Consider the following 70868-nt stretch of genomic DNA (forward strand, 5'->3'; position numbering starts at 1 on the left):
TTTAACAGCTATGTCATTAAAATCAGCGACCAAGAAAAAGAATGTTAAAGCAGAGTTCCGCCTATAAAAAATTATTTAAAGTCAGCAGCTACGGGAACAATGGTATATAAAAAGACTAAACTGACAACCTTTTGATAAATAGTTTGATACTCTGAACTGGTATATTTTTGCATATGTACCTACCTCGCTACTTTCTCTTCCTCTTATCTCTCTTTATTTTCTTACTGTATACGCTTAATTATCTTCCCTATTACCCATTTGTTAACTATAAGTTCATAACACTATTACTTGCTTTGTTCTGAAAGTTATATATTGGAACTATTTCTACAACTGTAATATTGCATAAGTTGTTTGAAGCTTGAACCTTTCAATGTCTCTACAAATGTAATTTTGGAAAATATCAAATAAGAATCTATTTGAAAAAAAAAATAAGGACACTTACCTGTCCAGGATGCCCGCGATGTCCTTACCCGAAGCCGACCCGCCCTCGGCTCCAGGTGGAGACACCGGCATCTTAAGTAAGGGAATTATGAAGTGAAGCCTTGCGGCTTCACAACCTGGTTCCCTACTGCGCATACGCGAGTTGTGCTGCACATTCTGAGTGGTTCCTGCTGTCTTCAGGGACTGTGTGTCTCCCAGAAGTCAGAGGGGGGGGGGGGGGACGGAGGAGGGGCCGGACATGGCGTAGCTCACCGCAGATACTGCAGTGATCTTTTGATGAAAGTGGGAGAAAATACCTGTATTAGACAGGTATCTGCTCTCCCCTCTCCGCTGAAAGGTGTCAAATGTGACACCGGAGAGGGGGAGGAACCCAGGACAGGGGAAGTTCAATTTTTGGATGGAACTCCGCTTTAAATCAGTCTTTAATGCAAAAAATCTTGACAGTCTAGTAGAGTCCACTGTCTTACCCGGTTGGTAAAATGCATCCACCTGGGCAGTCCAGCGCAATGAGGAACTCCGCAATGACCTCCATCTCAATCCTGCAAAGCAGACAAGGAAGAAATTTCAGAGGGGGAAAGGCACAGATCAGGGTGTACTGATCACATGGGGCCACAAGAGCATTCACTGCTTCCGCAAGAGCAATGTTTCTCAACATTTTTTGAGTCAAGTCACCCTTTAAAATTCTGCAGTCCATTCTTAAAACTACACTAATACTTTTACTTGTGGCAGCAGCATCCCCACACATAGGACCCCCAAAATTAGTGGTGATTCATTCTTACAAAGCAAATACACCTTTGCACACTGGTACTGACTAGAGATGGAAAAGCTTGGAAAAAATTTAGAAATTTTTTTCTGAAAAAATTAAAAAAAGTGTGAAAAATGTTCTTTTACACTGATAAATAATATACATATGACATGGTATTCAAACTATAGAACATAAAGACTTCAATTAAAGATTTCTGAGACTTTACATAAAGTCTTAGTGCTCATGCACACGGACGTTTTAAAAAACTGGCTGCAAAGCTAGCTCCGATGCCTGGAAAAAAAGTCGGCGTTAAAAACGCGATTTTTACCGCGTTTTGCATTGGTGTTTTTGCACGTTTTTGCGCGTTTTTTAGCGTTAGCGTTAAGTAGCGTTTTTAAAGAAACACATCTCTTGGCTATAGCACTCAGAAAACAAAGAAAATATGTTGCGCGTTTATGCGCGCTTTCCCGCGATCGCGTTTTTACAGCTCTAGCTCCGCGCCAGGGAACGCACTGGTCCTGGGTATTTTTTACAGCTTAAAAACGCCTATGCCATTTGCAGCTCAAAAACGCCTAGGTGGGCATGAAGCCATAGACTAACATGGACAGGCCTTTTTAAGCTGCAAAAAACGCTCAAAAAAGCGGCTGTAAAAACGTCCGTGTGCATGAGGCCTTAGGGCTTCATTCACACCTAGGCGATCTGCCCATGATTTCACAATCGCAGCAATACGTGGGATGCATTTGCGATCCCATAATTTCATAATGGTGCCCCTAAAAGTGGTGCGATTTTGCCATGATTGCAGCGTGACAAATCACAACAAAATTGCAGGACATGTGTCGCCCAAAATGAAGTTTCGGAACTTCTTTTGGGCGACATGTGCCCCGTGATTTTGCTGCGATTGCCGCACAGCAATCGTTGCACAATTGCATTGTTTTCGGGGTCCTGTTGAGAAATGATGGGATTGTTTATCTGTCCCGCATTTGTGAAATCGTGGGCAGAACCATGGCAATTAGGTCCGTGATTCAAATTGTCTAGGTGTGAAAGGAGCCTTAAATAAAGTTCCCTCAGCTGAAGACAAGCAAATCCTGAAATACAATTCAAGTACCATTGTACTTTTCAATGCAGTTCGCAAATAAAAGAAACAGTCAAGAGCTCAGCAGACAGCTGGTCTATACAGAATTTTCTGCTGTGTGGGGAGGGGTGTGTGCCTTTCCTCCATACCTATGTAGGGGGATTTGTTTTGTTATTTTGAAATTCAGAGAATCCTGGCACAGCGTTCACTTGCAGTTGTACATTTGCAATTGGTTGCGTTTACATGCAGCTGCGTTTAGCTGCGTTGGAACATTCTTGGCATTTCTGTTGTGCTTCCTGTTTTTCTTTCCTTGTTGCCGCTGCTATCCGCAGGAGAAATAGTCTACTGCGATTATCTGCAGTTATGTGCAGATAGCTGCAATAAATTGGTCCTGGATGCAGTCAAATAAATTTTTTCTAACCGCACCAAACTCCATGTAATGAAACTGTTGCTGAATACAGTGTGTGAATGGGGGCATAGGAAAGCATTGTCTGAGTTTAGCTGCGGTAGATGATAGAACTTGATCTATCCACAGCTAAAAGCTGAATTCTATCCGCCCGTGTGAAAGGGGCCTTAGGGTTTACAACCACTTTAATTGACAGGTAAGAGGATAAATTGGTCTGACAAATTAGTTTATCTTCATAATCATTAAAGAGGAGGGCCGTTTAAAAAACGTCCAGGGCGCCCGCGATGTCAGCCGCCCGAGGCCGACCCGTCCCTCGGCGCCGCCATTCCCTCTAAAGGAAACAGGCAGTGGAGCCTTATGGCTTCACTGCCAGTTTCCTACTGCGCATGCGCGAGTCCCGCAGCTACTGCGCATGCGCGAGTCCCGCAGCGCTTTCTGAATGGGACGCGCTGTGTTCTGGAACACACAGTTCCCAGAACACAGCGCGACCCATTACCCAAAAGACGCCGCAACGAAGAGAGAAGACAGAAGATCTCCGCGGAGGAGGAAGAGGAAGATTAGGATAAAGTGCCTAGCAACAGGCATTTCTGGTAAGTAAAAAAAAATAATTTTTTTTCATTTTTTTTGTAATTTTTAAAACATTTTTGTTTTTCAGGGTGGCCCTCCACTTTAAGTGTCTCCTATTAATGTTGAGACCAACATCTAAAGTTTGGAAACATTTTCACAGTGCAGTTTCTGCTGGGAGCAAAGCTGTAATTTGCAAATATTGTGAGGAGAAATATTATTTTCCAAATGCTACAAGGATGACAAAACATCCTTGGATGCCATAGGGGCCCGGAAGAGATTAAAACATACTTCATAGAATTTAATGATGAAGACCATAATAAAAGTGCAAATAACTATTCCCCCCAGAGTTCTCATTCCAGAAACACTCTTTCTGCTGCTCCTGACTCATCACAAAGTGCTTCTTCACCAGCAGTATCTTCAATTAGTAAACTTTTTTTTCCCTCTTGGTTTAAAAACTTCTGGAAATTTTTGTCTCTAGTACTGACTAGCGATACAGCATTTCTCTTCTCCCTAGTTCACACAGCTGTACCCTCAGAGCTGACAGAAAGGGGCGGGGGGGAGCAAACAAGGATGCTGTGCTGCCACCCGGTCTCCTGCAATGATGTTCTTGGTTTTTAGGATACCGATAGCTAGTCTGCACAGTGCCCAAAGTTGTAATGCCGTACAAGAAAAACCTGTGGCTTTGTGTAGCTTTATCCACCCGCTGGCTTGTTGACCAACTTGGGGCAGTTTTTAAGGATTTTGCCAAGGCAAAGAAAACAAACACACTCTGGATGAAAAAGGCTGCTCTAGAGGATCCTAAGAAGTAAAGACAAAATCTGCCCTGTTTGCTGAACCTACCACATCCCCCCTCTTATCACACAGGTCCTGGAACAATTCTGGGTGCAGGGACCACTCTGAGGGAAGCTGAAACGAGACATTCTGCACAGGACAGGGGTCGATTTTCCTCTGTTGCCTCTGCACGATTGAAGAACGCCACAGCAGTGACTATGTCCAGATCAGAGACCAGATTGAGGTCCCAAGGAAGGGTGCTGTAAGGGCAGCCTGATCCAACATACTCCTTGAATAAAGGTTTTGACAACAGAGAGCCAGAGGTTTTTGGGAAAGAATGGAGGAGGCCAAAACCTTTCCTTTTAGAGTGTTTAAGGCCAAGTTCTGGCCTTGTCCCACTTGTAGGAAGGTCAGAATACAAGGCAGAGTAATCTCTGGGATTGAAGTGCCTGAGTTCATACCAAAGAAGGACTTCCAGGTACAATAACTGATCTTTCTGGAAGTGGCTGGTCTTATTTTTAGCTAAGAAGGAATGACAGATTCAGAAACGCCTATGTCCCTTATGACCAGGGCTTCAGTAGCTATGCCGTAAATGTTAGTGACCGAGAAGAAGAATTGAATAGAGGGCCCTGAGAGAGCATCTCTGGCCTGTTTGGAAGAGACCAGGGGTCATCTCCTACTAGTCTGTGTGTACTAGGTTTATCTGGGTATGGTGCAATGAGAATCACTTTTCTTCTCTTGCTCTATTTTGAGGAGCAGTAGAGGTAGAATGCGCACTGGAGGAAAGGCATAGATTAGTCTTAACTGAGACCAGGGAATTATCAAAGCATCCAATGCCAGAATTGGCAGTGCTAGAGGATGCTTACTCTTGATCATAAACAAAGGTAACTTGTTGAATATGGGAGGCCAGGATAGCCACATCTCTAACGTATCAGTTTGTAAATGTTGAGATGAAGGAATCATTTCTCTTGGTCCAGGTGGTGACAGCTGAGACAATCCACCTTCAAAATGTCTATTGTTGTGTTTATCCACCCATGAGACGATCAGGCTTGCTTTTTTCGAGGCTGCCCAACTCCTGGTGTGCCCTTTGTGTTTCATGCAGGCCACAGCTGTGGCATTGTTTGATTACACCATGATTGGTTTAGTGGTTATCTGAGCTCCAGGATGTCAACAGAGTGATTGGATTCTGCCGATGACCATATTCTGTAAACTGTGAGGGATTGGAACACTCCTCTCCAGCATGAAAGACCAGAACCTGTCATCACTTTCCAGTGATATGACAAAAACGACTTTCCTGTTGGAGTTGGAGACCCACTAAGTCACGGAATTCATTGCTTGGCTGGACAGAAGGGTAAAGTCTACAGAAGGAGCATGGTTGATCCATGCCAACAAAATGCTGTGTTGGAGGGGTCTCGAATTAATGGTTAGAATTGCATCACAGTTTTCCGCGGAAGAAAATGTTGGAGAGCAGATTTTTAGAAGTTGATCAGCCAACCAAAAATCCTGACACTTCTGAATTTCCCTGGCTGTTCCCAGATAGCTGGAAGGTAGATGAGACCTTCAGAAGTTCTCATCTAGTTAGACATCCTGTGACCTAGATGCCCCGAGTCCTTATAAGAGCAAGAAGAGGTAAAAGGAGCTCTGTGAATACTCTTGGAGCAGAGGATAAGCTTAATGGCAGTGTGACAACCTGCAAGTGATGTGAGTAGAAAATGCTGATAAGGGCGAAAATGGGAATATTGGCAATATGCAGGTAGGCATAGTGGATGTCGATAGCTGCCAAACATTCCCCTCCTCTCAGAAAGGCAACAACCTTGTAAATGCCATGCAAAATGTTAAAATTTGAAGGCATTTTTAGGAATTTAAAGTCCAGGATAGGATAAATAACCCCAGTGGGTTTTGGTAACAAACAGGCATGAATAAATACCTTGGAATCAGTCTAGAAATACTGGCACAACTACATCTTGGGGGAAGAGATAACTCAGAACATTCTGTAAATCTGAATGTCCTTGGTCATCTGGTGACCTTTGGTTATATGCAAGTGTCTATCTGAGATACAGTGGCTTCCAGTTTGGTGTATCAGGATATGTTAAAAACATTCAGATGATGTGAATTCCAGCGTGTTGCATTGTCTCGTTTTCTTCTAAAGACCAACTGTAGGTTCCAGTGGATCAATCCTAATGCACATGTGCTCCTGAAGATCACTTGAAACACATCAAGTCTACATGTGAATTGTGTTAGACTTTAGACATGATGTAAACCTCTAAGCGGAGAGAATTCTAATATATTTTTCTGCATTGTTTTAATGTAATCAAATAAAAAAAATATTTTATCAGGAGTCCCTAGCCACCAGGCCGTGGCCTCTCTGCAGCCGGGCCACGACTGCGGCAGACAGCATGAGAGAGCAGAGATGACAGCTCTCAGCGGCTGCCCTGCATCACTGTCCACCATCACTCTGAGACCCAGCCATTGCACACGTGCTGAAAAGCCGGAGAGAAACCTCTGTCTCTGCTGTCACTATTGCCTGTCACCTGCCTTTAGATTAAAAAAAAAAAAAAAAAAAAAAGGTGACAAGCTGCATCTGGTATTTTTGGAGGCAGGCAACAGCTGGAAGCTTCATCTGGTAGCAGGATAGTGACAATCCACATCTGGTGGCAGGCAATGGCGGCAAGTCACACTCGGGGCTCCCACTGATTTTGCATTATGGTGAATTGAACTATTTTATATTGGAATGTAATAATAGAAATAATGTGCTTCAATCATCCTGACACCATATCAACCATGGTGCCGGGATGAATGAAGCGCCAACACCTGCCATTGCCCTGACAAATTGCCTGCACAAAACCACATTCAAAGGAAAAAAAAAAATTGTTATGCTAACCAATTTCTCCATAATGGAGAAGAGGACCATTACATTAGGACTCAAGCCTAACCTTAGACATCATGGTGTGGGGTAGGGCTACAGGGGGGGGGGGGACACCCAGTTTCCACTCACCTGAGGGTACCAGCCTATAACCCAGGGTATATGAATACAGTGCCTGTGTCCTGTACTGTAGGATTAAGATAAGACAACCACCTTGGGTTGAACCATAAGATCTGGATGCACAGCACTGGATAAGGAAACAAACAAAAAAATAAACAATAAAGAATACTTGAAAAAGTGTTGCACAAAACTGTTAGCTCATATAGCATTATCCTGTATTATAAAATAGTTTGACTATTCTAAAATAACTAGTTTAAGAAAAAGTAACCCCTGGTACTATGGGACTTTAAAGGCAAACTTTTGAAAACACAGTATTTTAAAACATAGAAAAATTTATTATTTTATTTTATTTATTTTAAGTTAAAAAGGGTAATGGTGTGAAACAACACCATACATAAAACAGTACATGGTATACATATAGTATGAGAGAAACACTTCTCCTATAGCCCAACATGTTTCGGGAATTTCAGCATGAATCCCTTCTTCAGGGAAATAGAAGAGATGATAGTTGGAGATAGTACTATAGTGATGAGATCAAACGTTTATAAAAATGTTTTTGAGGTGGAGCTGAACAGATAGAAAGACATAATGTCCAGAGGTGGAAAAAGTGACGAAATAAATGAGAAATCCTCTAGGCTCGAGAAGCCCCTCACATGGATCCTCAAGGTAAGTCTTCCACAGCCAATTCAAGAAATCTAAAATGGAGCTTTGGTCACTTTTTCCAAAACTGGACATGTGTCTTTCTATCTGTTCAGCTCCATGTTAACATTTTTTTTTACTAAACTTTTTAACTTATAAAACAATACATTTTTCTAGGTTTCAAAATACTGTTTTCAAAGGTTTCCCCTTAAAGTCCCATAGTACAGAGGGGTAGTTTCTTTCTTAAACTATATAATATATTGGGATGTTGGCAACAAAAAATTGAGTTCTTTTATTCTCCGTAGTGGTTCCTTTTCTAAAATTCTAAAAAAACGAAACGGCTTGTTTTAAGGTTTGCTAGGAAGCAATGTGTACCTGTAAAGAGCTTCTGTGTAATGAAATTCTGCAGTTCCTAACATTCCTGGAGAAAGTTTTCCATCCAACTTCAAAAATAATAACCTGCACTGACAGCAGCAATCTGGCTGCCACCACATTTACTAAAACTGGAAGACTGCAATGCAGCCAATCGGCCCTATAATCTAAAAGATGACATTATTGAAATCTGTAAATTACCTCCTAAAGACACTGTCTGGCTGTCATGTTTATATGCTATTTTTAGTACCGTCTAACACAAAAATACAAAATCAAGAGTTCCCCCTTTATTTACTGCATACATTTCCAAGTCATCTACTCAAAGGACTGAAGATAGGGATTTCCATGGTAGATAGGACACTATTTTCAGAAGGTTAGTTGCTCTCAATACAGGTTTTCTTTAGGCTTGATTCACATCTATGCATGTTGTTTTTGAGCATTTCTGCAGTGCTTTTTGCGTTCTTAACAACCGATGAGTCATCAGCTGTCAACGGACTTCCCCGCTGACAGCTGAATGTAAAAAAAATAAAATGATAATAAATTGCCGGCTAAACACCCCCAAAATCCATACCAGACCCTTATCTGAGCATGCCGCCTGACAGGTCAGGAAAGGGGAAGGATGGACGGGTGAGCGCCCCGCCCCCCTCCTGAACCATATCAGTACGCATGCCCTCAACATGGGGGGGGGGGTGCTATGGGGCAGGGGGGCTCTGCGCCCCCCACCTCAAAGCACCTTGCACCCATGTCGATGGGGACAAGGGCCTCTTCCCGACAACCCTGCCATTGGTTGTCAGGGTCTGTGGGAGGAGCTTCTCAGAATCTGGAAGCCCCATTTAACAAGGGGACCCCCAGATCCCAGCCTCCTCCCCATGTGAATAGGTATCAGGTACATTGTACCCCTACCCATTTGGCAAAAAAAAGTAGTGCAGTATGACAAAAGACAATAGACAGTTTCTGACAAGTCCTTTATTAAAAACTTCTTCTTACCCGCTTCTTCCTCCTCCGGGCTTCTCCTTCTCCTTCCTCCGGTCTTTTTTTCTTCTTGGTCCGGTGGTGTTCTTCCTCCGCCGACGACCCTCCTCCGATGTTGCATCCCGCTGATCTGTCCGTGCCAATGTCAAGCATTTCTTGACTATGGGGCGTGGCCATCGGATGACATCACCCGGAGGCCACAGACCCATGATGCCCCAGGTGGTGACGTCGCAAGTGTACACATATAAATGCAAAATACACAAAACGTGGCAAATTCACGGTAAAAAGCAGTACTTGCATTTTGGATGTGGGTCCACTGAAGTCTATTACATGCAAAACGCTGCATTTTGCGGGGAAAAAGTCCCTGACCCCTTCCAAAAACTCAAAATGTATTGATGTGAACGTGTTCCATAGGAACCCATGTTAAAAAAAAAAAAAATAAATCCCTGCATTTCTGCAAAATGCATCAAAAGTTGCATTAGTGTGAATCAAGCCTTTAAGCAAATGTAAACCCAAGCACTAAAATATCATATACATGTTAAAAGCATTTCAAAGGTCAGTTCCAATAGGTTTAAAGTGGATGTAAACCTGATTAATGAAATTTGAGCTGGGCACATATCTGCAGTGTTTTCTTATCTCTCAAGAGCACTACCTCCCCTGGGCTTTCTCCTGCTCCTTCTGTTATCACCCTGATAACTTCTGACAAGTTCTCCATCAGAGGAGATAAAAGCAGGCTGAAATTTGTGTTGGGGAGGTTGCTATAAATAGATTAGCAGACAGCTAAGCTATTCACAGAACAGCTCTGAGAGTCTCTGCCTATTTGAAGAGGGTGTGTGTGCCTTTCCTCCAATCAGCAATCTTGGCTGTATGCCTAGACTTCACAGTCAGTGCTGAACAGGAAGAGAAAATCTCTAACTGGATATGAACTTTCTAAACAGTATATAAAGCTGAAGACAGCGGATATACATGTAAAACTTAAGTAAGGAGATTTTTTTCATCTTTGAATGTCATCTGAGGCTGTTCACTTCTCTGGGTATATGTGAGGGTTTACATCCACTTTAAAGAAAAGCCTCCTTTAAAATAGCACCTGATAACTGTGCCTACAGGGTCCTTGTTTGGGTACTTCCTGTTTCAGGGTAAAAACTTCCTGCCCCTATCTCCCAGTTGTACTCCTGTGTTGTCAACCCTGTCACATGGAAACTACAAGGTGCTGCTTCAATATACATCACACAGGCATGGTCCAATGTTGTCACCACCATAATACCTGCCCCACGAAATGCAAAACAACCATCAATGAAACAAGCGCATGTAGACACAAGTGGTTAAAACGAGTCTGCAGGAGATCAGGAGTACTGAAATAGCACAAGGATAAGATGGTGAAAAGTATTATAATTTAAAAAAAATGGCAATTGTTTATGGTATAAAAGGGCCTTGGGCAACTAAATATCATTCAGTGGGCATTTCCATCTATTATATCTAAATCCAAATTTTCCCATTTTGGAACAGGAAGAAATGGTTAAAACCCGTTTTTTTTCAGTGTCATATTTGAGAGATATCCCTTCATTATAACCTGTAGGCAAAACAAGGAATGAATGAAAGAAAATCCTTCCAAAGTGGTCAAGCATGCATGTTGAAAGAGATCCCCTTCATTTCTGCTCAAAATTTTGGATTCTCCCTTACTTTAAGTCCTAGTTATGGTGACAGGGGTTCAAACCCCTCACCATCCAGAAAAAATGTGTGTGTGTGTGTGTGTTACATACACTTAAAGTGATTCTAAAGGAATTTTCTTTAAAATGATAAACTTGTTACCACTTACGGTTTTGCACAAAGCAGGTCCTCCTCTTTTGGGGTCCTTCACAAGCTCTCCTGGCTCCACCCACATTCTAAGTGCTACGGAGGTGCTCGTGAGGGCCCTGGCCCCACCACCCGTTTACTGGCTGTGGCTGACAGCAGCGGGAGCAAATGGCTCCTGCCTCCATTGCCAGTGCAGAGAGAGCCACTGCTCTTAGGCACAGCCCTGAATCGAGATCAGGTTCAGGTAAGTATAGGGGAAGCGGCACACAGAACTTTTTACCTTAATGCATAGAATGCATTAAGGCAAGAAAAAAAAAAAAAAACCTTTAGAACCACTTTGAGTATTATTTTTTTTCAAGCAACAGTTTTCATCATATTATGACACTCACATTAGCACACAACTACATCATAGACACAGCAAAACTGAAATAAAAGACAGACTCAGGTAAAAGAGTGACACCTTTATCAAGTTTATTCGCAGTTTCAAGGAGGAGCAATCGAGTGTCAATGGGAAGGGTGAATTCCCTGCAGATGCTGTCCAGTGCGTTGTCTTTACACCCCTCAATATATGAGCAACTAAAAATTTGGATGTTTTCAAATATAAGAAAAAATATATACTGTTAGATCGACCACCGAAGCCACCTCTCCTATCTGCAGTCCATAGCAAATTGGTAAATGCAGTCCCCTCCATATAAAACTCATGATGGGATGGTGAATGGTTAACACAGGGAGATGAGTTCTGCTTCAACACATTAGGTATCCCCACCCACAACACAACAGGCATCCTTGCCTGCACGTTTCACAACAGTCTGACCAGCCCATGAAAAAAGGCCAGGCATACAGAGCATTTACAGGACAGATGAAGGTTAAGTACATCACTGTACAGATGTTAGCTTCACTCAAAAAAAGACAATCCCTTGACGTGTCCAATAATGCAACAAGGCAAAGCTAAAACACGGGGAAGACTGCAATGGATCAGACACTACTTCTGGTGGGAAAACAGGAGAGATTCAACAATAGCAAAGAAAATTCATCAGAATGGGCCGGTGCTGTAAAAGGTGTCTAGGCGAGACTGTTGGTCGGGAACAGGAAGAGAGCTGTGCTTTACAGGAGAAAGGTTGGTCCCTGCATGAAATGGAATAAATCCATTAGGGGCTGCAGTAACAGAGGTCTCTGTTGTAGCTGGAGGACCAGGCATCACCTCTATGTCACAACAACAAAATGTGAGTCTCTTATTTAAAACTAAAAATATAAAAAAAAAAAAAAGGGAAAAAAAAAAAAAAAAAAAAAAGCATCTGTGAAGTATGTTGAAGACCTGCACAAAAAAGAAAACTGGTTAGATATTACAGACATGTCATATGAAATACTGAAAATGTGTTGTTTTCTCAAAGTCATAAATTGGGGTTTCCCGATAAAAAGTAAAAAAAGAAAAAAATGGGAAAAAAAAAAAAAAATAACCACAACATCTACTTGGTGGCCCACCATAAAACACAGCTGGAGCTCCCCCTGTCTCTTGCCCCTCACCTGGATGGCTGTATATAAAAACAAGGTTTCCCCAGTAGATAAATCTGTAATTGCAACATCTGAGTTGAGGTTGTACTTTAAGGCCTTCCACCATTACTTAAAGGCTAACATCACTTAAAAAAAAAAAAAACCCACCCGTACCTCTGTATGGGCTTACTTAAAAAAAAAAACCTGAAGGAAGTGTCAATGAATTGACAGAGTCCCACACAGCCACAACAATTTTGTGACAGCAGGTTCAGGGTTGATGGGGTGCTTCATAACATGCTACAGGTGACACCCTAATTAAAGATGTAACATGTTACTAAAGGTGAACTCATCCTTAAAAAAAAAAGAAAAAAAAAGAAAAAAAAAAGAAGAGCAAAATTTATCTTGTGAAGTTTTCTTTTAATTACCCCCATCCTCTTGAGTGCAGACGTCAGACAGCTTTTACAGAGAAAACCTCCAGCTGGCTCCTTTGCATATGTGCTACAGCCCCCTCAGTCATATGAGATAGTCGTAACACAAGGCAGCCTTCTACAGGTCCTACAGCATAGGACTGTCCCAAAAGTATGAATAGAGCTGCAGTTTTTCCTCAGAAAGAAGTGGAGCCAATTGGAGGTTTTCTTTGTGAAAGCAGTGCAGTGCCGTGAACTACGCTGGATCGGGGTTGAAGGGAACAATGTTGTTGGGTGGTTTGCAATGAATTTAAAGAAGACACAGTTATCAATGTACATTACTGTATAAAAAAAAAAACCTTAGGTTTTAGAAATATAAAAAGGTGCACATGGGGGCAGCCATTTTTGCTCATTACGCAGACTCTGCTTCACAACTATAAAATGGTTGCACTTTACTATTTCTCACAATGCATGTCTATCAGTTGGCTGATTCCTTATAAACAGGTTCCCTCTATGGCTGCTATCTTATCTGTTTTCAAAGACACAAAGAAGACGCCTATGTATTACTGTAATGCAGTCAGGTTGCATAAAGAGTTATACATTTGAGCATTTTTTTTTAAATCTTTAAATTTGTTGTTTTGCTGAGACTACTGCTCAAAAAAAATTAATTCATAATAAAAGAACAGAGAATGGGCATCAACTGAAGCGCTGTGGAAGGGGCTTCTTGGACCACTGAAGACTGCGAATCTGCATTCTCTGTTGAGAAGCTGACCAGATCTCCATAATGCTGCCAGCACAGGCATCTTCAGCTTGCTACCAGCTGTAGCACCATAGTACATTTAAAATAAATTACAGTTCGCCATATCTATTGCTACAACAATATTGAGCCCATCCACACACTGCCATGGCACATAGTGAGCTCCTTCTCTTCATAAGAAATGGCTTTAGCTTGGTCTCACATCCATGGGAAAACCCCCTCTGGCCATATCTATTACTGTTTATGGAACCTTACTGCATCAAAGTTACATCTAAGGGCCAAGAAAATTACTATTTTACACACAGATGTGCGTGCATATACAGTTCTCGTGTACTTTTATTCTTAGGACTCAAAGGATCTCCTGTGGCACTCAAGGAATTAACAAAACGGCATCAAGCAGATTTCAATATACTGTTTTGCTATACACCTCCTGCCTCTACGTTTTGTTTTTCACTAAAAAAAATTACCTCTACTAGCGGTGTCGGTCCTTATCACGATGGCGGTCGTGATAATATTCGTCTGATCTGTCTTCGTGTGGATCTCTGTGGCGCCGGCTGCTGCCTTCCCGCGATCGACTGGGTGATCTGTCTCTGGAGCGGTGGCGCTTTCTGCTGAGATAAGACAAAACATGAGCTCTCCCATCTTGGTGGAAATGGAAAGAATTTTGTACTTAATATAAAATCTGTTCTTATAAGTTCATTGAAGGGGATATAAACCCTCACAAATAGACAGGGAAGTGAACTGATGATACACAGGGATGAAACAAATCCCACTACATACGTTTTACATGTATATCTGCTGTCTTTGGCTTTATATATTCTTTAGAAAGTGCACATTAGAGATTTTCTCTTCCTGTTCAACACTGAGTGTGAAGTCTGGGCATACAGCCAAGACAGCTGATTGGAGGAAAGGCACACATTACACATATGCAAAGGAAGGAAGGAATGAATATGCAGATCTCTGCTCTGACACAGCAAGCTCTCTGCTATCCTATTTAAAGCAACCTCCCACAACACAACTTTCAGGCTGCTTTTATATCCTGTGTCAGATAACTTGTCAGAAATGATGCTGATAAAAGAATGCAGGAGAAAGCCAAGGGACTTAGTGTTTTGAATAGAGATAAGAAAACACTGCAGATATATGTGCCCAGCTCAAATTTAATGAATCCAGTTTACATCCACTTTAAAGGGATACAGAAAACTCAGTAACAGCCAAGCTATACTGCTGCATACAGGAGGCTGGGATACTGGCAAACAGGAAAGTTGCAGCCCTCGTATTATCTCTCCTCTACTCATATGGAACCAGAAGTTCCAAGGATGACGGCACCACTGCAAACAAGGGTCCCCTTGAATGTCGGGAGAGTCTACTCCATTCTCCCTAGGAGACTGCAGGGTCACGTAGGGCCCTAGTGGTCCAGAAGAACGGCTCCCATATACCAAGAGATGGCTAAAGGCGGTCAAAAATCAACGAGAGAAGAAAAAACCAAGACAGGAGAACACTTCAAAACCTTATTTTACAAAAATAGCCTATGCACATCCACTACTTAACAGCCCTGTAATCTATTTTTTGCTTCTTATTGTGCATTTCTGCCTCCCAAGCCTCTTTTTACCCCCATCACTGTTTGCTTGGAATGAGCAGTGCACAGTAGTTGGGGTCATGTGCACTGGGACCATTGAGAACAAACATAGCTAATCTCGAACAGGAAGCTGGAGGACGATTAGAGGAAAATAATATTGAATTTAATTTTTTTTTCTTGGTAACCAGAGTTTAGTGTCATTTTAAAAACGTCAGGCCGAGTACAATGGTGCTGACCCTCTTTAGTGGGATGCCAGAAACCGGCACTAGGATGAATATAAGGTGCAAAATCCTGAGAAATAGTTGGTACTTACCTTCAAGGGGCTCTGAGAATTCAGGTCCTCGTTATCAGAGGGAGAAGTGGCAAGTGGTTCCAGCTAACCTAGAGTCAGGGAGTCCCCTAAAGAGTAACAATGCTGAAATGTACTGACTACCACAAGGGTATAGCAGCAATCAAGGATGGCAAAATCTTCTGGAGAGGGGGTTGAACTTGCAAATAAATACAACTCCAAAAGGCCAAAGTTCCCACTCGCACATTATTAAAGGGTCCCAGTGTGCAGGGAGCCTAGAAAGACCCTACTGTCGAGAGCACTAACACATGTAGAGAAAAGAAGGGCAGACAACGGAAATTCCGCACACAAGGGTTAGCCAATGAGCTAAAAGGGGTCCCAAACAGCCAAATGCAGGGGAGATACATTTTTCGAGGACTCATGCAGATGTACACTCTCCCTACCTGTAGTGGGTGCAAACCTTCACACAGAGGGTTTGTCAAGAAATAAATGACCTCTGGCTTCAGGCTCTAGGTTCTGAGCAGGAGGTACTCTCAGAAGACCTAAAAGTACTTAATTGACAAGGTAGATGAGAAAAATAAGTGAGATTCCGCCAGCCTTTCTGCAGAACTTCTGCACACACCCTGGCCACTCATGTTGTTGCTAATGACAGTGTCAAGACCTGACAGAGCTTGAGCTATTTTGCAAAGAATGGGCAAAAAAAATTCACTCTCTAGATGTGCAAAGCTGGTAGAGACATCCTCAAAAAGACTTGCAGCGAAAGGTGGTTCTACAAAGTATTGACTCAGGGGACCCAAATACAAATGCACACCATATTTGTCACATATTTATATGTAAAAAAGTTTGTGCCACTTTGTGTTGGTCCATCACTTAAAATACATTTACGTTTTTGGTTTTGAGAACTAAGCATTCAAAGACTGCTGATCGCTCAGTTCTGTCTTTACTGAGCAGAAAGTTAGCGATTGTTGGTCACTGGCTCTCTGTTCTGTCCCTGCTCTGAGGGGGCAGGAGCAGCTGGCTCAGTCTCTAAGTGGCTTGCTGAGAGGCTGATCCAGCTGCCAGACTAGGCACCTGGGTGGACCTTGGCTGAAAAGTGGGGATCTTTCCAAAGCCTGGACAGGCTGAGTGACGTCAGCTGACAGAGGCAAACAAAACGGGTCAGTGTAAAACTGCGATCCATAGGAGAAGTAAGGCCAAAATAGCTTTGGTTTTACTTCTCCTTTAAGTAGCAGACTTCTAAAACAGAATAAAGTTTACTAACATTTTTTACTTATTTTTGAAGATTCATTCATCAGGGTTGCTGTTTATTTATATCCCTACATGAGTCGCTGCTCTGTCTCAATACCACATATGTATGTGCCTGTTCCAGGACAATAACCCACTGAGTAGAAATACAATGAAAAGGATGACAGGCCTAGAACTTGTAACCTCAGAAACAAGTCCGCAATGGCGGCCCCCGAATTCCAAACAGATATGCCCCGATGAGCAATTTCCTACAGCAATGGGACATAGACCTACCACTGCAATAAAAATGGCATGGCAACCAAACTAACTAAAGGAGATATAGGCAAAGCGCCTTCAATCTTCAAGAGGGGAAACTGTCAGTATCAGCAAAATTCAAACGGGCAATAAAAGGTACTCCGTAAAGAACAAGATACCCACAACAAATAAACAGACACACACATACACACACAAACGTAATATTCGTTTTTTTGGGTAACGTACAGTTTAAACTCTGCATAGTTTAGAAACAGGCAAAAAGAACTTGCTGACCTAGCGTCTTCTGTTCACAAAGGCATAGGTTGCCCTAGGATTAAAGTATTAATCAGTACCTGGAAGAGCTGGCCTTGTCTTGTATCCCATGCAGACAGTCCCGAAGTGATGTCAGTAGAACACGACATCTATCATCATTGGCTACACGAGATTCCTTGATGACAGCTATTGCTGTTTCTAATGTCTTCATGGCACTTGTAAAATCCCCTATGGGAAAAAAAACACACCAATGTAAATAGAATAATCAGTTTTTGATAAAGCAAACTACTCCATTAGGTAGAACGTGGGAAGTGATGAATACCCGATGATGCCGTGCACACAGCATTGGAAAGTGCACTTCTCGAAATCGCCCTATTTCTGTTCATTAACTCATCAAACTCTGCCTCACTGACTGGGGGCTGCTGGTGTTTCATGTCCCTGTAAAAGCACAATATAAAAACTGTAAGGACATTACATACGGCTAAACAAAACAGAGTTTTTGCTCAGAACCAATTTTTTGTTTTGTTTCAAACATTAAGAAAGACAAACTGCTTTGAGTTTTCTGACAACACACTATAATTTACGTCATTGTATAATCTGCATAAGTGTCTTTTCACAATGCAAAAACCTAACTATTAATTTGAGTTTCTTCAAACATTTTCCCCTTGTTGCTGCGGTCTGATAAAATTAGATGGCAGCCCAAATACATTCCACAAAGCATACTCCAACTATGAAACAAATGGGTGCAACTGGATTTTGCTAGATTTAATAATCTGAGCTCAAACGTTAGATAATCTGTGGTTTACACAAGACATTCCTTGCATAATTCTAAGTGACCTGAGCTTAAATCACACACTAAACATATGAAGGCAAGCACAGATGCCCTGAGCAAAGTGACTGTGGGTTGCTAGCACAAAGCAGCCAAATTACTACACCAAATGGAGAACAGTTTGGGCCTATGAAGTTCTGCATTATCTTCTACAGTAGCATACAAGCTCTAAATATCCACTGTTAACCTAGGTCCACACTGGTGCATGGAAAACACTACATTCCTGTGCACATCACATGCGACCAATCTAGCGATGTGCACAAGAGCAGAGGCTCTCTCCCTCCTCATTGGCTCAGCTACAGCAAGGAGAGCCATAGGCTCCTGCTGCTGTCAATCATAGCCAGTGATGATGGGGGGGGGGGCATGAACGCTGGCAGCGGGGCCCCAAGAAAAGAAGCATTGGGGCTGCTCTGTGCAAAACCATTGCACAGAGCAGGCAAGTATGACAATGTTTGTTATTTCAAAAAAAAAACAAGACTTTACAATCAATTTAAATTGTTATAACAGTGCAGTCTTACATCTATGGACTGCTTGATTTTTATTTAAAGTATAACTAATGGAAAAACTTAATTTTCAGTTTTGGATATGGTGGAGAGGGATTAGAACGCCTGTAAATTTTTAGTGCTATCTGTGCCCCCCGTTAAGGAGATTCACCCTATAATTGTGTTGTTTACCATTATCATTAAAAGTGAAAGTAAAAAAAAAAAAAAAAAAAAAAAAAAAAAAAAAAAAAACACACATTTTGGGTTGTCTCCAGAAAAGTAATAGATGGGAAATCTTCCAATGGGGGCACTAGTTCTGGCGAGCTGAGGGTCCCCAAGAAATTCCTTTAATTTGCAGAGATTTCCTCTCACTTCCTGTTTTGGTGGGTATGGGACAGGAAGTGAAGCAAAATCTCCGCAATGGGACAGAGATGGCGAAAAAAAAAAAAAAAAAAGCGACAGGGGTTATAACCCTCTCTTATTCTATCCAAAAAATGAAAGAAAAAAAAAAAAGAAAAATAAAAAAAAATAAAAAGTTTTGCCCATAGTTCTACTCTAAAAATTTTTTTATTTACTTGTATTATCATACGCTATAGCGGAGCTTTGGAGGCTGTCTTCCCTCCTGCCTGAGCTCAGTACTGGTAATGTACACTTAAACTCACAAAAGGTTTGATCAATACAAGACATTTAAGGGAATTTTTATTCAATGGTTTTCCTGCCACTATACTGACATTTCTACTTGACAGAAAGAGTAAGTGAACAACAGCATACATACACATATGCCACAAGAAAACTAAAATTTAAAAGATAAATACATTTACTTGGACTTTTTGGCATTTATAAAGTCAAGCACCTCACCACATTTAAATCGGTGTGCTTAATGGCTTTTTTTTATTTATTTTTTAATAGATACTGAAACATGTCCATTACTCACTGGCTCTTTCAAAAAAAACTGTACACTAACCAAAATGTTCTGTTAATGGTGTTCCCACATACAATAATGCGCAGACCGCACCAAAACAATCTGAACATGATTGAAAGTTGCGATACATGTCTCAAGTACTTCCATGTTGATTGACATGTTGGGTGCTTTTTTTTTCCAGTAATTCTATAAGTCAAAGCAGCAATGAAAGCGTGCCATCATCACAAGCATGTATTTTCAAGGATCATTAGAATATTGTCAAGAGTGAAAGGGATGAACTGGTGCAATACTTGGATACAAAATGAAATGAATTCTGTGGGTAGGTTATCCTTCCTGTATGCACGTCCAGGCCTAAAGTAAATCTATTGTACAAAATGGATATATACACTAGAGCTGCATGATTAATAGTTAAAAGATTGTGATCTCCATTCGACACCCCCCCCCCCCCCCCCACATGATCTTAATCCAGCATTTCCACAATACATGTAAAAATTGCAGAGCAGTTCCCCGCCCACAGCTCTCAAAAATAAAATAATAATAAAAAATAAAAAAAGCAGCTGGCAATGTTTATCCACAACACTGCTTAGAGCTGAAAGACAGGATAAAAAGAAAGGTATCTTCTTATCTGTCAATCTGTTTATACATTTACAGATCAAAGGGATGAATTTCTGTCTGTAAACAAAGTCAGTTTAAAGCAACCTTGTCAATATAAAAAATATTTTTAGTTTTTATTAAGTAGTTTCTCTGTTTAAACCCTTTTTAAGTTTTAATTTACTCTAACCAGCCTCATTTGCTCCTTATTGCTCCTAAATTTGTAAATTAACTTTTGGTATTGGTGAGTATTAAAAAAAAAAAAAAAAAAAAAAAATCCTAATATAACTTAATAATAACTACATTTCTTTAAATTTGATTGAAGCAAAGAGTATTCATGTCTTATTTTATTGCCATCTTGTTTGATAAACTAATGTTAAGGGGTTGGAAATCTTTAAAATAAAAGTTCTTCAGAATCGTGACCTTTATTCTAAGCAAAACAATTATGATTCTCATTTTATCCAGAATTGTGCAGCTCTAATATACGCCAAGCAATAAAAGCTCTAAAATTTCATATTAGTACTTTTCTATCTGTATCTTAGATCCCAGCATCAGATAGCTTGCAGCCCAACCAACTTTCAGATTGCTGACACAGCTCCACCTCTATACCAATGGCTGCTCTGTTACCCTTTGTGTTGCTTTGTGATATAATCTTGCCCCAGATTGGGGCAAGATTATATCACAGTGAGCATGCCTGTGATAGGAGCCCAGTGTAGAGCAACAGGTCCTAGCTTGGCATTGTGAAGGCCAAACCTATGTCCCACCAACCACCTGTATAGCGGAGGATGCTACAGTGATTCTCCTACTCCAAGGAGATCGGCCATGTATGAAATATATTTACATTGGTCCAGACTGTACCAATGTATTAGAGAAAAAAAAATACCTTATAGTATCTTACAGAGACAGTTTTCATGAGATTTTCAGATCAGTAGAATTTCAGTCAGTTAAAGGTGAACATTACTTTTTTGTCCAGTACATTTCCCTTAGAGCATACCTCAAACACACTCCTTGCAAATTTAGGGTGATGTCAGCAGTTGTGCCTCCAACTTGCAGTGCAAACCTAATAAACATTTCTTAATAAAGTCTTTGATAGATAATCCATGCAGTGCCACTTACCTTCCCTGTCCATAGAGGTTAGGAATCACTTTGTAGGGATCAGGTGGGGGTCCTAGTACAGAACTCGGAGGTGGGAAGAAAGCAGGGTTTAGATGAAGAGCAGGAGGTACGCCAGTTGGGGGTGGCATGCCTAGGTGAGGTGGCAACCTTGGAGGGGGGGGCATGAGGTGCGGATAGTGTAGAGGAGGAATTGGGGGAGTACGGTACGTAGGAAGCATTGCAGGTGAAGGTGGGGGTGGAACAGGTATAGGGGGCCTCGGCAGGTTCATGGCAGGGATGCGGGAAGGGTTTTCCATGAAAGGTGGCCGTGCAAAGTAGGGCACTATGTTTTTTGGAGTCTCTGGATGTGGTAATGAAGGAGCAGAGTCATTGAAGTTTGAAGTAAAATCTGCTGAGTCCACAGATCCCTTTGAACTAACTCTGGGAGGAATTTCTGTGAAAAAATGAGGAGGAAAAACCGGAAGCAGAAATTAGACTTCATGTTTAAAAAGGAAATGGAAGAAGCACTGCTCAAACTCATCATATATAACATAAAAAAGGAAAGAAAATAAAACTAAAAATCAAGGTGCCATCAATAAGAACCTAGAACTGAAACCATGCTGATACAAGTTAAGAAAGTCTGAATACACTCACTTCCTTCTCTGTGGGGATACTCCAACCCCACAAATCAGTCTACAAATTATATGTACATACCAAAAAAAAAACAAAAAAACGCTTTATTGCAATAGTGAAACTATAAATCTACCTAAAACACTAACCCACATTTTATATGGACATGTGGATGGATACGGGTGTATGCTTAATGACCTGTAGTATCTTCTCTTCACAACTGCGACTAGGTTTTGGGGTTAGCCCCCAGCACATTTAAGATTATAACTCACTGGGATGAGCACTAAAAACAAAAGCAGGCATTCCTTCCATATCATACCTTTAGTCCCCTGTGTATCTGACACATAATTAAATTAATTGTACATTGACAGTAACTAGATTAGAAATTCTCACTTTCTGCCACATTTAAACCCGAGGTACATGCATGGCCGCCATCAGGGGGGTACAGGCATTACACATATAAGGGGCCCGAGTATCCCTAGGGTCCCGGTCGGTCAGGGCCCCCCCCCCCCCACCATCCAGAACCGCATAAGATACACATCCACATGTGACGCTTTCACTTAACTTCCGTCAGCACAAGCCGCCGCCCCCCGAAGTTAAGCAGCTCATCCGATCTCCACACAGAAACTTAATGACGGCATTAGCACCAGCCTAAACTGATGAAGAAATTTGTTTTGTTTTTTTATGTTTTTTTTTGTTCATAGTGCAAAAAATAAAAACCAGAGCTGATCAAATATCACCAAAAGAAAGCTCTAATTGTGGGGAAAAAAAGGACGCAAATTTTGTTTGGGTACAACATCGTACAACCGCGCAAATGTCAGTTAGAGCCAAATTGTAAAAAGTGCTCTGGTCAGGAAGGGGGTAAATTCTTCCACGGCTCTACTGGACAACCAGGGGGCCCAGGCCTAAAGCTGTGTAAGGAGCCCCAAAATTTCTGATGGCTGCCCTGGGTACATGTATCACTACTGTAAAAATGAACCACGGATACAGGCAGCAGATCCCTGAAAAACAGGCCAAAAACTAACACTAACTTCCACGTGACAGGATAAAAAGGTGGTATCAACAAAAGCAAAGGGTTCCGTTAGGGTCTTACTCTTTCGTGACAAATCTTCGAAGAAGGAAAGGCTCTGGCGGTTTGCTGGTCGAACATCAGGCTTCTCCCCATTTATCTTCTTGAGAGGTAACTGTTCCAAAATCTGGTTTGCAGATGTCTCAGAGGAAACCACCACTTCTGCATACCTGGGGGAGCAAACATTTAGGTAGAATCCACACTTTTTACATTAAAGACAAAAATCTCTTCTTTGTTTTCTGCATGCAAAGCATTTGGTAACATTCACAAACGTACATGTTCATGTTTCATACCTCAAAATGGACTTAAATTAGAATTTCTGTGTGGCCTCCAGACCGATGGAAAGGCAGGAGAAAGGCTTTTCCTTTTCTCTCCTCTTTGGCTATGGGAACGCAATTCATACATTCCTGCTTGAGAATGGAGGATAAAGGAACATTGCTCCCCATGTGTTCAACTGCCTTAAAGTACAACTAAACACAAAAATGAAAACACTTCAATTAAACCCTCATGTCAAAGCTAGAATCTTAAATAAAAAATAAATCCAGTTGCACCTAGTTAGTTTGTTTCAGCAAGAAACTTTTGCTAATTAGCACTGATTTTTGTTGCGTTCAGAAAAATGATTATCATCTGTTGTTGAAGGCAAATGGCAAAAGGAGATTTAAAAGTAGAAGTTGAGCCCAAAACTAAAATCTACTTGCAGCCACATTCTAAGGCCAACCTATTTAACCCTGTAAAAGCAAAAATAGCTAGTCATACCTTTTCTGAAGTTGCTAGTGCCACGCTGAGCTGTCAGCGGCAGCTTCTCTGTGTAGGCATGTGCAGAAGAGGTAGACAACAACCAAAGCCCCATTGTACCTGTATAAGTGATGTCACTTCCCAGCCGTTGCCAGCTGTCTCCTGCACACTGCTTCCGCTGCTGGAGACCGGGCTGGCTTCAAAAAAGGTATGTATAGAGATTTGTGCTTTACAGGGTTAGATAGGTTAGTCTTAAGCCTCATACACATGATCGGACTTTGTACAAACTTTCCCGTGGATTTTTGTACAAAAGACTTGTATTGCATACACACAGCATGACTTTTTCAGCCAACTTTCACCAAATCACATGATTCTTCTGCTCTTTACTGCCACCTTTGGTCAACTTCTGTATTGTCTGATCTTTTGCATTGGTTCTGAGCATGCATGTTGTACTTTGTACAAAAGTCCTATGGTTTTCTGTACACACGATCGGTCTTTGCTCCATCAAACTTTTGTTGCCAAAAGTTTGTCCGTTCGCACAGCCAACAAAAGTCGGATGAAAATCAAAAAAGTTTGTCCGATGGATCGTACACACGGTTGGATGTTGTCTTAAAACAGCTAATGTGCATGTTTGTTGTCAAAAAGTCTGATCATGTGCGTGGGCCTTTAGAATGTAGTAGAAAGTAGAGTCAAAGATTTTAGTTTTAGGCTGAACTTTCACTTTAAGGCTGGGTTCACACTAGAACACGCAGCAGCTCACGGAAGGAGTCCGGTACATCTCCATTCACTGTTTCAGGTCCGATTTCAGCCCAAATTTTGGGCTGAATTCAGACCAGAAAAAAAGATCAAAACACACACAGGACTCCTGTGCTATTCGCACCGGAGCTGCTGTGACGATGTGTAAACCGGCTCCATAGAGAGCCGGTCACATTCTCCTGCTATGCCAATTGGAGGCGGGAAAATTTGCGTGAGCGCAAACAAGGCCTAAAAGTAGAACTAAAGGCAAAACGTTTTTTCCCCATTTTGGAAAGAACAAGGGAGGGTTATAACCCATTATTTTTTCATCATCTGTGTCCCATTGCAGAGATTTTGCTTCACCTTTTTGTCCCATAGCCAAACAGAAAGTAAAAGGCAATCCTTGCAAATTAAGGGAATTCCTTGAGGACCCCCAGGTCACCAGAACTAGTGTCCCCATTGGAAGTTTTCCCCTCTATTACGTTTCTGTGGACAACTCAAAATTTGGGGTTTACCTTCACTAATAATAGTAAACCCGGGGGCACAGACAGGACTAAAAACTGAAAAGTGTTTCACTATCTCCACCCTATTCAAAACTGGAAAAAAAAAAAAAAAAAAAAAAAAAGGGGGGGGGGGGGGGTGTTTGCTTTTAGTTCCACTTTAGGATGACAATACGAATCTCCTCTCTCGGCTATTATATTCTGAAAGTCAGCACTGCCCTATTTATCTACCATGGCCAGTCAGAGAAGACCTTGTATTCACTGAGAAAATGTGAATCAGTCTCTGAATGGAGTCCATGCCGAGCATCTGACCTCATGTGTTTACAATGCAGCAGGGCAGTCACTCGACACAGGGCCCAGAAGATAATTGAGATCATTGGAGTAGAGGTGTATACTATAGTAATTTCCAGCTTCTAGGGCAGTGATGGCGAACCTTGGCACCCCAGATGTTTTGGAACTACATTTCCCATGATGCTCAACTACACTGCAGAGTGCATGAGCATCATGGGAAATGTAGTTTCAAAACATCTGGGGTGCCAAGGTTCGCCATCACTGTTCTAGGGGGATGCCATATGTATCATGCATGGTTAACTTGGTTCAAGCTGGACTAATGTAACCATTAAAGAATACCAATTCTTCTCTAATTTTGATTTAATCAGGGACCACAAATCTTCTATGAAGGTGCCAATAGTCTGACTAAACTATATACAACCCATGAACATAGAAGAATCCTGTATATTAGGTATTAGAGCTGCATGATTCTGGCCAAAATGAGAATCGTGATTTTTTTGCGTCGAACAAAAAGATCACGATTCTCGCAATGTTAAATCTTTCACATTATCCAAAAAAAAAAAAAAAAAAAAAATGGGCTAACTTTACTGGTTAGTTTTTTTTATTCATTAAAGTAATTTTTACAAAAAAAAAAAAATGCACTTGAAAAAGACCGCTGTGCAAATACAGTGTGACATAAAATAATGCAACAACCACCATTTTATTCTCTAGGGCGTCTACTAAAATGTATTTATATATTTTATAATAAATAAATATATATGTTCCAAGTCATTTTCTAGCAAAAAATAAAAAATGATTTAAACTTGAAACCAACAAATGTCAGAAAAAAGGTTTTGGTGTTTAAATGGTTACAATGTTTTCACTTACACACAAAGTCTATTCCATTGACAAAATTGTTACAATGTTTATACTTCAGTTCAACTGATAAGAATCAAAACATTCTTTGGCAGACTACCCAGTTTTTCTCTTCCTTTCTTTTGAGGGCTGCAGCTTCAGAAGAGCAGAGAGAATTCTTTCCATAGAAAGAAACGGGAAACACTTTAGTCAAGATCGCAATAACGATTCTTGGCGATTAATCGTGCATCTCTAGTATGTATTTGTTTATTGAATACTGGTGTGCTGTATATAGTCTAGTCATATATAACATTTCAGAATATGATTTCACTGACCACCAAGCTGCCACTAAAGAATGATTTCAGGCAACAAGTGAAAAGCAAACTACTGTTATCCAGAAAATGCTGAAAAATCAAACAATTTACTAGGTTTACCTTAATCTTAGTTTTCTGTTTTCCACTGCAGCCAGAATCCAAACCGCTCTTCAGAGAGCATAATACCTGAAACCTGGCTTTGTAGCTTATTCTCCCACGGCTTCCTTTATCACTAAACACATTCAAGCCAAGACCAGCCTGAATCTGATTGGTAGCTGCAAGAATCTGTAGTGGGAGCATTTGTTACATTCTCCCCTACATGCAATGCTCAGATCACAGACAAAAGTAGATGGGTGAACTTTACCAATGCCAGAATTAAAATTTAACATACTGAGAACTGTGCTGCCCTATAATCATCTCAAATTTTAAAAGGAAAAAAAAAATGTGCATTTATTTTTTCAGAGGAGCCTGCAGAGCATTGTACCGAAACACTGCCTCCAGCTTCCCCTGTTCATACGTCTGAAAGGGTAGACAGTTACAAAGCTTATGGAAGTGGGAAGGGCCAATAACCTATGAGGGCAATCATCAATGCCCTTGCAGTTTCACTGAGAACTACAGGCTGTCTGCTGAGGTGGCAGACAAGACTTTTAGGCTGTTTCCACTATTGGGTCCTCAAAGTCGTGCGATTTTGCCACGGCTTGAAGCAATACCTGTGCATTCTTGAGGTCTATGGACCTCAAATCGCATCAAAGTGGGACCACAGTAGCGCAGGCACTACTTTGAAGTCACACAGATATGAACAGTTCTCATTGGAAATCATGGGGTACAACTTGTCATGCAACTTTTTAGTCCCAAATCGCATGAAAAGTTACACTAGTGGAAACCTAGCCTTAGTTTTCTCATTCACCGATTGCCGTGAATGAATAATGTGGCTGTGCCGCATTCATTCAAAAATGTGACAGCACGTGTAGGAAGAGGCAACATCCACCCACCACCCACCCCCCACTGCACAGGCATGTTACACCTTAAATATGGTAGTAAAAGTCTAACGTGCTCCAAAAGGTGCCCTTATCCTTTCATTTGGAACACTGTGGCTTGGGCTGCATATTTAAAGTGACAGTGTCAGGTCAAAAGCAATCTAAACTACTCTATCAAAAGGCAGAAAAGTGAAGATTTCAATCTTCTTTCTCCCCAGGAACACTCAGTGTCTTCCCTTACTGACCTACACATTAAGGTGTCCTGTATTGCTGTAAAGGTCAGTGGGAGGAACCATGTAGTGATATAGGGGTCAATGGGAGGAACCACTGAGCACAGTAGGGGATCAACACTCCAAGTGTTTTCTCTTCAGCAGTGCAGGAAGAGAGAGAGGTAAGTATTTCCATCTGTTTTTTTGCGGGAACGGCTTACTGAGGATTATTTTTGATCTGATAGTGTTGACTTAGTGTTACTAAACCCGCAACAGTAAAATCTGTCTGTAATCAGTAAAACATGCTGGCTATATTCAATGTGGACTCAATGTGGTGCCCAAGAGGTTAATCCTCTGCATTGTGTAAAAAGGCTGTTTGATGATGTCTTCTTTGATCCTCCTCCTTCCACAGTCCCCAAGCAATCTCCTGATAGAACAGAGTCTTCGGGGCAAGCTACGCATTCTCAGTTTAGTGTGTATTGTTAGAGTTTTATTTTTCTGCGGGTGCATGTGATAAGCACAAGGCCAATCGGCACTGTTTAGATAGAGGGTCAGGGGTCCTGCAGCCTCATAGGACAATCAGGTGAGAATGATATAAAGCTATAGTAAACCACATCAATTTTTTTTTATTATTTCTTTTTCTTTTTTTTTTAAACCCTGCAAGGTAAAGGCATAATGTGCTAGCATGCACCACATACTAGCACATTATGAAATACTTACCTTAGAACAGGGGTCTCAAACTGGCGGCCCTCCAGCTGTTGCAAAACTACAAGTCCCATGAAGCATTGCAAGACTGACAGTTCCAAGCATGACCCCCACAGGCAGAAGCATGATGGGATTTGTAGTTTTACAACAGCTGGAGGGCCACCAGTTTGAGACCCCTGCCTTAGAACTAAGCCCTCCAGCGGTGCACTGTAATGGCTGAGAGGGCTTCAATCTTCACTCGGTCTTCCTTCCAGGCTTGCGTGCTCCAGCCATCTGATTGGTTGTATTGATGTCACTCCTGCGCATGTGTCTGGGAGTCACGGATCACAGCACAGGTATGCTGTCACTTCAGAGTGCATGCGCCGGTGACATCAGCTGCATGCAGTGGGAATACCTCCTAAACAGTGAGAGTTTAGGAGATATTTACTGTACCTACTGGTAAGGCTTACCTGTAGCTACAAGCGCAAAAAAAGTTTACTTCCACTTTAACCAGACTGATAGAAGTCATAAGACTGCTCTAACTGCTGACAAGAAAAGGTGTTTAACAGTTTATATTTACTAAAATAATTGTATTTCCATGTTTTGTGTACTGTGGGAGACCAGATCTAGTGAATACAGGGTCCTATGTTCAGAAACACTTTAAAGCCCAATTACAGGCTCCCAATTTAGTACCGTAAAGCAGTCTGGTTTACAAACCCCATCCTAAGTATGCTCTCTTTTCTATTATAAAATAAATTCTGCAGTAAGGGTTAAAATACCCTCTGTGAGTACCATGCTGCTCTCACACACAAGTTGTGGTTCAACTTGCTCCAATCAAAAGCACTACTTATAAAAGCTAAAGCTTGTGTGTAGAAGGCCTAAGGTCACATCTAACCATATGGTTCCAAATCAAAGAGGACCTGCCAATGACAATTATTCTTTATATCTTATATTATTCTTTAGATCTCACATCTTGTTGACTGACCATACTAAAATGTCACCTTATACTCATACCCCCGCCCAAACCAATGTTAATTAGTGTACATTTACTAAATGCTGGCAGAGGACAGAAGGTGAAAGACAATGCAAACCTTCAAGAAGTCTGCCAAATCCAACAAGCCACTGCTCTGGGGGATATAAAAGGGTGGAAAGGCTATCCTATATCCATGAACAGCTGGTCAGTGTTGTGAGTGGGAATATTATCTCCAAACATAATACCTGCATGTCAGAAAACTACACACGGAAAGCGGTTTTCATCGTCACAGCAGGACACAGTATGTAAAAATGTAAAATGTCCCATGGTACCCTATATATATACACACATGCTCAGAAAAATGTAAGCAAGTCCGCTCCCATAAGAAAAGCCTTATAAACTACCCCTGAGTGTTAGAAAAAGAATCAGGTTTAGCTTCATAAAACCTGTTCCAGCACACTTTGAAGCAACTAAAGCTGGATTGTGCGCAAATACTTTACTAATTTCCTCTTCAAAGAGAAATACATTTAGAATACTGGCCCCTAGTCCTGTGACAATATAACGTATCCTCCACCACTAATGGATTAAAATACTGTAATTGCTTTCTCTAATGGCTTTTTCATTTTTCACATTAAATACTTGGCATTATTCAAATGACCTATGTATAGAAACAGTCACTTCTTTCCTATTTCTATAAGTTCTCATAGATGCGCAACAGCCAGCTGCTCTTCGCTTTTGCATAGCGTGTAGATTCTCATTCATTCACAGACCACCATTTCATGTGAAAGGATACACTGGGAAACCTACTGATATGAACCCCTCAGACTTTTTCAGCAGCTGATGTAATCACCGAGTATGCAGCTTCTTTATTGTTTAATCCTTGCCTATGTTCGAATATGGCTGGTGCCATGAACACTGCCCCAGATTTCCTGTTTCAGGGTGCCTCCTTGTAGCATCCTATGGAGCCATCCTTGCATGCAGGGACTAGAAATGCGTCATCCTACACTGTGTGCAGCAATACAAACACACAACCCCAGTATTAGGGCTAGGAGAAAAAAAATCGATTTGAAGCTTGAATCGAGTTGAGAGGTCAAGTCGATTCAAATTTTTAGCAAATCGATTTTTTTAGGCGAGGCCGTGACTTTGGCCTAGTCCGCGAGGCTGGACATAGCGGAAAAGGCCGAAGCCACGGCCTCGTCTGAAAGGCTCCTGCCTGCAGCTCCCCAGGACCGGCGCTGACACCACGCCGGTCCGAAGGAGCTGCGGCAGGAGTTTTTAGGTGAGGCCGCGGCTTTGGCCTAGTTCGTGAGGCCGGAAGCCGTGGACTAGGCCGAAGCGGCGGCCTTACCTAAAAACGTCTGCCCGCAGCTCCTCAGGACCGGCACAGTGTCCAAAAAAATAAAAAAATAAACTCGATTTGAATCGTGAATCAACTTTTTTTTGGGAGAAAATTGCACAGCTCTACTTAGGACATGAAGGCACTCCTCTCTCATTCCAGCTAACAGATTGAATGGGGACTGCACTGTCCACTGTTAACTTTCAGTTTTCACAGGAAAGTGTTAAGAAAAGCAGTACTGAGAGAGCAGGAGCAAAAAGCATTGAAAGCTGTAAAGTGAAAGTGCTTGCGTAAGCCTCTAAACTAAAAAAGTTTACTTGGAAAAGTTTATTCTATTGTGCTTAATGAGTTCAGGTAAAAAACGCTGAGGGTTTACTACTTCAATGACTGAGATTGCAGTAAATGGAGATAAGAGACTAAAGCTGGCCAAACATGAACCAAAAGTATAAAGGAGAGCAGATAGCAATATCTGCTGTTATACATGAGGCCCTAGATTAAAACCCAAAATGTAACATATTGCAGCTTATCAATCCTAAAAGGTGGTAGCTGCATTTATTTTCTTTATTAGGCTTCACGGTTTTCAATGGTGATCTGGCCAGTAACCTACCTCCTTATTAGAATTCTTCCACTCTGGATGTAGGAGCACAGGGGCACCTCTGAACAGCAGCATTGCCAGTCTGGGGGAATATTAGTGCACTAACATTTATATACTAATAAATTGAACATAACCTCCAGCACTAACACTTTATAATCAGTTACAACAGTTTAACTTTTGGAATAAAATGTTTACATAAATAAAAGTGGGTCATTGTAAGCACCCCTAACAGTGGTAAATGGTTTGTCTCAGCCCTCTAACTGCATCATCTACAGGACATATTCGTCTGTTAAGAAACAGATATACTGGCTGGATCACCAGATGTAAATAAGTATAATAAATGGTTAGATTTTGGGTTTAATACTGCTTCAAACATGCAGGTCTTTTGGTTACTAATGGTAACAGAATTCGCATTGTGCTGGCTGCTCCCAAGCAGCATTCTTATTTTTGAAGGCTAATTCCACCTTTCCCAAAAATAAATCCACCACCACGACGATTGAATAAAATGTGCATGTTTTTGCAACAGAGCCCCCCAAAGCACTGCAAGCACCATCAGTGGATTGCAGATAAGGTGCTCAGACTCCTGCAGACTTTCCTCCAGCAGCAAGTCCATATTATGAGGCTGGGGGGGGGGGGGGTTTATTGAACTTCAAATGTAACATTTCTGCACTTGTACTCCATTAAAATCCAGCAGTCCCTGTGGCATAGTGGCAGATGGAGCTTGTAGTATTTTTAATTAAATTAAGACACCCACAGCACTACTACAATTTAAAAAAAAAAAAAAAAAAAAAAAAAAAATAAGAAGAAGGCTCCAAAGAGAAGAAACTGCAGAACCAATAAGGGGTTGGGGTTTTTGCTGACTGCGACCATGTTTTCATTTACAACCTAAATATGGGTATAAGCTGAAACATGCTAAAATAAAAAAAAAACGTGACCATTGACAACACTAAGGTATTGCATATAACTTATTTGTGAATGTTACAAAATGCCCTTTTTTTTTTTCTTTAAGCACTTACAAAAATATTTTCATCTAAAAAAATTCCTTACTCACCCTTTGGACTGGCCATTTGCACGGTTCTCTGCAAATTTCACTTCAATAGGGTCACGGACACCAAGGGAGCGGATGGCAGAGATAAGCTGCTGATCTGTTGTCCACTAAGAAATCAAAGGAATGGATTAAAGCAGAAAAAGGCAAAGCCTAAATATAAAAGACGACTTAAATACCGAAGGTTCTTACATATGAACTGTCTGTTTTTTTCATTGTAACCGGATTTAAATCATCACTAGAAAATGGATCGGATACCCTCTTTTTTTATAGAGGGTTCCAGCTCCCACTTCCTCCCGGCGCACTGCGGCACCGGAAGGGAGATCACCTCTCCCCCCTGCCTCTCTGCAATTATCTGGGACACGTCACAGGTCCCAGATGATTGTCCGGCCAGCCGTGGTGCACATCTTGTGCAGTGCGTGCTCGGGGGGGCGGGCAAACAAGCAGAGCCTCCCCTTTTGAGTGGAGCTCCACTTTAAGCTGTAACCATTTAGTAAATCTGTCTCACTATTATGGGTTTGCATTGCCTTACTTTGCCGAACAATTGAGAACATAAACACAGCATATTTATCCAGTTCAAAGAGACATGCTTAAAGCATAGGTCAATGCAGAAAAGAAAAAAATATTTACTGCATCTCTGGAATGCACATTTCCATATGGTGTCAGACCTCTCCTAATCTCCTTGTGTAGTATTTTAAAATACTTGAAAAGCCCAGAGCATGTGACATCTCAGAATTCTACTACCTATATCAAAAGAAAATCTCTGCACTTGTGCTTGTATAACCCTCTAGTATCCTTATAATATTCTATGTGCAGATCTTTGTTATCATTATATTTCTACTCTTCTCACTCTAGATCAGCAGCTGCAAGCATGCAGCGTACATCTGAGATGTATCCTTATAAACACAACAACCAGTTGTCAATAAAGCTGGCAGTTAAAAAAAAAAAAAAAAAAAAAAAAGAAGGGTTAGAGGTTACCTCCCACTCACCCATGAGAAGTTTCCAATATATATAGATGCCTTCTTGCGCACATTGTTGTATGTGTACAAAATAGCGGGCGACTTGTTGTTGGATTTAGCAGAGGTAGCCTGCATAGGAGAGGTGGGCTCCGAAACATTGTTCTTCCCATCTGGATGAGATGACCCAAGAGAGGCCACTGCCAATACATCGTCATATAGGTCAACCTGTTCTGCAGCAAATTCAGCTTCCTATGGAGAGATAATACAGTTAGATCAGTAATTTTTCCTCAACTTTATTAAAGCATCAATAACTACAGAAGGGCGAGGGGTGGGGGTTAAGCATCTAACACACCCAGGGGAGCGAATTGAATGTAAATACTCATTGAGGGCTTTGCTCATAAATGGAACAAAGATTCTACAAAATCGGTGCCAGGACTGGCAGGTATGAAGCGTCCACTTTTACAGGAAAGGTTTCATTTCACTTTTTTTCAGGAAAATATTAATATGCCCCCCTCATGTTACCCGATTCACTAAAGTTGAATTCCAGCTTACATCTCTAATCTATACTAACTAACCTGTGTAAGAAAGATATATATTTTCAGACCATTCCTGTCACATTGTCTCCCCTGTGTCAGCCAGCAACAGCTGTAGGGAGAGGAAATAGCACTTTGACAATGGCTTTCAAAGCCTAAAGCAGTGATGGTCCCCCAAAGGCTTCAATGGCCCATTCGTTGTTGCTTCCTCCTCCCTCCTGAAGCTATGCTGGCTGACAAAGGGGAACTGGATCATACATAAAATCTGACTATACACAGTGTGTGAAGGAATGGTGTTACATTTCTATGGACACCTCTTTCAGCAGCTCTTTAATTTTTAAGCCTGCCTTACACGATTTGAATGTCGGCAGATTGCTTCTCAATTATACTGATTTTGCTAAAGTAGCCAACTGTACATGGATAGAAGCTCTGATCTCTGCCCATTGTATTCAATGAACCCAATAAGCTGCAGGGGGATGCAGGTTTAGACATGTACTGTATGAAGGCTGTAACTTCTGATAACCTTCTGAAAAAGATAGATGCCTGGGTTTTGACATTCTATACTTTTACTTGACTGTGTAAAGCTGGCCATTCGTGGATCAAAATTTGGCTGGTTCAGCAGAGACCAGACAAATTTTGATCCATGTATGAGCAACTCTGGTTGTATACGAGTCGATCAATCAACTTATGTACAAGCATCCTGTCAGGTTTTTCCCAAGCGATTAGTGCCACTGGCTATAGCTGGCGACTGTAATCATTGTGTTCTGCTTGCAGGGAAGGCTCCCCGCTGGCAGAACACAATAGCGCTGCAGGAAGGAATCCCCATCAACACAATTTTCGAATCAAGCAGTTTTCTTTCCTTCAATCAATGGCGGAAGGAAAGAAAACTGCATAATATATGGGCTGCCACAAAGCCTTTGCAAAGAAAACTTACTGGCCAGCTCTTTCTGTAACAGCATGCTCATACAAAAGACCCATTCATTCCTATGGGTGAGCTGTACGTCTCCTATAAGAATGAATAATAACACAGCAGGAAGAACGCCTAGCTGGGATACTTTCTTTGCAAAGGTTGTGCCACACAAGGTAAGGCGCAATAATAGAATTTTTAAATAAAAATAAATAAAAACACACCCCAGAGACATGCTGGTTAGCTAGTTGGCTCCTGTCTAAATTGGCCCTAGTATGTGTGTTAGGGACCTTAGATTGTAAGCTCCTTGAAGGCATGGACTGATGTGAATGCACAATATATACAGTTAGATCCATATATATTTGGACATAGGCACAAGTTTCGTTTTTTTCAGGTATTTACCAAAACATATTCAAGATATAGTTATATAATGGATATGGGCCGAAAGTGCACACTCAGGTTTAAATTGAGGGCATGTACATCCAAATCGGAAGAGGGGTTTAGCACTTACATCTCCTAGGAATAGCCACCCCCCCTTATTTTTTTTTTCAAGAGACTAAAAGTAATTGGGCAAATTAATCAAAAGCGCTTTCATGGCCAGGTGTGGGCTATTCCTTCGTTATTTTTTCATCAATTAAGCAGGTAAAAGGTCTGGAGTTGATTCTAAGTGTGGTATTTGCATTTAGAATCTATTGCTGTGAACATACATCATGCTTTTAAAAGGCACTGTCCATGCAAGTGAAATAGGCCATTGTAATGCATCAAAAATGAAACAAATCCATCAGAGAGATAGCGGCAACATTAGGAGTGGCAGCATCAACAGTTTGGTACATTCTGAGGAAAGAACGCACTGGTGAGCTCAGCAACATAAAAAGGCCTAAATGAACAGTGGTGGATGATCACAGGATCCTCTCTATGGTAAAGAAAAACCCATTCGCAACTTCCAGACATGTGAAGGACACTCTCCAGGTGGGCGTTTCATTGTCAATCAAGAGAAGACTTCACGAGAGCAAATACAGAGGGTTCACCATAAAGAGCAAACCATGCATAAGCCTGATGAATAGAAAGGCCAGACTTTGCAAGAAAAAATAAACATGTAAAAAATCCAGACCAGTTCTGGAAAAGCATCCTTTGGAAAGCTAAAACTAAGAATAATCTGTACCAAAACAGTGGGAAGAAAAAAGTGTGGAGAAGGCTTGGAACAGCTCAGGATCCAAAGAACACAACGTCATCTGTAAACCACAGTGGAAGCAGTGGGATGGTATGGGCATGCATGGCTTCCACTAAAACTGGGACATTGGTGTTTATTGATAATGTGACAGAAGCAGATGGATGAATTCTACAGTGTTTAGAGATATATTGTCTAAACTGTAGGCCCAGATTCAGCCAAATGCAAAGTTGATTGGACGGTGCTTCAAAGTACAAATGAAGAATAATCCAAAACACACTGCAAGAGCAATCCAGGACATTTTGAAGGAAAGGAAGTGGATTATTCTGCAATGGCCGAGTCAGTCACCGGATTTCAGCCCAAATGAGCATGCATTTTACTTTCTGAAGGAAAAACTAAAGGCAGAAAGACCCACAAAGAACTGAAGACAACTGCACTTAGAGCCTGGCAAAGCATCAGAAAGGGGGAAACCCAGTCTATGGTAATGTTCATGGGTTCCAAGCTTCAAACAGTCATTGCCAGTAAAGGATTCTCATAAAAATATTAAAAATGAACATTTATGAATATATTTCATCCAATTACATTTGAGGCCCTGAAAATGGTTGCAGTTCCAAAAATGTATAGTTGATATTTATGTTCAAACCCTTGAATTAAAGCCAAAAGTCTGCAATTCAAATTAATTTGATCCTGGTGGCATACAGAGCCAAAAGTATGAAAATTGTGCCTGTGTCCAAATATATATATGGACCTTCCTCTATCTGAAGCACTGCTTCATTCATTTGCAAAGATCTGTGATTTATTAATGTAGCACCGGCTCCTGAAGAGCACGCGCTATGTGTTTTTGAAATTTAATGTTACAACTAAACTGCAGTTTAGTTTGGGTTTAATTACTCCAAATTTTGACCACAGCATCAGTCTGACTAGACTACAGGATGTTCTGCCTAGCCATGGGGGGCACTGTCACTTCTGGCAGGCATAGAAACACAGTCTAGTTGGGGGCTTTCTCTCGGAACCAGCCCAGTGGGAGTGCCACTCTTGCTGTGCTTTCAAGGAGAGGGTACTTAAGATGCGGATGTCACGTGTTTCGGGGTTTCCTGCCCAGAAGTATGTTCTGACTGCAGGGTCCTGGTCCTCCTGACCAGCCCCCAGGACGCCTATGGCCTGGGGTGTGGATCCGCCTGACTTTATGTCTTGGGGCTGGCTAGCCCGAGGCAAAGGAAACAGAAGGAAGGATTCGGAGGTGGTCCGGTGCAGTCTCAAGTTGAGGAGAGGCCCAGCATCCTTAAAGTTATCCAGGGGAGGACTCTTCAGGAGAAGGCCATGTAGGAATTGGCTTCTCAGCAAGAGCCTGGAAAAGTTGAATGACCTAAGTAAATCCAATCTCGTGCGGTATCGCTGAACCGGTTGCAAGATACTGGTACCACACAAGTGTTCTACAAGTATTCAAGTACTATAACAAAGTCTGTGGCAGAGACTTGTTCCTGATTTAAGCACCCTGTTGGCTGCTAGGCCTGATGAGAGAAGGACTATCCAACTAGAGTGAGGATCCAGCTGTGAATGGCTGCTCTCTGGATTTTATTCAAAGTAAGAAAGTTCTTTATTACTGACTTTGACACTAAGAGTACCTGGACTTTCCAACTAAACCCTCTGACCCTATACTGAGAGACTGTTTAACTATGTTCTTTGCAAATAAAAATCCCTTTAAGCGGATCTATATAGTTTTTGGGCATCTACCAGGGGAAACCCCTAGACGCATACGAGGAGCAGAAGGCAATGGTAAGCCCAATAAAATCAGCTGCTCCTTCGGGAGTCAGTGCTACATTAAACTACAAGTTCCATCTGCCACTGTGGCAGACGGACTTGCAGTCATCAATGGAATACAAATGTGGTGACGTCACCACACCCAGAGTCTGCAGGACCCAGAGCACTGCACCCATAATCTAGTGAATGTGCTTGCAATGCTTTGCAGACTCACATGCAAATAAAAAATACACTTTTTTTTCTGCAAATGTGGATGCATTTATCATATTTTTCCAAAAAGTTGGGTTTAGCCTTTAGCTGACCATACACTATAAAATCTCTGTGCAATCTCCCTTTAAATTTACTGAAGCTATGCAATAAAAGGACAAACCCAAACAATCCAATAAAAGAGGATACAATTAGGCAAGCTTTTGCACAACATAGTTGATGGCAGATTAAAAGGAGAATATACAATCAGATTGTATAGCGTACCATTAATCTCTAAAGCGTTAATAAACACTGCATGTGCCCAAGTGACGTTTTATCACTCGGAGCCCACGAACCCGGAAGGAGGACCGGGTGAAGATGGAAGTCCTGCCAGCGGTGACAGCGCACTGCTGGAGGGCTTCCTTTTAAGGCAAGTCTTTCATAATTTGCTAGTGTGTGGTGCATACTAGCACATTATTTCATTAGCTTTTGGGGGAGCAGGATTTTTAATTTCTTTGTCCGAATTCACTACCGATTTAAAGAGTTAGCTCACCCTCACCATAAATGGTCCGCGTAAACGCATCACGAGGATGTCAGTGCGCGATTGTTCTCAGCGGCTGTACTTTCCAGCAGAGGATGTGACAACAGCTGTACTGATAAAACACAGTGCAGGCATGTTACATTGTTGTCAGTATTAGGAAAAGGGATGAGCTCAGGCATGTTCGCATACTCCACATGCAGAGCCCGCCAAGAAGCCGGCCCTCCGGAGCGCTAGTCACAGGCAGTGAGACATTTCCCGATCTCTGCAGTCACGCATCGGGACAATGTCTCACTGCCTGTGATTAGCAATGTGCAGTGTCGAATTCCTGGTGGGCTCTGCATGTGATGTATGCAAACACGCCTGAACTCATCCTTAAATTAGGAAGATGATCTAGAACAGGGGTAATGAATTTAAATTTGCATCGGTCCAGTCATCAAAATTCTCATCCAGCAGGGGTCCCAGTCTCATCTTTGTCCATATCAGATCGTTCACATCACAGTCCCAACCCCTTACATTAGTTTCCTCTTTACCTCAATGTCATCAGTACTGCCCATTACATTTCAGTGCCCACTTTACATCACAGCCCCCTTTTGCATCCACGTCCCCACAGTCTACATTAGTGCCTCCTTTACATTACAGCCTCCCACTACTTGAGATCCCAGTCTCCTTCACAGCCCCTCTTCCTTGCACCCAAGTCTCTTTCACGGCCCAGCATTCCTTGTATACTGGTCCTCTTCACAGCCCCGTTTCCTTTTTTTCTTCCTTCCAGTCCTCTTTTGGCGAACGCCCCCTCCCTTACAACACATTTACCCCTGCGAATCACAACCCTCCTTCAACCTTACACAGCAAGTAGAAGGCACAGTATGCCCACACAGAGGGCAGGAGCTGCCCATGCTCTTTTCATGTTAACAGGCCGGGAATTGGTTGCTAGGACCGCCTGCAACAAATTATGGATTCTTAAAAAATTAAACGTTTAGCTTTGCTTGAACCCTTGCCTTGCTTGAAGTCGACGCAGCGCTGCTCTAATCACAGGCAGCGAGACATTGCCCCGATGTGCGGCTGCAGAGATAGTCAATGTATCACTGCCTGTGATTAGCGCTGCGCCGACTTCCTGGCGGCTCTGCACGTGGAGCATGCGAACACGCCTGAGCTCATCCTTACCCAGGAGAGGACACCCTGGCTGCTAAGTGGCGCAGCCACGGTCCAGATAGGACTGTCATTCGGTCTGTGTCCGGACTGGGGTCCTCCATTTAGTGATGCCAGATCTAGAGCAATGGTGGGCAGACCTGCCCAGCCACTTCATCTGTACTTGCTCCCACATCATCTGCCCACCATTGTTCTAGGATATCTTCCTAATATTGGCAACAAAGGAACACGCCTGCACCATGCGTGCCACCAAAGTTGCGAGAAACACCTGAGAACGATCGCACACTGACATTATTGTGAAGCGTTCACTAGCGTCACGCCACGTATCTCAGCGCATGCACTTCCACTGTTTTTAAAGGCAAGCGTATCAAGTTGAAAAGCAACAATGTAAATCCAGATAAAAGGCAATTCCATAACAAATCCTTCCCACTCGGATCTGCCAGCATCCTGAGGGCGCTATGTGTATGTGGACTCCAGAACAGAGGACAATACACGCCCATGTACAGCATGCACACAGCACGGCTCCCTGGGCCGCATCCCTATATCAGGCACACCCCCTACAGCCCTGTGTATGTGTACACCCCGCAGGATGCAGCCCTGGCTCCCCCACCTGGATGAATTCCTCCTCAGCGTAAATATCAATGAGGTCTGCCCCGTCCGCCATGGCAGGACCCCGAATGCTCCGTTCGGGCCGCTCAGTCCGTCCTCCGGGGTTTCTATGGACGTTCTCTCGGACACTTCACACGCTTCCCCCGGTACACTGAGCTCCAGTGCAGCTTAGCTCGTAGGATCCCGCGCCAACCGGAACTTCCGCCCCGCTGCAGCCTGTACCCCCAAACTTCCGGTCACGAGAGCGGCGACGGGAAGTGACGTGCTGACGTGCGCCGCGCGAGATGTTGTCCTTGGTCAGATGCCGGGTGAGCCTGGTGATAGGAAGGGGATGGACGGGCAATGTGTGATAGGGGGGGGGGCTGTTATCACTGCTTCATCTACAGAGGGGTCATGTGTGGGAAATCTGAACTTCCAGAGTGGCTGACACCCATGTCACCCTCTATAACTGCTGGTGACCTATTGGGAGATTTCTCTTCACTTCCTGTTTTGGTGACAAGGGGTCAGTGGGACAGGAAGTAGTGGGGAATCTCTGGAACAGCATTGTAGAGGATAATAAAGTGTATGTCATACTGTACAGGTAAAGTGTCCGGCAGTCATTGTGTGTTGGTTTACATTGATAGACAGGCAGAGGTTATAAAGCATAACTGAATCAAGAGGACGTAAAGTCTATTTTTTTTAACTGTACCTACAGGAACACCTATAACAAGGCTTACCTGTAAGTACTTTCAGTATCTTCTAAACTTGCACCATTTAGGAGATATTTACTATACATGCAGCCGATGACGTCATGCACTCTGAAGGCCCGGCGTGTGCCTGTGTGAGACCTTCAGATGGTGTGCCAGGAACGGCGGCTCCTGTGTGCGAGAGTGACGTCATCGCGTCTCTGGCCACTCACAGCGCCGGAACCTGTGAACCCGGAAGAAACACCAGGGAAGATGTCAGCAGTGTGCAGACACCACTGGAGGGCTTTGTTCTAAGGTAAGTATTACTATTTTATAATGAGAAGGTATGCGATGCACGCTAGCTCATTATTCCTTTGTCTTTCAGGTTTTTTTTTTTCTTCTCAGGGTTTACAACTACTTTTAAAGCCCGACTCTGGGAAGGTGGAGGACAATCCCTGGGGGGGGGGGGGGAGGCTGCACCTCTACTGTGAGGGTTTGCTGCTTGTTACATCTAGGGGAGAGGTTTTGCACTTTATTTACGCCATCCTCTGCTCCCTCGTGCTGACTGTTCCTCAGCATCTGCATATTCAGAGCAGAGCTATGGACCCTAAATTGGTGTTAGTGACGTCAGGACCCTAGACTATTGGAGCATTGGGGGGGAGATGCAGAGGGAATGGTGTAACCAGCAGAGAAGTTAACAGTTTTCCTAGACCAGTGGTCTCCAAACTGCAGCCCTGGGGTCAGAAGCGGCCATTTGCTTGCCGTTATCTGGCCCTTGAGGCATTATTTCTCCCCCTAATACCCAAGATCCAGCATTGTTCACTCCCACTGGGCATAGTCCGACCCAGTGGGGCCGGACAGTGCCCAGTGTGCTGTCCTCCAGACTAGGGGGGCCGGACAGTGCCCGGGGGGCTGGACTGTGCCGAGTGTGCTGTCCTCCGGACTAGGAGGGCCGGACTGTGCCCAGTGTACTGTCCTCCAGACTAGGGAGGCCAGACTGTGCCCAGTGTAGTGTCATCTAGACTAGGGGGGCCAGACTGTGCCCAGTGTAGTGTCATCTAGACTAGGGGGGCAGGACTGTGCCCAGTGTAGTGTCTGACAGACTAGGGGGGCAGGACTGTGCCCAGTGTAGTGTCCGCCAGATTTTGCCCATTGTGCCGTCCTTCAGACTAGGGGGGCCGGACTGTACCCAGTGTAGTGTCCGCCAGACTAAAGGGGCCGGACTTTGCCAGTGTAGTGTCTGACAGACTAGGGGGCCGGGCTGTGCCCAGTGTACTGTCCTCCAGACTAGGGGGGCCGGACTGCTCAGTTTAGTGTCCGCCAGACTATGGGGGCCGGACTGTGCTCAATGTAATGTCCTCCAGACTATGGGGGCCGGACTGTGCTCAGTGTAGTGTCCTCCACACTAGGAGGGCAGAACTGTGCCCAGTGTAGTGTCCGCCAGACTAAAGGGGCCGGACTGTGCCTAGTGTAGTGTCTGACAGACTAGGGGGCCGGGCTGTGCCCAGTGTACTGTCCTCCAGACTAGGGGGGCCGGACTGCTCAGTTTAGTGTCCGCCAGACTATGGGGGCCGGACTGTGCTCAATGTAATGTCCTCCAGACTATGGGGGCCGGACTGTGCTCAGTGTAGTGTCCTCCACACTAGGAGGGCAGAACTGTGCCCAGTGTAGTGTCCGCCAGACTAAAGGGGCCGGACTGTGCCTAGTGTAGTGTCTGACAGACTAGGGGGGCCGGACTGTGCCCAGTGTACTGTCCTCCAGACCTGGGGGGGGGCATACTGCTCAGTGTACTGTCCTCCAGACTAGGGAGGCTGGACTGCTCAGTGTACTGTCCTCCAGACTAGGGAGGCTGGACTGCTCAGTGTAGTGTCTGCCAGACTAGGGGGGCAGGACTGTGCCCAGTGTAGTGTCCGCCAGACTAAAGGGGCTGGACTGTGCCCAGTGTAGTGTCTGACAGACTAGGGGGGCTGGACTGTGCCCAGTGTAGTGTCTGACAGACTAGGGGGGCCAGACTGTGCCCAGTGTACTGTCCGCTAGATTAGGAGAGCCGGACTGTGCCCAGTGTAGTGTCCGCCAGACTAGGGGGGCCGAACTGTGCCCAGTGTACTGCCCTCCAGACTAGGGGTGCCGGTCTGTGCCCAGTGTACTGTCCTCCAGACTAGGGGGGCCGGACTGTGCCCTGTGTACTGTCATCCAGACTAGGGGGGCCAGACTGTGCCCAGTGTACTGTCCTCCAGACTAGGGGGGCCGGACTGTGCCCAGTGTACTGTCCTCCAGACTAGGGGGTGGATTGTGCCCAGTGTACTGTCCTCCAGACTAGGGGGTGGATTGTGCCCAGTGTACTGTCCTCCAGACTAGGGGGTGGATTGTGCCCAGTGTACTGTCCTCCAGACTAGGGGGTGGATTGTGCCCAGTGTACTGTCCTCCAGACTAGGGGGGCCGGACTGTGCCCAGTGTACTGTCCTCCAGACTAGGGGGGCCGGACTGTGCCCAGTGTACTGTCCTCCAGACTAGGGGGGCAGGACTGTGCCTAGTGTACTGTCCTCCCGACTAGGGGGGCCGGACTGTGCCTAGTGTACTGTCCTCCAGACTAGGGGGGCCGGACTGTGCCCAGTGTAGTGTCCGCCAGACTAGGGGGGCCAGACTGTGCCTAGTGTAGTGTCCGCCAGACTAGGGGGGCCAGACTGTGCCTAGTGTAGTGTCCGCCAGACTAGGGAGGCCGCACTGTGCCCAGTGTACTGTCTTCCAGACCAGGGGGGCCGCACTGTACCCAGTGTACTGTTCTCCAGACTAATTAGCTTTACTTCTTTCACTAAAGTGAGCAACCTATTTTCCTTTGGTAAATCAACCCCTCTGTCAGTTTTTTTTTTCTGTTCAATCCTTTTTTTTATTGTTGTTATTGTAAAACTGATCACAAAATATACTTGGATAAAAAAAAAAAAAAAAAACAACACAATGGGGTTTATTTACGAAAAGCAAATCCACTTTGCACTACAAGTTCACTTGGAAGTGCAGTCACTGTAGATTTGAGGGGAGGATCTGAAATGAGGGGAAGCTCTGCTGATTTTCTCATCATGTGCAACTAAAATGCTGTTTTTTATTTTCCTTGCATGTCCCCCTCAGATCTGCAGTGACTGCACTTGAAAGTGCACTTGTAGTGCAAAGTGGATTTGCCTTTAGTAAATAACCCTACATTCAAATTTGAACATTCAAAAGTGGTCCATTCTAGAAAAGTATCCGGAAAGTATTGACAGGCCTTCACTTTTTCCACATTTAGTTTTGTTACTGCCTTTTTCCAAAATGGATTAACCGCTTCCAGACCAGCCACCGCAGTTATACTGCGGCAGGTTGGCTCCCCTGCACGAGCCGTCGTAGCGGTACGTCGGCTCTTTAAGACATCTCTGGCGGTGTGCGCGTGCCCGAAGGGTGTCCAGGGAGCCGATGTGAGTGCTCATTACATAACAAGAACGGGGATGTATGTTCTCTTAGCCCCCGTACACACGGTCGGAGAATCCTTCGGAATGTATCCTATCGGATCGTGTTGTCGGATAATCCGACTGTGTGTGGTATGCATCGGACTGTTTCCGTCGGACCAAATTTTCCAACTTGTTGGAAATATTTTCCGACAAATTGGTCCGATAGGACATACTCAGATCATGTGTAGAGAATTCCGATCGGACAAAGTGCCACGCATGCTCGGATCAAATTCCTACATCAAAGCTATTGACTACTAGCCTGAACGTAGTCCCATCATAACGAAATTACGTCATCACGTTCTGAAAGATCGGATTTTTCGACAACTTTGTCCGACCGTGTGCATGCAACAGTTTTAGACACAATCCAACGGACAAAATCCGACGGATTTGGTTGGCAGAATGTCCGACCGTGTGTACGGGGGCTAAGGGGATATGAGACAGATCGTGTGTTCATACCAAGTATGAACACCGATCTCTCTCTTCCCCTAGTCAGTCCCACCCCCCCTACAGTTAGAACACACACATAGGGAACACAGTTAACCCCTTGTTCGCCCCCTAATGTTATCTCCTTCCCTGCCAGTGTAATTTATACAGTAATCAGTGCATTTTTATAGCACTGATCGCTGTATAAATGTCACTGGTCCCAAAAATGTGTCAGATTTGTCCACTGCTATATCACAGTCCCAATAAAAATCGTAGTTCACTGCCATTACTAGTAAAAATAAATAAAAATAATAAAAATGCCATAAATCTATTCCCTATTTTGTAGACGCTATAACTTTTGCGCAAATCAATATACGCTTATTGCAATTTTTTTTTACCAAAAATATGTAGAAGAATACATATTGGCCTAAACTGAGGAAAAAAATTGTTTTTGTTTTTTTTAAAATTTGGGATATTTTTTATAGCAAAATGTAAGAGAGTTTTTTTTTTTTTTCAAAATTGTATTTTTTTTGTTTATAGTGCAAAAAATAAAAACGCAGAGAGTATAAAATACCACCAAAGGCCCCTTTCACACATGCGGATGGTATGTCCGTATTTCATCCATCCATTTGCGGATGAAATACGGGCATACATTCATCCCTATGGGATAGCGGGTGTCTGCGGATGAGCATCCGCAGACACCCGATATCGTCCGCCTCCGCTACTGTCCGATTCTGCAGACGGAGGAAAATCCAATTTTTCTGTCCGTCTGCAGAGCGGATTGGATGAACACGGAAAGACGGTCCATGTTCATCCGATCACCATAGCGGAGAGCTGACAGGGCGGTCCCTGCACAGTGTGCGGAGACCGCCCTGTCCGCCGCCGGCTCAGCGGGGACAACGGAGCGATCCCCGCTGAGCGAGCGGATCATCACGGGGCGGATCATTACTGATCCGCCCCGTGTGAAAGAGGCCAAAAGAAAGCTTTATTTGTAGGGAAAAAAGGACATCAATTTTGTTTGGGTACAGATACGCACAACCGCGCAATTGTCAGTTTAATCGACGCAGTGCCAAATCACACATAATGGCCTGGTCATTGAGCAGCCAAATCTTCTGGGGCTGAAGTGGTTCAATTCGTAATTTTCCTCAAAATTCTACAAACAATACCCCATAATGACAACGTGAAATACGTTTTTCCAGAATCTTTGCAAATTTATTAATTTTGCCCTGGTGACCACGAGCATGAAGACATCCGAAAGGGTAATCTGGTAAAAATGTGCAAATCCTTACTGGGACCAAATACCATCGCAGGATCACTTTATAGTTAGTTACAAGAGCTAAGATGATTTGAGAACAAGATTTAGGGCAGTAGCGTTGCTAGGTGGGGGCGGGGGGTACGGGCCGCACCCGGGTGACACCCGCCAGAGGGGTGACACCCGTGGATTGCAGCACCGCTAACACCTCCCGCTGCCCTGATGATCTTCAGCTCGCTCTGTGTCAGTGAAGCAGACTAAAGCCGCCGACGCCTCCTCCTCTCTGTTTACATCCAATGAGGAGGAGGAGCCAGAGGGACACACACTGCACTGTGTGTACGTCTGCGGCCACGCTGTTCTGAGGTCTGTACTGTACACTTTATGATAAGTAGATGGACATGTGCAGGGGGTGCTATGGGAGGGAAGAGGGGTGCCTATGCTGATGGGAGGGGCTGCACTAAGAGGTTGTCTATACTGAAGGGGTCTGCACTAAATGGGGGATGTCTATACTTTGGGGGTTTGCACTAAGGGGGATTCTATACTGATGGGGGGGGGGTTCACTAAAGGGGGGTGTCTGTAATAAGAGGGGGGATTCTACACTGATGGGGGTGTCTGTACTGAGGGAGGGGGTCAGTAATTAGTGAGGGGGGACTGTACTGAGGGGGGGTCTATACTAACGGAGGGTGGTCTGTACTGAGGGAGGGTGGTCTGTACTTAGTGGGGGGGGGGTCTATATTGACGGATTGTGTTATGTACTGAGGGAGGGGGTCTGTACTTAGTAGGGTGGGGTCTATACTGATGGAGGGGGGTCTGTACTTAGTGTGGGGGGGTCTATACTGATGGAGGGTGGTCTGTACTGAGGAAGGGGAGATCTGTTCTTAGTGAGGGGGATCTATACTGTGGGAGGGGGGTCTGTACTGAGGGAGGGGGGGCTGTAATTAGTGGGGGGTCTATACTGATGGAGGGTGGTCTGTACTGAGGGAGGGGCCTTTGTACTTAGTGGGGGGGTCTATACTGATGGAGGGTGGTCTGTACTGAGGAAGGGGAGATCTGTTCTTAGTGAGGGGGATCTATACTGTGGGAGGGGGTCTGTACTGAGGGGGGACTATAATTGGTAGAGGGGGGTGACGCCAATGTTTTCCGCACCAGATGACACCAACCTTAGTGACTCCACTGATTTAGGGGCCACCCAGATATCATTCCAATCGTCCTCTTCCTGTCAGTTTTTTATGCTGTCTGTGTCTCTATTGGGGAAACTTCCCCCTCTATCTGTACTGTTGATTATTGTCATCTAGAAAGAAAGTGGCCCCACTTTGGATTTATGAGTACAGGGGCACTGTTGGACAACAGCATTGTCAGTATGGTAGGAGGGGAGTGTTGGGTGGACTAGCAGATTTAGATACACTAACAAATTGAAGCCAATCTCTAGCTCACATTAAAGTTACAAAAGCAGTTACAGCAACAGTTGCTTTTTTTTTTTTTTACTGGAATTTAGCTGCATACCTGCACATTATGGTAAAAGCTCAGAGCTGATTTTAGTTCTCCTTTAAAGGACAACTATGGTCTCCAATTAAAAAATATGTGCTGCAGCAATTAATTATAGGTGCATCTGCAGTTTTATCTGAGCCCCCTGCAAAATCCCACAAATGTCTTTTGATCCTATATGAAGCACTGCTGTAAATAACATACAACTGATCAAATCATATTACCACATGCTGTATGAATTAAATAAACTCTCACTATATATCAAATGCAAACACAATGAAAAATTCCCAGTGCTGTAAAGATGTGAACAATCTTCATATACTTAGTGAGAAGTAAATGATTTGATAAAATCTGCAAAATGATTGTAAAGCTTGTTTTTTTTTTAAATAACAATCATATCGTACTTACCTCCACTTCGTTTTGCACAGAGTGACCCCGATCTTCCGCTTCTGGGGTCCCTCGGCGGTGCTATCAGCTCCTCCCTGCATCGTATAACCTTCGAGGAGAAGCGCTTCCCTGGGAGTTACCTTGTGGGCATGCTCCTGAGTCCAGCATTTGCGTCCATATACGCAGAATGTAGGACTCGGCCCCGCCCCCCATCGCCCACTTCATTGGATTTGATTGACAGCAGCGGGAGCCAGAAGTTTTTTCACCTTAATGCAAAGGATGCAATAAAGCGGAGCTCCACCTTAAAACAATTATTAAAAGCCAGCAGCTACGAATACTGCAGCTGCTGGCTTTTAATAAATGGACACTTACCTGTCCAGGGTGCCCGCGATGTCGGTAGCAGATGATGAGCAATCGCCACCATGCTCGGTCAAGGAATCAGGAAGTGAAGCGTTGCAGCTTCGCTACCCGTTCCCTACTGTGCATGCGCGAGTCGCACTGCGCCTCTTCTTTGGTCCCCGTTGTGTTCTGGGAACTGTGTGTTTCCCAGAACACAACCGACGGGGGGGGGGGGGGGGGGGGGCAGGGTCGGGCATCTGCGAATATTCTGCGGCTATCTATGCCTGGAAGTGGATACCTAGGTATTAATGGCTCTGGGGTACCTCCAGCTTTTCACCTCTTTATCTGTACACCAGGTACTGTGCCTTTAAATCTTCATGCAAAATCTTCTGGCTCTATAATACTCAGAACCAAAAAAAAAAAAAAGGACCACCCTGGTGTAGTTATTTAGGAATCCACTGCATTGTTCATTGTAAAATGCACTTAAAAATCGAAAGCAATCACTGTCACAAATTAAATTCCCATCAGCTGACAGCTCACCAGTACCGCTCACTACTTCCAGATTGGGGCAATGACATCACCCCGGCTCCGTCCTAATGCGTTGCACCACTGATCATGTGCCACTTGATATACACTCACCGGCCACTTTATTAGGTACACCTTGCTAGTACTGGGTTGGACCCCTTTTGAATTCAGAAATGCCTTAATTCTTTGTGGCATAGATTCTACAAGGCATTGGAAACATTCCTCAGAGATTTTGGTCCATAGTGACATGATAGCGTCACGCAGTTGCTTCAGATTTGTCTGCTGCACATCCATGATGCAAATCTCCCGTTCCACCACATACCAAAGGTGTTCTATTGGATGAGATCTGGTGACTGTGGAGGCCATTGGAGTACAGGGACCTCATTGTCATGTTCAAGAAATCAGTGGTGAGATGATTTGCGCTTTGTGACATGGTGCATTATCCTGCTGGAAGGAGCCATCAGAAGATGGGTACAGTGTAGTCATAAAGGGATGGACATGGTCAGTAACAATACTCAGGTAGGGCATGGTGTTTAAATGATGCTCAATTAGTACTAAGGGGCCCAAAGTGTGCCAAGAAAATCTCCCCCACACCATTACACCACCAGCCTGAACCATTGATACAAGGCAGGATGGTTCCATGTTTTTATGTTGTTTACGCCAAATTCTGACCCCACCATCTGAATGTTGCAGCTGAAATCAGGAATCATCAGGCCAGGCAATGTTTTTCCAATCATCTATTGTCCAATTTTAGGGAGCTTGTGTGAATTGTAGCCTCAAGCCGCGTACACACAGGCGGACTGTCTGGCCTACTTAGTCCGCCGAAACACATTTCAGCGGACAGTCCGCTCGTGTGTGGGCTTCAGCGGACTTTTTCAGCGTGCAGTCTGGCGGACTAAGTATTTCGGAATGTTGGAAATACTGTCCGCTGGACTCACATTTCAGCGGACAGTTCGCCCGTGTGTGTGCCAGTCCGCCGTACTTTTGAAATGAGCGGACTTTTCCCGCCCGGAGAAAAGTCCACTCATTTCGAGCGGGTATCCAGGTAGGCTGGGCCCGCTACGGAGACGTCGCTGGCCCCGCCGCCTGGTATGGACTTAAAGGGGAACCCCAACGCCGAAAAAAATCGGCGTGGGGGTCCCCCCCAAGTCCACAACAGACCCTTGTCCGAGCACGCTACCTGGCCGGCCAGGAAAGGGGGGCGAGCGAGTGCCCCCCCTCCTGAGCCGTACCAGGCCGCGTGCCCTCAACATGGGGGGTGCCTTGGGGAAGGGGGGGCCGCGCGGCCCCCCCACCCCAAAGCACCTTGTCCCCATGTTGATGAGGACAAGGGCCTCTTCCCGACAACCCTGGCCGTTGGTTGTCGGGGTCTGCGGGCGGGGGGCTTATCGGAATCCGGGAGCCCCCTTTAATAAGGGGGCCCCCGGATACCGGCCCCCCACCCTATGTGAATGAGTATGGGGTACAATGTACCCCTACCCATTCACCTGTGAAAAAAAGTACAAAAAAAACACAACACAGGGTTAAAATATTTTATTGCACAGCTCCGGGGGTCTTCCGTCTTCGGGGGTCTTCTCGCCGGACTCCTCCGCTATCTTCTTGTAGCTCTTTTGCTATCGGAGTCTGGCTTTCTTCCGCGCCGCCGGCCTCTTCTCCCAACTTCGGGGGTCTTGTCCCCCTCTTCGGTTCTTCTGCCGGGCCACCGCGCCTTCTTATAGCTCTTTTACAGGCGGTGGCCTGGTCTTCTGTCGCCGCCGTCGCCTTCCGTTCTTGTTCTTCTTCTTCTTCTTCTCCAGGAGATGTTGCCTCGACGATCTCTCCGGCCGGAATGCCAGAGCCGCGCTGCGCGGCCACTTATATAGGGACAATGGGGCGGTGTCACATGGCTTTATGTCACATGGGTTGGTCACATGGGTTGATGTCACATGGGGACTATGACATCGTAAGGGGGCGGGGTCACCATGTGACCAACCCATGTGACATAAAGCCATGTGACACCGCCCCATTGTCACTATATAAGTGGCCGCGCAGCGCGGCTCTGGCATTCCGGCCGGAGAGATCGTCGAGGCAACATCTCCTGGAGAAGAAGAAGAACAACAACAACAAGAACGGAAGGCGACGGCGGCGACAGAAGACCGGGCCACCGCCTGTAAAAGAGCTATAAGAAGGCGCGGTGGCCCGGCAGAAGAACCGAAGAGGGGGACAAGACCCCCGAAGTCGGGAGAAGAGGCCGGCGGCGCGGAAGAAAGCCGGACTCCTCCGCTAGCAAAAGAGCTACAAGAAGATAGCGGAGGAGTCCGGCGAGAAGACCCCCGAAGACGGAAGACCCCCGGAGCTGTGCAATAAAATATTTTAACCCTGTGTTGTGTTTTTTTTTGTACTTTTTTTTCACAGGTGAATGGGTAGGGGTACATTGTACCCCATACTCATTCACATAGGGTGGGGGGCCGGTATCCGGGGGCCCCCTTATTAAAGGGGGCTCCCGGATTCCGATAAGCCCCCCGCCCGCGGACCCCGACAACCAACGGCCAGGGTTGTCGGGAAGAGGCCCTTGTCCTCATCAACATGGGGACAAGGTGCTTTGGGGTGGGGGGGCCGCGCGGCCCCCCCTTCCCCAAGGCACCCCCCATGTTGAGGGCACGCGGCCTGGTACGGCTCAGGAGGGGGTGCGCTCGCTCGCCCCCCTTTCCTGGCCGGCCGGGTAGCGTGCTCGGACAAGGGTCTGTTGTGGACTTGGGGGGGACCCCCACGCCGATTTTTTTCGGCGTTGGGGTTTCCCTTTAAGTCCATACCAGGCAGCGGGGCCAGCGACGTCTCCGTTGCGGGCCCCGCCTACCTGGATACCCGCTCGAAATGAGCGGACTTTCCTCCGCGTGTGTGGGCGAGTCCGTTCATTTCAAAAGTAGGGCGGATAGTATGGCGGACTTAGTCCGCCGTATTAGTCCGTTCAAAAAGTGCTGTGTGTGGGCAAGTCCGTTCATTCGAAAGTATGACGGACTGTCCGTCGGATTGTCTGACGGACTAAGTTGGCCAGACAGTCTGCCACGTGTGTACGCGGCTTCAGTTTCCTGTTCTTAGCTGTCAGGAGTGGCACCTGATGTGGTCTTCTGCTGTAGCCCATCTTCTTCAAGGTTCAATGTGTTGTGTGTTCAGATATGGTATTCTGCATACCTTGGATGTAACAAGTGATTATTTGAGTTACTGTCGCCTTTCTATCATCTCAAACCATTTGAAGTGCCCATTCTCCTCTGACCTCCAACATCAACAAGGAATTTTCATCCCCACAACTGTCGCTCACTGGATATTTTCTCTTTTTCAGACCATTCTCTGTAAACCCGAGAGATGGTTGTGTGTGAAATACTCAGGCCGGCCCACCTGGCACCAACAACCATGCCATGTTCAAAGTCACTTAAATTCCCTTTCTTCCCCATTCTGTTGCTCGGTTTGAATGAATGAATGAATGAATGAAATACTTATATAGCGCACAATGCGAACTGAATCGCCTCTAGGCGCTGTGGCGAGCTTTGATCATCTGCTAAAAGAGGAAGGTCTTGAGTTTTTTCCTAAAAGCCAGGTGATTTTCTTCCAGCTGGTGATAAACTTCAGCTAGTCGGCCTCACCACGTCTAGATGCCTGAGTGGCTGCCATGTGATTGGCTGATTAGCAATTTGTGTTACCAAGCAATTGAACAGTTGTATCCAATAAAGTGGCCGGCAAGTGGATAATAATAGTTTATTTTATTCATGTGTAATGTGATTTGATCGGAATTTATTATTTAGTTATAAGCTGTTTATTATTTACAGCAGCGCTTCACTATTTATGTTTTATATTGCTTATTTTGTGGTGAGAACACGCTTAAAGTCATAGCTGCAGCTGAACACAATTTCACTTTGTGATCTAAAGCAGGGGTCTCCAAACTTGAAACAAAGGGCCACTTTACTGCCCCTCAAACCTCAAACGGATCAGTGGCAGTAGAATATGGTGTCAGTGGAAGAAATAGTACCTCATTATCAGTGTCAGTAGAAGGAGTTGCCCCTTGTCATTAATGTCAGTGGGAGGAATAGTGCCCCATCATTGGTGTCATTAAGCGGAATAGTCCCTCATCGTTGGGCTCCAGTGGGAAGAATAGTGCCCCATTATTGATGTCAGTAGGAAGACTTGCCCCTTGTCAATAATGTCAGTGGGGGGAATAGTGGCCCATTATTGGTACCGTTGGGAGGAATAGTGGTCCATTATTGGTATCATTGGGAGGAATAGTGCCCCATCATTGGTTTCATTGGGAGGAATAGTGGCCCATTATTGGTTTCATTGGGAGGAATAGTGGCCCATTATTGGTATCATTGGGAGGAATAGTGCCCCATTATTGGTATCATTGGGAGGAATAGTGCCCCATTATTGGTATCATTGGGAGGAATAGTGCCCCATTATTGGTGTCGGTAGGAGGAATAGTGCCCCAATATTGGTGTCGGTAGGAGGAATAGTGCCCCGTCTTGGTGTCATTGGGAGGAATAGTGCCCCATCATTGGCGTCTGTGGGAGGAATAGTGCCCCATCATTGGTGTCTGTGGGAGGAATAGTGCCCCATCATTGGTGTCAGAGGGAGGAATAGTCCCTCATCGTTGGTGTCTATTCCTTCCACTGGACATCATCAATGACACCATCATTGGTGTCATTGGGAATAGTGCCCCATCTTGGTGTCATTGGGAGGGATAGTGCCCCATCATTGGTGTCATTGGGAGGAATAGTGCCCAATCATTGGGAGGAATAGTGCCCCATCTTGGTGTCATTGGGAGGAATAGTGCCCCATCTTGGTGTCATTGGGAGGAATAGTGCCCCATCATTGGTGTCATTGGGAGGAATAGTGCCCCATCATTGGTGTCATTGAGAGGAATAGTGCCCCATCATTGGGAGGAATAGTGCCTCATCTTGGTGTCATTGGTAGAAATAGTGCCCCATGATTGGTGTCAGTGGGAGGAATAGTGCCCCATCATTGGTGTCATTGGAAGGAATAGTGCCGCATCATTGGTGTCATTGGGGGGGAATAGTGCCCCATCATTGGTGTCATTGGGAGGAATAGTGCCCCATCATTGGGAGGAATAGTGCCCCATCTTGGTGTCATTGGTAGGAATAGTGCCCCATCTTGGTGTCATTGGTAGGAATAGTGCCCCATCTTGGTGTCATTGGTAGGAATAGTGCCCCATCATTGGTGTCAGTGGGAGGAATAGTGCCCCATCATTGGTGTCATTGGGAGGAATAGTGCCCCATCATTGGGAGGAATAGTGCCCCATCTTGGTGTCATTGGTAGGAATAGTGCCCCATCTTGGTGTCATTGGTAGGAATAGTGCCCCATCATTGGTGTCAGTGGGAGGAATAGCGCCCCATCTTTGGTGTCATTGGGAGGAATAGTGCCCCATCTTTGGTGTCATTGGGAGAAATAGTGCCCTGTCATTGGTGTCATTGGAAGGAATAGTGCCCCATCATTGGTGTCATTGGGGGGGAATAGTGCTCCATCATTGATGTCATTGGGGGGAATAGTGCTCCATCATTGATGTCATTGGGGGGAATAGTGCTCCATCATTGATGTCATTGGGGGGAATAGTGCTCCATCATTGGTGTCATTGGGAGGAATAGTGCCCCATCATTGGTGTCATTGGAAGGAATAGTGCCCCATCATTGGTGTCATTGGAAGGAATAGTGCCCCATCGTTGGTGTCATTGGGGGTAATAGTGCTCCATCATTGGTGTCATTGGGAGGAATAGTTCCCCATCATTGGTGTCATTGGGAGGAATAGTGCCACAGGGGCCACATAAGTGCAAGCAAAGCGCCGCATCCCATCCGCAGGCCGCACTTTGGGGACAACTGGTCTAAAATGACGATGCATTAGTACACTTTAACTCTGATATATATTTTACCTTTTTTATGAACATTCTCTATGCTTTTTTTGTAGAGTTCTCTTCTGTCTGCCTTCATCAAACGTCAGGGGCCAAGGTTCCTGACAACAAGTGACACTGGAGGATATGATTCAGAGATCCAACTGCCAGTTTGGAAGGAACGCACTGGAGAAACATCAGAGATTAAAAGAGCAAGACTTTTATATGAGAGCCGTAAGAGAGGCATGCTGGAGAACTGTATTCTGCTCAGGTATTTGTAGACAGTTTATGTGTTATGTTGATAAAGCAGACATGTTATTCATAATTCACATTTGCCTACATCTGCAAAAAGCAAGCAAACTTCCATTTTCATCCGGTAAACTAATATACTCTCAGGGCACTAGATGCAGCATGCAGCTAGGTTGAGAAAATTACACTGCAGGCAAAAGGATGACTGCACTGCAAAAAGCAATAGCAGTAGCAATTCACACAGGGGCAACATGAATTGCAGCGCGACTTCGGGAGGCAACTTGGACATGACTTGAATATGAATCACAGCACGTGCCCACAATGCCACTTCTTAGAAGTACCTGTACGCCCATTTTCACAGCTGTGCCATTGTGCCGACGTATATCGCTGTGCACTGGTCGGCAAGTGTTTAAAGTAAACCTCTACTGGATCAACAATTCAGAGCTCAGCTAAATGGGAGATAATGGGCAGCATTATATTGTAGTACTTGTCTGTTGTACAATATTCTGCTTGATGGTACCTCCAGAACACCCCCCACCCAATCCCCCCCCCCCCCCCCCCCACATAGTTGAGCCAATTTTAAAAATGACCATGGATGAGGGGGAGGAGAACCTCCATACAATCTCATTGAGGGATTGTGGAGGTTAGGGAGTCAGGGGGTGAGGTGGGGGATGCTTAGCAACATGTTACACCATAAATATGGACGTAACATGTTGCTAAAGATGGAGTTAGCCTTAAAAGACCGCTAACAAAAATATAGCAAAGAAAAAAAAACAGCATATGAGGTGTGTCTACAAAGTTTGGTGAATGGTATCAGAAAACAAACAGTACAGAAGGTACAAACAAATTACCTCTATTGGTCTTCAAAATAATCTCCATCCTTACCAACACACTTTTGGCAACATTCATAAAGCGTCTGGAAATGTCAGCAATGGCTTCTGTAGGAATCAATCGCAGAACCGCTGTCACACATTCTTGGATTGCCGGCATGTCCGCAAAGTCTGCGTTTTCATGACGCGCTTCAGGTGGGGAAACAGAAAGAAGGTGCCAAATCAGGGGAGTACGGTGGATGCCGCTTGGATTCCGGATGGAATTGGTAGCACCAGGTCTCATCCACTGTGGTTAAAGCTGCTCCACCTCATGTAAGACCATTAGGGATAAGGAAATCACTCCACATCCAGAAAAGACCTACTGCAGGCAAGTTCCAGCATCCACATATATATAAAAATAGTAAGGAACGCTCATTGCGCAATGATCGATACAAACCAATCTATTGAAGATAAAAATACATCCACTCTCTTAAAGATCAATTATGATTGGTTGCTGTGAGTTACTGCCTGTTGTATTTTTTATTTTTGTCTTATTTGAGTGGGCTTGTTTGTTCTGTATAATTCTGGTATTCTGTATAAATGTCCATAACAGTTAATGTTTGGATTTTTTTGTCTCTGCAGTCTTTTTGCCAAAAAGTATCTGGGCACCATGACAGACACTCAGCTGTCACAGTACGATCGGATAATTAATGAGCCTAGCAATGACTGGGATATATACTACTGGGTCACAGGTATGAGTACAGCATTGGAGGGGTTGAAGGGAAACTATTATTTATTTTAAAGGTCAATATGTGTTTCAAATTTTGTTGAAAGGTTTCCCAACTGATGGTGTATAAATAATTCATATAATTTCATTTTGATTCATGTCATGTATTCACCCTTTAAGTAAACCCAAAGGTCCCCCTGTATGGTGGTCTAAACAGGTGCCAAATTCAGCAGAAATGTAATGCACAGCCCCATCAAATAAACAAAAACAGGACAGTGACAGTGCATATTTTTTATCACTGATCAGTTTATTACGGTAGGTCTCCAAAAATTGTCAGCTAGTGTCAGAATGTCTGCTGCAATATTGCAGTCCCGCTATAAGTTGCTGATTGCCACCATTACTGGTAAAATAAATAAATTAAAATGAATAAAAATATCCCATAGTTTGTAGACACTATAACGTTTGCGCAAACCAATCAATATAAGCTTATTGGGATTATTTACCAAAAACATTTAGCAGAATACATATTGGCTTCAATTTAAGAAACAAAATGATTATTTTATATTTTTTTATTGGATATATTTTATAGTAGAAAGTAAAAAAAATGTTTTTTTTTTTCAAAATTGTCGGTCTTGTTTTGTTTATAGCACAAAAAAAAAAACCCTGCAGAGGTGATCAAATAACACCAAAAGAAAGCTCTATTTGTAGGAAAAAAGGGGCATACGTTTTGTTTGGGTACAGTGTTGCATGACTGCACAATTGTCAGTTAAAGTGGACGCCCACCCTAAAAAACAAAAGTACATTAAAAAAAATTAAAAAATCAGAAAACATTTTTTTTTTTTTTTAAACTTACCAGAAATGCCTGCTGCTAGACATATCATCCTAATCTGTCTCTTCCTACTCCGTGGTGATGTTCGGTCTTCTCTCCTCCGTGCGGCGTCTTCTGGGTAACGGGGCGCTGCGTCTTCTGGGAACTGTGTGTCCCAGAACACAGCGCGCCCCATTCACAAAGCGCTGCGCGACTCGCGCATGCGCAGTAGGAAACGGGCAGTGAAGCCGCAAGGCTCCACTGCCTGTTTCCCTTAGTTGGAATGGCGGCCCTGGGACCCGAGAGCCGAGGGGCGGGTCAGCCTCGGGCGGCCGACATCGCGGGAGCCCTGGACAGGTAAGTCTGCTTATTAAAAGTCAGCAGCTACAGTGTTTGCAGCTGCTGACTTTTAAAATGTTTTTTTTTTTAAGCTGGCCCTCCTCTTTAAAGTAACTCAGTGCTGTATCACAAAAATTGGCCTGGTCATGAAGGGGGTAAATATTCCAGGGGTCAAGTGGTTAAAGAGTATGTAAACCCAATATTTCATATTCCTGATATGTGCCTGCTGTACCATGTACTTGTATGAAAAAAGTATCCTGTTCTCTTTGTATTGTTTCTTTTTTGTGAAATCCCTGATAATTCCTACTAGTCCCTCTGCTGTCCTATCAAAAACTGACCACACTAGGCACAAGAGATTAGCATGGTTAGCTCTCTAGCTGTGCTGGGAACTCAGTCTTTTCTCCTCCATGTCCCCCCTGCACAGCCATTCACTGGTAAGATCAGTGTGCTGCTGTTTCTCATCCCTCGTCTTACTGAGCTCCTTATGCAGCTGAAAACAGAGGGAATGTGATCACTTAAAAAGGGGGGAAAATGGTTTGGGCTAGAATTAACTTTGCTTAAAACGGCACCCACCAACCTTCTAACTTCTATACTAACTACCCTGCAAAAGGAAGTTGCTTATACTAGTCTCAGAGCGCTCTGGTCCGGTCATGTGATCTTCTCGGGGGCTGGCTTCAGGGGAGAGAGCCTACAACGGATGGAATGCCTGGGCAGTGACGTCACCAATAGGCTTAATATGGGGCTCCCTGTGATCAGCCCAGTTGCTAGCTTTAGGGGAGAGAATAGAGAGAGCCGATAACCGATGGAATGCTTGAGTGGTGAAGTCACTCATAGGCTTACTATGGGGCATCCATTGTTGGCTGTCCCTTGTCTCCCCTGAAGCCGGCGACGATCACGTGACTGGACCAGAGCGTCCTGAGAATAGGTAAGTATAAGCAGCTTCCTTCTACAGGGTAGTTAGTATAGGTATTAGAAGGTGGGTGGGAGAAGTTTTAAGCTTAGTTAGTTCCAGCCCAGGTTTCTCCTTTAAGTGCTGCATTGCATATTTTTTACCGGGGGGGGGGGGGGGGGGCGGCATAGTTCAACTCCATGAATAGGAGACACACTGTATTTGTAAAGTCATCTATACACTTGTTAAGAAGAACTAAAAGCAAGCATAGCCTAGAGTTCATACAGCAGTGCCCTCCATGTCTTTGAATGTCTTTATATTTGTATTATAAAATGACCACTCTAAGAGCCCTTTCACACTGGGGCGGTGGGGGTGGTAGTGCTAAAGTGCCGGTAGTTTTGGCGCCGCTATTCTGGTGCCCGTGTAGCGCCGCTGCCAGTGTTGCCCATGCATTCCAAAGGGCAGGGGTGGTTTGCAAGCGGCATATACACCGCTCGCAAACTGCCTCAAAGATGCTGCTTACGGGACTTTTTCTAATGTCCTGCAAGCGCACAGCCCCAGTGTGAAAAAGCACTCGGGCATTCACACTGGGACTGAAAATGAGGCATTTTTCTTTTTAGCGCCTGTGTGAAAGGGGTCTTAGAGAGAAAGCCAATTGGCCTGTTTGAATCTTGCTGGCAAGTTGCTATTTTTTCTGACAAAATGGTGCTGTTGGTGATGTTTTCTGATTGCATAGACATGCACACATAGATACTGTGTGGCTCCTTCCACATGGGGTGTGCTCCATTGGCATCCGCCTGCTCTGCGGGGAATCTGTCCACTGATCCCCACTGAGCAGGTGGATGGCTGGTCCATGTCTGCTCCGATTATGCAGAGTGGACACAGACACCACCCGCTCTCCTCTATGGACGGTCGGATGTAAACGGACGGCCTATCCATTTACTCCCGATTGCCATTCGATCTGATCCACCAGGCGAATGGGGAACGGATCGCCAGTCGTCTGTTTTTGGCGGACAGGATCGGATGTTGGCGGATGTCAACAGACACATGTCCATCAACACCTGCCGCTCCATAAAAGAGACTGGAGTGTCCATCTGAAGAAATGACAGGCAGACCTGATCAGTCAGACTGTGTAAAAGGGCCCTATCAGTTTGCTGGTCCTCTTATATTAGAAAAAAAAACTTGTGCCATTTATTTACTTTTATTTCTATTTCCACCCTCAGAACTGTGATATATATATTTTTTATTATTACAGGAGCTAAGGAAACCCCTGAGGAGTTCAACAATGAGATCATGCATCTGCTTCAGGAATATGCCAAGAATCGAGAAATGGAGCAACGTCTCAGGCAGCCGGACCTGGATTATCTCTTCAAAGAGGCTCAGTGACTTACACTAGATTCTGTATCAGTCCTCACTGAACTGACTGTCCATATAAAGGACTGTCATCTGATACAAGCTCCTGTTGGTCATAAATGAACAGACCTTTCAGCAGTTACAGCGCACAGTCTGAGTGTTCCATGCTGCTGCTGCAGTATTCAGAACTATACACCCAACATTAAAGCGTTAGTAAACCACGGCATTGAAAAACAATCCCTTTGCATGGCAATGACATAATGTGCTGGTATGCATCACATACAAGCACATTATGGCATACTTACTTTAGAAAAGAAAGCCCTCCAGCAGTGCGCTGTCACCGCTGACAGGGCTCCCATCTTCTCCCGGTCTTCCTTCCGAGTCTCCGGGCTCTGGCAGTTTGAACGGCTGAGCCGCAATAATGTCACTCCCACACGTGCGCTGGAGTCACAGCCATGGCACAGCACTCTGAAGGAATGGCACGGTGTGTTGTTCCCTTAGAGCGCATGTGCAGATGACATCACTGTCTGCCAAAAGAGCGAATATCTCCTAAACGGTACACGTTTCAGAGATATTAAAGGGGTTGTAAAGCTTTTTTATTTTCTAAATAGGTTCCTTTAAGCTAGTGCATTGTTGGTCCACTTACCTTTTTCTTTGATTTCCCTTCTAAATGTTTTTTTTCTTTGTCTGAATTTTTCACTTCCTGTTCTCCTCAGTAAACTTCACACATCATCCAAGCGGTGTTTAGTCAGCCACAACAGCTTACTGAGGTGGAACAGGAAGACAAAGAAAAAAAACATTTAGAAGGGAAATCAAAGGAAAAGGTAAGTGAACCAACAATGCACTAGCTTAAAGGAACCTATTTAGAAAATAAAAAAACAAACATTTACAACCCCTTTAATTTTATCTTCAAGTAAGCTCTATTATAAACGTACCTGTAGGTAATATTCACAAAGCGGCTTTACTACAGCTTAAGGCTAGGTTCACACTGGTGCGATCAAAAACATTGCATGTGATTCGTACTGTATTGCTGTGCACATCACATGTGATGTCTGTGAGATACAAACTGAATGGCTGAAATCGCACACACAAAATGGTGCAGGACCCGTTTTTTGGTTGTTCACACCCATGCGATCCTAATCCTGCACCATTTTACAGTTTGCACTGCGATCTGCGAATGATTTGGGGGTCTCATTAGGTTTACTTTGTCACCCACAGTGGTTTGCAGATGTTAGTGCAAACTGCCTGCGATTCAGGTGCGATGTGGGAACCTGTACAGGAAATGCAGGCTTTCCCGCACCAGTGTGAACCCAGCACTGAAGATGTCTAGCAATTCATTTAACACACAAGCTAATATATTTATCACAAATCCAGATTTAAATTTTTAGTGTGTGACTAGCGTGAGAATCTGGACTTATTACTTTTCCAGAAAACCCGTATATACTGCAGTTGCTCTACAACCAAATGTTATAATCATGTGTGGACTAAGCTATATATAAGAGATTATAGGGGAGAGTGTGGTGCATTCATTTCTGAAATGAAGTGATACAAATATGATAATTGCATGTGTGCTATTTTATTAAGAATACGTGGCCTAATACTGTATTAAAAAATGATCTTCAAGAACTACAGGTGGAAGTTTTTTTTTCTTAACATTACTCTATAAGCTGAATAAATGAATACTCCTTGCTGTTTTTATTGTCATCATTTGTGTTCTAAAATTCATTCACAAATTGGAAACTTTCACTCGGCAAAAGGGATGTTGGTATGTCTTGTTTGAGGTGGGGAGAGGTAAAAACAGGCGGTTGAGCTGCATTTTTACCCCGCCTCTTTCCCAAGCCACAAAGGCAGCAGTAAGGGGTGTAAATATGCCGTGTCTTTTGTTCTTGTTTTTTTTTTGTGTACACATGCCGTGGCCATGAAACAAAAAATGATTGCCGCTGTCACACTCAGTGGGCAGTACCACCTGCCGAACACATCCAATTCAAGTGAATAGGGCCGTGCCACAACCGTACCACAAAAGCAATGCACACAGTTGCAGTGGTGTGGGCTTTTAGGGGTGAAAAACGGCAGCGAGGAGGCATTATAACACTTCTTTACCACCTGTCACCATTTGTCAAATGCTCTCTGAAAAGTTATTCACAGATGGCTCTTCAGAGGGCTGAGGCAAGTGTAAAAGAGCCGTAAAAGCAAAAAAAATAAATTTTATGTTGTATGTAAACCTGTGTGTTGTGGTATAGAATGATACAACTCACATTACTGCCTTTCAAGGTAAAACACTTAAAGCGGTATTAAACCCAACTTTGGAACTTTGCCATATAATTAGTCTGGTTGAAAAAAGACACAAGTCCATCCAGTTCAACCAATAGACTATAATGTATATAAAAGCACATAAAATGTTTGACTTGTAAGTGCCTGTGAAACCTTTGATATCTGCACCATTTTGAGGATTTGAGTGTAGGCTATGGCCCATGGTGTCACTTGTGCATGCGCAGTTCACTATTCATTCACAGCACACTGCCTGTGCCATAATTGCAGAGATCACCGTGCCATGATGGAGACTTCCGTGTGCATGTGTGGGAATGACATCATAGCGGCCATTCAAGCACCCAGTGGGCAGAAAGCCGGAAAGGAAGACTGGGCGAAAATGGAAGCGACAGGAGCAGTGACGAGCACAGTATAGCATCAGCCACCTGGGAGCCAATAAAAAAATAAATAAATAACAGTTTAATACCACTAAAGAGTGTGTAAAGTGTGTAAACCTTAACCACTTTATGACCGGCGCACACAGATGTATGTCGGTACAATGGCACGGACAGGCAAATGGGAGTACCTATACGTCCCTTCGAATTTCCTGCCCAGCCATCGTGTGCCCGGGGCGAGCTCTGTGAGTCTGACCGCGGGTCCTGTGGACTCGATCGCCGCGATCGTCTCAGGGAGAGGAAGAACAGGGAGATGCTAATATAAACAAGTATCTCCCCATTCTGCCTAGTGACACTGATCTCTGCTCCCTGTGATCGGGAGCAGAGATCAGTGATATGCCACAGTAGCCACGCCCCCCCCCCCCCCCACAGTTAGAATCACTCCCCAGGACATACTTAACCACTACACTGCCCACTAGTGGTTAACCCCTTCACTGTCAGTGTCATTTTTACAGTAATCACTGCAATTTAATCGCACTGATCGCTGTAAAAATGACAATGGTCCCAAAAATGTGTCAAAATTGTTCGATGTGTCCACCATAATGCCGCATTCATGATAAAAATCGCAGATCGCCGCCATTACTAGTAAAAAAAAATATTAATAAAAATGCCATAAAACCCCTATTTTGTAGACGCTATAACTTTTGCGCAAACAAACCAGTAAAGGCTTATTGCTATTTTTTTTTTTACCAAATATATGTAGAAGAATACGTATCGGCCTAAAGTGAGGGAAAAAAATATTTTTCTGTGTATTTTTTGGGGATATTTATTATAGCAAAAAGTAAAAATGTTTGCTCTTTTTTTGTTTATAGCGCAAAAAATAAAAACCGCAGAGGTGATCAAATACCACCAAAAGAAAGCTCTATTTGTAGGAAAAAAGGGACATACGTTTTATTTGGGTACAGTGTTGCATGACTGCGCAGTTGTCAGTTAAAGTGGATGGCCTCCCTGAAAAACAAAAGTGCATTAAAACTTTTAAAAAAATCTGGAAAAAATAAAAAAATGAAAATTTTTTTTTTTTTTAAACTTACCAGAAATGCCTGTTGCTAAATAAAAACCGCAGAGGTGATCAAATACCACCAAAAGAAAGCCCTATTTGTGGGGAAAAAAAGGACATCAATTTTGTTTGGGAGCCACGTCGCATGAACGTGCAATTGTCAGTTAAAGCGATGCAGTGGCAAATCGCAAAAAATGTTCTGGTCTTTTGCCTGTGAAATGGTCCGGGGCTTAAGTGGTTAAAGTGATTGTAAAGTCAGAAGATTTATTTTAAAAAAAATCTGTGTGCAGCAGCACCCCTAGTACTTGAGCCCCATCTCTTATACAGGGGTGTGCATGAATGCCTCAGCCGTACAGGACTCTCCCTCCTGATTGGCTGAGACACAACAACGGCGCCATTGGCTCTAGCTGCTGTCCATCCAAGTCAGTAAGCTAATGAGGAGAGAGGGGGGGGGGGCGAACCTCAGCTCCATATCTGAATGGACAGAAGGAGCTCGGGCTCAGCGGAGGTGCCCTCATAGAAAGCTACTTGCAGGAGGGAGGGCCCAGGAGCACTGAAAAGGGACCCGAGAAGAAGCCAACACTGTTCTCCATAGATTCAGTACAATAAGTAAACTATGTTTCCCCAGTAGAGAAACTGTGAATGGCAGGATCACCAGGTGAAAATAAAGACAGAAAAGCCTGAAAAATGAAAACACATCTAACTAGTAAGCTGCAGTATTTTACATTTTTGTTGTTGGATTTAGATACACATAAAAGCTACAGATTTTCCCTTTTTTTCCAAATTTTCCATATTTTTTTTTTTTTTTTTTAATTAGCAAAAAATAAAGAACTCAGTGGTGATTAAAGTGGAAGTAAACCCTCCTATCATTTTCATCCAAGGAAGCTGCCATATTGACTTCTGTTTAATCTTCAACTGCCATGTTGTTGCACATGTGATCAGTTATGACACCAGCCATTGGATGGTCTAACAGTTTGGTTGAGAGCACAACCAATGTGACAGTTAAATTTCTGGCATGCCAGGAATGTAACTGTTTTTTGAAACTGTTAATTTAATGGGTTTACTTCCACTTTAAATACCACCAAAAGAAAGCTCTATGTGTGTGAAAAAAATGATAAAAATTTCATATGGGTGCAACTGTCATTCAAAGAGTGACCACTGGGCAGGAAGGGGGTGAAAGTGCCTTATTGAAGTGGTTAAAGCAGGGATTTACAAAAGTTTTAACCTCTTCCGAATTGCCCACCTGCAATGCACTCTGGACAAGCGGATGGCCAGTACTGTGACAGCGACTTACCTCTAAGTCGCCGGCCTCTTCAAGCCTTATGGTGGACACATGCACGCCCCTTTGCCAACACCCACTGCGATTACACAGTAAGATTTTGTCAGCAAGCAGGTCCCGGTCATTGATTCATGGCCAGGACCTGGTGATCGGCTGTGTCCAATCACAGCTCACTGCCCTGTGTTGACAACATAAGGCTCTGTACAGAGGGAACAATCTCTTTGTTTCTTATCCCTGCAAAACAGGGTTAAGAAACAAAGATATTTAGTAAAAAGCAGCACACATTAACACGTGTTAAGCCCCGTACACACTATCAGATTGTCTGCTGAGTTTTTCCTTCAGATTTAGCAAAACCATGTAGTAGAAGGGCCTGCCTGATTGCATACAAATTGAAACTCCTAAGGTTTGACCTCATATTATATGGTTTTGCTAAATCTGAAGGAAAAACTCAGCAGACAATCTGATAGTGTGTACGGGGCTTTTGGCACACAGTTAACCCTTTGATCACCTTCCCAGCCAGTGTCATTAGTACTTTAACAGAGTATATTATTAGCACTGATCACTGTATTAGTGTCAATGGTGTCGGTTAGTCAATTCCCATCCAGCCTCAGTTTATATCAGATAGCCCACCGCACTATTACAGTCCCACCATAAAGCCGCGTACACACGATCGGATTTTCCGACGGGAAATGTGCGATGACAGGCTGTTGGCGGAAAATCCGACCGTTTGTACGCTCCATCAGATAATTGTCACATTTTCCGGACAATTTTCCGCGGACAAATGTCTGTTGTCGGATATTCTGACCATGTGTACACAAGTCTGTCGGACAAAAGTCCAAAAGTACAAACATGCATGCTTGGAAGCAAAGACAAGACAGAAGCTGTTCGTTTTGTAAACTAGAGCTCGTAATGGAGAGTTAACATTTGTGACATGGCAAATTATGAAATCTTGAAATGCAGCGCACAATTCTCTTCTTCTTTAATGGGATAATAATGAAGCTGCTTTGCTGGTGATACTGATGGAGTTATTGCAAACAAATTTTCAAAGGCTTTTTTTTCTACTGATATCAAGAATAATATTATAATGCTTTTTTTTTTGTTTTGTTTTTTGGGCAAGTTACCACAACACCATTATCCCGTAGTTTTAAAGATCAAACATACAACTATGTTGGTGTCCTTTGTCAATTTTACATTGTATATTTTTTAAATGTAACTGCCTACTCCCAAACTGTCATTTGAAGTAAAACACATAGCCAAGTATTATTCTCCACAATTTTTTTATTGTGCATTAAAAAAAGAAAACAAATAACATTAGACATGATATCTGCCAATTGAAATTAACCAAAAAGTGCATTCTATGCATCTAAAAATATATAAAATATAACAAATCAAATCATTATTCAACCAAAAAATAAAAAAATAATAGCCTCATGCATGTGTCCTGCTTCTTAACCACTTCTGCCCCGGACCAATTTTCAGCCTAAGGACCAGAGGTCTTTTTACAATTTCGCACTGCACTGCTTTAACTGGTAATTGCGCGGTCATGCAATGTTGTACCCAAACGAAATTTGCGTAATTTTCTTCCCACAAATAGAGCTTTCTTTTTTTTTTTTTACAATCTTTATTTATAGGAGATAGGGTATTACAGCTTGATATACAGTAAAAGAATGAAAAAAAAAAATGAAAATAAACAGAGAGGATAAACATTTGCTGCAGGTAATGCTGATACGTAATACTCCAGTCGTTCCTTTTTCGTTTTTCACTTGTAGTGGGAACAAGAACATGAATAGTCAACAGTCATAAATTAACTTCGTACTGATCAGGTTATTAAGAGAGTATTTACCAGGTGACGGGTCAGCACGGTAGGTCAACTGATTGTTGGGCTGAGTAATCCCAGTCCGCAGTCTAGTTCGTGCAGTATAGGACTGGTCTGTCCTCTTGTAAGGGGTTCTCACGCGTGATACGCTTGGTCAGCTTTAACGTTCAAGGTAACTCACGTGGGGCCGACGGCTTCCTAGACGACCGCGTGCTGGGGGAAGGGGGGCAGTCCTGCATAATAGCGGCACCAAAGTGCCATTTCCCTGTTCAAGTCAGGTTGTCCCATGGCGTCAGGTCGCCAAATTTTTGTTGGGCCACCCAAGTCCTCCATTCCTCACCCGTCACCTGGCACTCAACATATCAACCATCTGCCCGTAGGCAGCCATAACTATTCAAGTCATAAAGTATTAGAAAGTAGTTAAGTGAGAAAAAGAAGGGAAAAGAAAAGTGGTTTAGAGCATACCTGAAGCCTCTCTTCCGACTCCGCCTCCTCTCCGAGCCCCGTCAACCTCTCCATACATGTAGGATGATCAAGGGGGTGAGAGAAGAGAGAGAATAGCATCCTGTCTCCTTGCCCCTGATTAATGAAACGTTAAATTGAGTGTTGGAGTCTCCTCAGCGCCTGGTACCCATCTGTAAGCCCTGGGGCGTCCCCTTAGGGATGGCTCCGCCAGTTCTAGGAGGGCCACATCCAAACTGGATGAAATGTGTCCAGGGTTCGATATATACACTAGCCAGGGCTGCCAAATCGCAGTAAAGCGGTCATGGGCCCTTCTGCAAGTGGCAATCCACCCCTCTGCCTCCCGGATGTCACCCACCCTGCGGCGCCACTCCTCCTTACTTGGGACCTGCGGACGCTTCCAAAAAATAGGGAGCAGCCGCTTAGCTGCATTTAGCAAATGAGGCAGCACACTCTTCTTGTACTGGCTCACTGGCATGGGAGGAATGGGTAGCAGGAAGTGAATCGGGGACAGAGGAATATCTATGCCTGTGATTTCTTTGATCAGAGATTTAATGTCCTCCCAGTAAGGTCTGATCGCAGGGCAATCCCACCAAATATGCAGAAGAGTGCCCCTGTGGCCACAGCCCCGCCAACATTGATCTGACGTGGATGGGTATATCCTTGCTAGATCTGCCGGCACACAGTACCAGCGCATCAGTAGCTTGTAGTTCATTTCTTGCGTCTTGGAATCAATCGAGCTGGACCGGGTAAGTTGGTAGAGGCAAGATATTTGGGCAGGGGTGAAAGTTATCTCCAAGTCCCTTTCCCAGGCTCTGATGTAAGCAGGCTTCACTGTGGGGGATGCAGAGTTAAGCAGTTGATAGAGTTCAGAGACCATGTGTGGTATTGGTTCTTCCGCTATGAAGAGACGTTCGAAGGGTGTGAGGGAGGAGATATCCCGTATGGAGTCTCCCTGTGTTTTAAAAAAATGGTGGAGTTGCCTATACCGCCAGAAGTCCATAGGGAAGCTCCCCCTCTGATCTCGTAGAGTTTCTAGGGACATTAGTTTGCCATTCTGTATTAATTTACCACAACTAGCGTCTCCATCATCTGCCCATGGGCCAAAGAAAGCAGCCTGTTCCCCCGGGGGGAACCATAAGTAACCCCCCAGTGGGGCCAGTGGGGACACAGGGGGTGCCAGTGTCAAATTGGCATTAAGTCGGTCCCAGGTTCTCAGGGCCTGGATCGTCAGCGGGGAAGTAAAGGTGGACAGACCCCTGTGTTCCCGTGCTAGCCACGGCGCATAGGTCAAATTTCTCCCTGCCATATATTTTTCAAGAGAGACCCATAATTTGGATTGAGTATGGAAGCGCCAGTTCAGTATTCTCTGGAGGACTATTGCCCTGTAGTATCTTTGGGCGTCAGGGAGGCCCAGGCCTCCCGCGTCCCTATGGCGACTTAGCAATCTAATTGCGATTCTCGGCCTCTTATTGTTCCAAACAAAATTTGATAGTAGACTGGATAGCTGGGCAAAGAAGGTCTTAGGTAGGGCCACAGGTAGCATCTGCATAGAGAACAGCACGCGTGGGAGAATGTTCATTTTGATGATATTGAGTCTGCCCATCCAAGTGAAGGCTGTCTTAGTCCATAGGGCCAAGTCTTTATTCACAGCTTTTAGTAGGGAGGGGAAGTTAGTGGAGTATAGGGTGTCAAACCTGTCTGTCAGCCGTATACCTAAGTATTTTATGGACGCTTTGGCCCATGTAAATGGAAAGGCAGTACGCAACCTGTCAGTCAGGGAAGGCGTCAATTGGATAGGTAATATCTCTGATTTTGTATAATTAATTTTGAAGTTAGAAAGTGTCCCGAAGCGCTGGAGTTCCCTCATCAGATTAGGCAAGGAGATCAGGGGTTCTGTGAGGTGGAAAAGTATGTCATCGGCATAAGCCGAGAGCTTATGTTCCATACGCCCCACCGTAAGTCCCTTGATATCCAAGTTCGCCCGGACCGTACGAAGAAACGGTTCCAGCACCAGGGCGAACAATAGTGGCGAGAGGGGGCACCCCTGTCTCGTGCCATTTCTGATCGGGAAGCTGGGGGAAAGGAAGCCGTTCACTTTGACTTGGGCATTCGGGTCCGAGTACAGAGCCATAATCCAGGTAAGCATGTGTGTGCGTAGGCCCAACGTTTCCAGCACAGCACGTAGGTAGGTCCAGTCCTAGAGCTTTCTTTTGATGGTATTTGATTGCCTCTGGGATTTTTTTTTTTACGATATAAAAGGAAAAAGACTGAAAATTTTGAAAAAAAAAAAGATATTTTCTACTTTTTGTTATAAGAAAAATTGAATAAACTAAATTTTAGTCATACATTTAGGCCAAAATGTATTCAGCCACATGTCTTTAGTAAAAAAAACGTCAATAAGCGTATATTTATTGGTTTGCGCAAAAGTTATAGTGTCTACAAACTAGAGTACATTTTCTGGAATTTACACAGCTTTTAATTTATGACTGCCTATCTAATTTCTTGAGGTGCTAAAATGGCAGGGCAGTGCACCCCCCCCAAATGACCCCATTTTGGAAAGTAGACACCCCAAGGAAATTGCTGAGGGGCATGTTGAGCCCATTGAATATTTTTTTTTTTGTCCCAAGTGATTGAATAATGAAAAAAAAAAAAAAGTTTACAAAAAGTTGTCACTAAATGATATATTGCTCACACATGCCATAGTTATATGTGGAATTGCACCCCAAAATATATTCTGCTGCTTCTCCTGAGTACGGGGATACCACATATGTGGGACTTTTTGGGAGCCTAGCCGCGTACAGCACCCCAAAAACCAATCACCGCTTCCGGATTTCTAAGGGTGCAAATTTTTGATTTCACCCCTCACTACCTATCACAGTTTCGAAGGCCATAAAATGCCAAAATAGCACAAAACCCCCCAAATGACCCCATTTTGGAAAGTAGACACCCCAAGCTATTTACTGAGAGGCATGTTGAGTCCATGGAATATTTTATATTTTGCCACAAGTTGTGGGAATATTACAAACTTTTTTTTTTTTGCACAAAGTTGTCACTAAATTATATATTGCTCACACATGCTATGGGCATATGTGAAATTGCACCCCAAAATACATTCTGCTGCTTCTCCTGAGTACAGGGATACCACATGTGGGGGAATTTTTGGGAGCCTAGCTGCGTACGGGACCCCGAAAACCAAGCACCGCCTTTAGGATTTAAATATAAAACGCTACCGAAGAAAACTGTTAGCGATCGCAGGGATCAGGCCTGACTCTGCGAACGCTGTAGTTATGTGTTTAGTGTTTTGTAAGTGACAGTGATCGATCGATACTGCACTTGGGTGGGCTAGGCGGAGGGGCAAAACGCAGGTGCCAGCAGGTATCTGGGCTGATCTCGCTAACAATGCATTTTTTTGGAACCCTAAACTGCTGGGGACGCTAGTATAGATCTGATCAGATCAGATATTGATCTGTTCAGATACTATACCACTATGGGAGGTGTATGCTTTGCGAGTGGGTGTTAGCGGTACTGGCACTAACCTAGTGCTGCCTGGGGTGACGCAGACCCTATCTGACCCTAAAACCTAATTGATATCACCTGCCGGGTGATCAGGGGTTTAAACCTTTATTGGGTAATAAATGGTGGGTGCCCTGATGCTATAAAAAGCAAACTAACTAACCAGAGTCACCCGTAACACTTATACGGTGATCGCTGGTGAAAGGGTTAACTAGGGGCAATCAGGGGGTTAAAACCTTTATTAGGCAGTAATATGGGGGTCCCTGACGCTATATAAAAACTTGACAGGGAACCTAAATAACTAACTGGCTAACCAGCGTCACCAGTGACACTTATACGGTGATTGCTGGTGAAAGGGTTAACTCTAGGGGCAATCGGGGGGTTAAAACCTTTATTAGGTAGTATATGGGGGTACCTAACGCTATAAAAACCTGGCGATGAACCTAAAAAATAACTAGCTACCTAGTGGCACTAGTGACACTAATGCAGCGATCAGAAAAACGATTGCTTAGTGACACTGGCAAAAGGGGGTGAAAGGGTTAACTCTAGGGGCAATCAGGGGGTTAAACCTTTATTGGGGGGGGTAGGGGGCTACCCTGGACCTAACACTAACTGCCCTGACAGTTTTTACAGTCACAACTGACACTAAATGCAGTGATCAGTAAATAAATATCACTGCAATCAGTGACACTGTGACGGGCGGGGGGGGGGGGGGGGGGTGACAGTGTGCCTATGTGTACCTACATGTCAGTGTAGTGTTGGTGCACTTACTATGTCTTCTCTCCTCGCCGTCCGGTCAAAAAGACCGCCC

General features: G+C 44.1%; 2 protein-coding genes across 4 annotated transcripts; one reads left to right on the forward strand and one right to left on the reverse strand.

The window, feature by feature from the left end:
• Positions 1–11210: 11210 nt before the first annotated feature.
• On the reverse strand, positions 11211–39838 carry CPSF7 (cleavage and polyadenylation specific factor 7). Of its 3 annotated transcripts, none has more exons than XM_077460829.1 (9): positions 39692–39838; positions 32870–33088; positions 31887–31990; positions 22677–22822; positions 20975–21407; positions 17357–17472; positions 17115–17262; positions 13885–14025; positions 11211–12077 (listed from the first exon to the last, which is right to left on the reverse strand). In XM_077460829.1, exons 1-8 carry the CDS (start codon positions 39743–39745, stop codon positions 13890–13892), a joined length of 1356 nt encoding a protein of 451 aa, XP_077316955.1. In that variant the 5' UTR covers positions 39746–39838; the 3' UTR covers positions 11211–12077; positions 13885–13889. The 3 variants fall into 3 exon arrangements, with proteins under 3 accessions (XP_077316955.1, XP_077316954.1, XP_077316953.1); XM_077460828.1 differs by having other exon boundaries at positions 11211–11887; positions 13885–14028; XM_077460827.1 differs by having other exon boundaries at positions 13885–14028.
• Positions 39839–39853: 15 nt separating this feature from the next.
• Positions 39854–60350, forward strand: SDHAF2 (succinate dehydrogenase complex assembly factor 2). The gene is made up of 4 exons (XM_077460830.1): positions 39854–39998; positions 54189–54382; positions 55812–55921; positions 59188–60350. Exons 1-4 carry the CDS (start codon positions 39975–39977, stop codon positions 59316–59318), a joined length of 459 nt encoding a protein of 152 aa, XP_077316956.1. The 5' UTR covers positions 39854–39974; the 3' UTR covers positions 59319–60350.
• The last annotated feature ends 10518 nt before the right edge of the window (positions 60351–70868 follow it).

The sequence above is a fragment of the Lithobates pipiens genome, unplaced genomic scaffold, assembly GCF_037356315.1.
Source record: "Lithobates pipiens isolate NorthernLeopardFrog02 unplaced genomic scaffold, aLitPip1_a1.2 Scaffold_10, whole genome shotgun sequence".
NCBI lineage: Eukaryota > Metazoa > Chordata > Amphibia > Anura > Ranidae > Lithobates > Lithobates pipiens.

Excerpts from the sequence above, each read along its gene's own strand:
- CPSF7 (XM_077460828.1), bottom strand. The coding sequence starts at position 39,745 with ATGGCGGACGGGGCAGACCTCATTGATATTTACGCTGAGGAGGAATTC. Across the intron at positions 21,408-22,676 it reads CGAAGATTTGTCACGAAAGA|AAATTCCTCCCAGAGTTAGT; the intron begins GTAAGACCCTAA and ends ATTTTTTCACAG. Across the intron at positions 14,029-17,114 it reads GACAAGGCCAGCTCTTCCAG|CAGAAAGCGCCACCGCTCCA; the intron begins GTACTGATTAAT and ends GTCTTATCTCAG.
- SDHAF2 (XM_077460830.1), top strand. The coding sequence starts at position 39,975 with ATGTTGTCCTTGGTCAGATGCCGG. Across the intron at positions 39,999-54,188 it reads TGTCCTTGGTCAGATGCCGG|AGTTCTCTTCTGTCTGCCTT; the intron begins GTGAGCCTGGTG and ends CTTTTTTTGTAG. Across the intron at positions 55,922-59,187 it reads TATATACTACTGGGTCACAG|GAGCTAAGGAAACCCCTGAG; the intron begins GTATGAGTACAG and ends TTATTATTACAG.